This window comes from Equus asinus, chromosome 29 (assembly GCF_041296235.1).
Source record: "Equus asinus isolate D_3611 breed Donkey chromosome 29, EquAss-T2T_v2, whole genome shotgun sequence".
Taxonomy (NCBI): domain Eukaryota; kingdom Metazoa; phylum Chordata; class Mammalia; order Perissodactyla; family Equidae; genus Equus; species Equus asinus.
In genome coordinates this window covers 14,927,906-14,999,994 of record NC_091818.1, presented here as the reverse complement: position 1 = coordinate 14,999,994, position 72,089 = coordinate 14,927,906, and the positions used below count along the sequence as shown (strand labels likewise).

The 72,089-nt window shown below is 41.4% G+C and overlaps 1 long non-coding RNA gene across 2 annotated transcripts; it reads right to left on the bottom strand.

The window, feature by feature from the left end:
* Positions 1 to 27,360: 27,360 nt before the first annotated feature.
* Positions 27,361 to 47,356, bottom strand: LOC139042501 (uncharacterized). Of its 2 annotated transcripts, XR_011499275.1 has the most exons (5): positions 47,145 to 47,356; positions 40,977 to 41,258; positions 33,437 to 38,133; positions 32,948 to 33,093; positions 27,361 to 31,130 (listed from the first exon to the last, which is right to left on the bottom strand). It is a non-coding gene; the product is annotated as an uncharacterized lncRNA (long non-coding RNA). The 2 variants fall into 2 exon arrangements; XR_011499276.1 differs by lacking the exon at positions 40,977 to 41,258 and having other exon boundaries at positions 47,145 to 47,355.
* Between the last annotated feature and the right edge of the window lie 24,733 nt (positions 47,357 to 72,089).

Here is a 72,089-nt window from a genome sequence, read left to right as displayed (position 1 = left end):
TGAAACTGTGCCCCGTGAGAAAAAGCCCAGAGAGCTATGCACGGCTCTAGCTCAGAGCACACACGGCCCTCCCCACCAGCAAGTGTTACGGATCCTACCTTTATAGCTCTCCGAAGGCTGACTGCAGCATTTTCCAGGTTGAATGCGACAGCTTGAAGTCTTCTTTGGGAGAGATTTTTCTGGTCAAAAGTTGCAGGTAGAAGAATATTGAAAAGAATGTAAAATTTGTGCATGTAAATATCTATTTTATTGTTCTTTGTGACAGGGTCGGTGGGTGACTTCTTCACCTGGATGTAGAGAATAAGTCTCACAAGGAGGGGATTGAAACACAAGAGGGGTGAGGTTGCAGGAACCTCCCAGACTTCAAATGGGCCTGTCTCTATTTCTGGGTGATGCCTTCTGTAGGCTTCTGAGAAACCACAGAGCCTGGACTGTTGTCCTGTTCCCACTCTGCCGTGGTACAGTGCAAGGGGCTCTGGGCACAGAGACAGGAGACCTAGTTTAAGATCAGCAATTCCATTTGCTGTGCTTTCCGTTGTTGACCTCTTCAAGCAGGAGGTTCACTACATCCTCACATTTCGTGGAATTTTTATATCAGCTTGGTAAATTGCAAAGCACTTTGGAGTATAAGGTATTAGAATGATGGAAAAGTTATTCTGGTGAATTTCATCACAATCTGCTTCAATGAAGCTATAATACATTATTAAATGTAGTAAAGAGTGCTCAGAAGAGAAATGGGTGAGCCTGCGTTGGTACACAAAGAAAAGGAAGCCAACTCATTTCCTTTTCTTTTCATAAAGTGATTACTGTTAGAGTAGTGCATTACTGTAAGCTTGATATAATCATCATTTAAAAAATCATTGAGAAATTCTTTCACTCTAGAATGTAGGTGTTCAGGTAGAAATAATCACAATAAAGATAGCTGACCCTCAGGAAGCACTTGGCATATGAGGGAGAAATGTTGGAAGGACTAATCTTGTTGGAGAGCTCCATAGCTTGTGAGCACCCATACACTGAGATCACCAACATCGTCTAAAAAAGAAGAGGGTCTCGGGGGAGTTATGGAATCTCATGGGGTTCCGTATATTGTTCAATGGATGCATGAAAGCAAAGAAGATGTCTGTGCAAATCCAGGAAGACTGGACAATAAGATTGATGAAATGATCAAGATTTAACATAGAACCAATCAAAACAAATATCTGAGCATTCACATCCTAGGGTGTGAGTGTGTGAAGATAAGCATATTGGGGATTCTTACAATTTAACTGGGAGATAAAAACATAAACAACTAAAATAAGATGTAACAAATAAGATCGGATAATACAGTGCTTAAGTCTGAATTGAATCCCTGATCTAATACTAATTTGTGTAATCTTGGGCAGGTGACACTTTCTAAAAGTCTTGACCTTCTTATCCATAAAATGGGGTAATAGCATCTACTCCACTGTGCTTTTGCGAGGGCTTAAGATCATAGTGCATGCCAAACACTTAGCATAGTGGCACCCGATGCATTTCAGCCCCTATTATCACTATCATGATATTTATTTATTATTAAGAATAATATAATAACATAATATAGAAATCATATAAAATTATCATATAATTAACTATAATTATATAATATGTATTATTTATAATATATATAAATGCTATGGTAAAGGTATCTTGTCCTGGTAGGTAACTGCGAATTTAATGGAGATAATAATGAATTTTAACACTTAGTTAATAATCAATCATGCAAGTAAGGATTGAGGATATTTGGTTTAACAGATATTCAAGTGAAACAGAGTTGAAAGTTTTCGTTAGCAATAAAATTTTATTTTAGCCAGCAGTGTAAGTTAGTACTGAAAAAGAGAATGACTGAATTGATAAAAGCATTTTGTCCAAGTCAAAGAAATTAAAAGTCCTTTAGCACTCTAAAATAGTCAGACTGCATGCGAAGGACTGTGGCATCTTGAACAATGTGATGAGGGATATTTGTTGAGCACATACAGAGAAAATTTGGAAGGAAGAGGGTCATAGCCTTAAATGGGTTGTCAGATAGCTCAATGATTGCACCCATGGGATTGTAATTTATTGAGGTGACCAAGTGAAACACAGGGAGGCTAATGCCAGTGAAAGAAGATGTTCATTACTTACAGTTCCCAAGAGGAAGGGCGCGGCATGCTACACGGCTACATGGGGAAGCACCCGTGTTGATCAGGAGGCAGAAAAGAGCAGGGGAAAGCATAGACCGCAGCCTTCGTTGTGTTTCCCATGGGAAAGGAAGGCAAAGCAGAGGAACAGCTTAGGAGTTGCTGGTCTGAAAGATTCCAGCAGGCCTTGGGGCCAGGGGGATGTCCCTAGTGATCTGGTACCTGGCCCTGGGGTGACATAGGGCAGAGGAAACATTGGCTTGGTGTGTGAGAGTTAGATAAAGGAGATTGTGAGGGTATGGACTTGGGGTTGGTTGGTTTTTATATGAAAGGTGTGTTCTCAGGCATGCTTTTTTATTATCTTAGGAATTTGTTATCCCTGAGAGGGGCAATTTCTCCCCAGCCCGCTAGTCCCATAGATGTCAAAACATCATTAAATATGGAAAATCAAAACTATGATTAATACATGAGAGTGCAAGTTTCAGCTCCAGGGGAAGTACCAGAAAGCATGGGAGGAAGTTTGATGGAGGCAGACTTTAGGGAGAAAAGCAATCATTCTACGAAATAGAGCCATCTAAAAGTGGAAGAGCTGTCTTTGTCAGACAGGGAACGCCTGAATGCAGATGCATTCTGTAGACGAGAAAATAGGTCATGCACGTTTTAGGTGGGATTCCCTCAACGACTGGGAGGTTGCAATAAAGTCCAGCTGATAGATTCTATGATTCTGTAGTTAACTGCACGCCTCGTCTATGAAGGAAATTGTATGGCAATTGTTCCTCTTTGTGCTCTGCTCCTTAACTTCTCAGGGATAGAACCAATTTAAAACGACTAAGATTTAGTAATGAGAATAAATGTCATTTTTTTTACATAGTTGCAATAACTGGGGCTCTGACGGTAAGGATTGGAAGCAAGCCACTGGAAAAAAATACCCCTATTTCAGTGCCAGTTAAGTGGAAGCCAAGTGGCCAGACGCCTTAGTTAAAAACAATGGGCTGACCTTGAGTTCTCCTGAGAAACTGGGGATTATAAGATTTGTATTGGCAAAGGCTTCTATGAAGTCATTCTTCCACTAGACGTTTAGCGAGCCCTCCCTTTGTCCCATCCATTGGGGACTTTACCGTGTGTCAGAACCATCTTTTAGATCCAGCTTATTTATTAGTTATCATTTTGAGTCTGTGCTCCTAGGAAATATTAAAAGATTTTAGGGGATAGTAAGAATCTCAGTTTCCCCTTCCTTAAAATGAAGGGGTTGTACTAGAATGATCTGTAAGTTTCTTTGTGATTCTAAAATTGATTCCATGATGATGTTCTTTGTGGTAATCTAAAAATCCCTGCTCAAGTCGCATGATTCAAGTCACACGAGCTCCTCTTTGTTGGTGGCAGTGCACTGTGTGTCTATCCACCGCTGCCCTAGGTGCTTTCATGTGTTACAAGGTAGGGAGTAATGCTCTTATTTATAGCCAAAGAAGCTGAGACTCCAGAACCTGGGGAATTCAGTATGTAGATCTGCTTTTACTGGGTAAGCTTTTCTTTTCAAACATTTTAATGAAGGTTTTTACATCCAGTTTCCACTGTATACTTGTGAAAATGAAGATAACGCATGTCAACAGTAAAATGAGTAATAAAATTACCTATTTCATGAGGTCCTACAAGGATTAAGTAAGATAATGAATGTATGTAAAGTCCTTAGTCTAATTTCTGGTACACAGCAAACACGCATGTTTACGTCATTAAATGAAATATTAGTCACGCTTCTGTCAGTGTTCACCACCAACATCATCATCGTGATCATCATCTTTGTCAACTTATTTCAAAATACACAAGAACTTTGAAATCCTTCAGGAATAGTTTTTTTCTTTAAATTTATCTTCTAATAAATATTTAATGCATCAGTAACAAATTAAGCAGTGAGTGTATGAGTGTGAGCCTGAGTGTTAGTACATGAGAGTGTTGTGAGTGTGAGTCTGTGTGTGTTAGTAGAGCCACGTGTTGAAAACTCTATTTGGTCTTATCAGACTTCACTTAAAGTCATTGTTTCATTTACTGAACTAGTGCCCGTTGTTAACATAGAGTAATTCCTTTTCTCCCTTTTAAATATACAGATATACTATTGAATATGTTGTTACAGTGAATGTTAAAATAATGGCTAATACACAAGGGGCCAATTTAGCAAGAACCCTTAATCATGGCTTCCTGCCACTGGGCCCCTGTTGGAGATGCGTAATTACAGATCAGTAATTGTGGATAAATGAACACCGGAAAACGGAGCGCAGGCTGATGGAAACCAGCCCCCCAGCTCTTTTCAATATAGGTTTTAAGAAATGGGAGTTACCTTAGGCATCATCCAGCTATCTCTTTGTCTCTCCACTTCTCTTGACCTCGCTGTCCCCAATCAGCAATTCACAACAGCCAGGTTGCTCAGTAAACGAAGAACCGCTTTCTCCTTTCTGGTCGGAATTAACACGCAACATCCAGTGTCAGGTGCTTTGGGAGGGCGTTTGCTGGAGGACAAGTTACAACAAAATCACACACAGTCTTTCTTTTTTTACAGGGTCATAATCATATGATTCCTTTCCCTATATTTTTTGTGATAATTAAAAGAAATGAAATGTGAGGTTTGTCAAGGAGCACAATATTAAGCACTCATGTCAAAATAGAAACGTTTGCTTACTGTATATACAGAAGCGTTGCTGTGTGAATGCATCATCTAATAAACTGAAAACGAACGCAGGGTCCAAACTTGTTCGGACGCTAAAGTGCTAATTGGCAACTTGGTAGAATGCAAACAGTGTGGGGCTCAGCGCTGGGGACCTGGATCCTAGGACTGCGTGACCAGGGGCAGGGTGCTTACTTACTGTCAACTCTTGGGAATCTCAATTTCTTCAGATTAAAATCAAGAATTTGGTCACTCGATATCCTCTACAGTTCCTGAAAAACAATGTGTCTGGCCTGTGGCATTTTTCAAATGCTTACAACTTTATATAGAAATGGTGCTTAGTTTGTGGTGCCTGCCTTCCTTCCTCCCTTCCCTCCTTCCTCCCCTCCCTCCTTCCTTCCTTTCTTCCTTTCTCCTTTCCTTCCTTTCTTCCTTCTTTCCTTTCCTGCCTCCTTCGTTCCTCCCTCCCCTCTTTCCCTTTTCTCCATTCACTTTCTTCTAACACATCAATTGAAAATTCACTGAGTACCAGACTTGAATTAAGTGGTGAATAGAACAGACATTTTCTTTGCTCCCATGGAACTTACGGAGCAGACATTTAAAAAGTTATATAAATAAAATAATTAATTTTATGTTTGTAAGGGCAAGGAAAGAGAAGTTCACAGTGTGTGAGAGCTTGTAACCAGATGGTGGATGGGCAAGAGCAGTAGGTCTGGCAGCATGACGTTGGAGCTTGATGGTGGAAGAGGAGTTAGCTAAGAGAAAGGGGAGGGATGGGAGGGGAGAGTTCCTAAAGGGCACAGCACATGCTACATGAAGGCCGTGAGGCAGGAGAGTTAGGGGCAGCGGGAAACTGAAAGAGCCTAGAAAGAAGCGAGCCAAGAAGAGAGTGGCTGACGTAGGTCAAGATAGGGATCTTTAGTTTTATTCTAAGAGGAGTGAACAGCAATTGAGTGATCTTCACATTGTTGGTGTTGAAAATAGTATTTCAAATATACGGAAAGTTATAGAAGGTAATAAACAAAGATCTCTGTGTTGACCACTCAACTTCATTAAATTTGGACATTTTGCCCTAATTTCCTCTTTTTGGAGGAATATGACCCTGCAGATACACGTGAAGCCTTTGTGCATACCTTCCTGATTTCTCTCTCTCTCTCTCCCCCCAGAGATAATCACTCTATAGCATCTGCATCCACCCTTCACATCCAGGCTTTATATTCCCACTAAAACTTTATGTAGCTATAAATAATATGCAATATAGTTTTGCAAGGTTTAAAACCTTATATAATTAACATTATGCTCTATAATTTTGCAAATTGCTTTTTTCCACAGAACTTTATGTGTTTGAGATTTATATGTATTGATATATCAAGTTATTTATTTTTAACTGCTGTATAATATTTTAGTGTGTGACTATACCATCAATATACTACCATTTATTTATGCGTCTTCCCCTTAATAGACATTTAGGAATTTTCCTGACTTTTTTTGCGATCCAGACAATGCTGCTAAGAACATTGTTCTACATGGCTCATGATGTAAATAAGCAAGAGTTCTTCTAGGAAATATTCCTAGAAGTAGAATTGTTGGATTGAACGATATGCACAACTTTCAAAAAATTACTTTCCATTGTCTGTCAATCTCATTGCTATAATGTATACTACAGTTTAATAATGTCTTAGTATCCTATAGGGCAAGTGCTTCTTCTAGTTCTCTAAATTTGTATGCCATGTGAATTGAAAGATCAGCTTCTCAATGATTTGCCCTTTCCTGTCCGTCGCCATGTTTCTTACTGTGGCGTGTGCCTTATTCTTACTGAGTTTTCCGTCCCTATTGATTCTAATCTTTTGTAGGATCTTGTTCTTTGACTTGTTCATTCTTGTTCATGATGGTTTTTGATACACAGTAATTTTAATTAGTTAAAATATTCCATATTTTCATTTATGGTTTGTACTTTTCATTGTCTAGTTTAGGAAATAATTCCTCAAGATGATGTAAGTTATTTTTCTGCATTATTTTCTAAATTTTTAAAAGTCTGATTCTTCACATTTACACCTAATCCAGATGGAATTTATTTTTGTGTATGGATGCAATTTTACTCTATTCCCCTGTGAGTACTCAATTGTTCCAGCACCATTTGAGCTTTTCATCCTTTTCTCCACGGATTTGCATCATCACTTTTGCCATGCATCGAGTTTTCGTACTCCTGTGGTCCCCCTTGTGCACTCTCTCTTCTGTTCCATTGGTCTACTTGTGGAACCCACTGCTGTACAATATACCGTATAACATAACGTTATAAAAAGTCTTGGTATCTTACACGGTATGTCATAATTCTAGTTCTTTAAAGTTGTTCTCTATATGAATTTAAGGACCAGCTTGTCCATGAAATCCCTCTTGGACTTTTAAAAGAAATTTATTTATTTTTTTATGTTTGCATCTATAGTTACTCCCAAAACACTTGTGGTTATCTGCACGGCAGGAACACCTTCTCCTTTGGGGGCCGGGCCTTTCAGATGCTAGTGGTCCTCAACTTGGGAGATGCAGGAGACCTCCACTGGTGTTCATGGCCCGTGACAGGTATGTGGTTATTTGTCATCCTCTGAACTATGTCGTCCTCATGAGGCCAAGGATCTGCTGGCATATGAAGGCCCCATCTCGGATCCTGGCACTCCTGAATTCGGTGATGCTCACCTCTGTACTATGCACTTTTCTTTCTGAGCGCCCTGGGAAGCCAGGTGCCTGCTCCGCCGCATCCCAGCCTGGCTGAAGTTGCCTGTTGGAACTTCAACTCATTCCAGACATGCGCAAGTGGTGCATGTGACAGATGTGACCTTTGTCACGTCCACCCTTGCTGATATCCTTGCTTTCTATGCACTTGTCCTAGTTTCTGTCCCCCACACGTCCTCAGGTGAGGGAAGGCAGAAAGCCCTCATCACATGCTCTTCTCACCTGACTGTGGTAGGACTGTACTGTGGAGCTACCACGTTTACGTACATCCAGCCCGGTCCCTACCATTGTCCCCAACAGGACAATATCCTGTCTGTATTTCGTACTATCATTACTCTGATACTGAACCGTCTTATCTATAGTCTGAGAAACAAGGAAGTAATAGGGACCCTCAAGAGAGTACTGGGGAGATTCACTTCTGCCCAGAGACGGTAGATGCCAATGTCACACGGAAGCCCTCATAGTTTCCAGATGGGACTTCAGATCTGCTCTTGGTCTTGAGCTATCTCCCTCCACATTTTGAAAATTCTGAAAATCTGACATACTGGAGAGAAGTCCTCATTTGCCTTAGAGACACAATTCTGTCTCCATCAGGTCTACGTTTCAATAGCAAAGGATGATTCATTTCCCTGATCAACAAACATCCCAGGATCTGGCTGAAATTCCCCTTCTATTCTGTTCTCACTTCATGTTTTTCTTTTCCTCCTCTACAACAATCCTATACCAAATCACACAGGAAATTAGCCAGAATTTTTTTGATAGTTCTATTTAAAGCAGGAAATAAAGAAGAAAAGGAAGATATTGCATGAAGATAAAAATGTTAGACTTTACTAGTTGATAGTGACAATATTTCTCAACTCTTACCTCCTCATTAGTGTGAATTTGTAGTCATATAATATTAGATGCTTTACTATGGGCAGCTTCCCAGGTTTGTATCAGAGTTCCAGACTCTGTAAAAAGTTCCTATCAGACACCTGTGTTTTGGATTCTAGCATCAACTCCTTAAGCTGCGCATATTGCATTAGCACACAAGCACTTTCTGTGTCACATTATTTACAAACAAGGTTCATTACAAAAATATTAATACAAAATATTAATGCCTTAAAGAAATTGTGTGAAAGCAGCCAGGACACCTGGTAGGGAGGCTTATAATGCGAGAGCTCTCTGCTGGGAACACGCTCCTTTTGAGCCTGAGCCCAACTTACACTGCTGCGTGCGGGCGGACGGTCAAATTTGACATCTGAAATGGAAATGGCCTCCCCAAATCTTCCCCATGGGCCTCTCCTATATCTGCATCTTCACCATGTACACTTTGCCCAGGGCCCAGGTTTTCTTGATGACTCCTTCCTGCCTCGGGTCCTCTCAAGGTTCCCTGAATTCCCATTTGAATCGAGACTCCTCTTTGCTTTGAGTCCCTTGAAAACCTTCAGGGGCTCTGCAATGCTTGGAGCTGACTCATAAGGAAACAGATAAGAAGGTACCTTTCCACACACACAAAAATGAACTAATATTTCCTTTGGATAAGAATCAAGAAACAACCAAAAGGTAGAACAGATATTTAAATTAATGCTCCTGAAGGAAAGCAATATTAAATACTGAACCAGGCCAAAATCCTAGGAATCATCATAGCTCTTCCTTTCTCTCACACATAATATCTAATCTAGCAGGAAGTTCTGTTTTTATTTTTAAATTTTTTTCTCCTGAATATATCCCAGATTATGCCAGTTTTCAACACTGAAATATTCCAGCATGGTCCAAATTACCATCATCTCTGCCCTGACCATTTACTATGGCAGATTACTAACTGGGATTCCTAATGCCATTGCCCACACAGGAGCTAGGTAATGTCACCTTCTTTTAATGCGTAATGTATCTGTAAGATAGACAGTGAAAGAGCGTCCAGTCAGAGAAGTCCAGCTGGTATTTCCGTCCTTGCCAGCCTATTAATTTCCACTCCCTGTTGGTTCCCTACATGTACGCATATCCCATTTGTATTCTATTTGTTGACATTTATTGAGATCATGTTTGTAACAATACTTGCAAATGTTACATGTATATTTGAAAGAAGATATAATTTTTTTTCCTAATTGCCCTCCCCTTGAAATTTTAATATCACAGATACACTGTATATTTTTTCTTTGTTTTTTAAATAGATGCAAGAACTTAAAAAACAAAAGAACAAAAAGCAAATGATTATTTGCTATAGAGTCCATGATAGGCTTGTAACTAAAGCTCAGTTTTGTTTTCTAGCTGTGTTGTTTAATCTATACCGAGTAATACTTTCTGTATGGATAACTTTGGCCCATTAACCTAAAAATAATTTATGAATGAACTCTGACATTCTCCCATTTTGTAAATCTGCTGGTGTTTTCTTCATTGTAATAAAAAGAAGTTACGTAACAGTAACTAAATCTCGCCCTGCACCTTTTCCTTTCATTTGTGCATTTATTTGTGGTCTATTTTGTGAATAACAGTTTCGTACATCAGTACGCTTAAAAAAGGGGATATTTTTCTTCTCGTTTACTTGAGTGGCTGCAGGTGAAATCCTGTAAAGCTATACATGTTTAGGGTGAACCATGTGGAATTGCATAATGTGACCATCTTGAAATAAGAAAAAGGAAATCCTTGATTTCATTGATATCCATGACTGCAAAATTAAAGGACTGCTTCTAGTTTGGGGAATATCATTTTGAATTCATGAAATATAAGTAGATTGATTTTTGCGGCTTCCATCACTGAGTCAGCTCCATGGCTGTTAGGTCCATGTTCCACTGAGAGTTTGAGTCAGCTGTAACCTCTATGTTGCTTCAGTGTCTAGCTTCCTTAATTAAAAACTCTGATCTCAGTTTCTCAAAAAGTTAAAAATAGAAATACTTTATGACCCAGCCATCCCACTACTGGGTGTCTATCCTAAGAACCTGAAATCAGCAATTCCAAGAGTCCCATGCACCCCTATGTTCATCGCAGCATTATTTACAATAGCCAAGATGTGGAACCAACCTAAATGCCCAGCAACTGATGATTGGATAAAGAAGATATGGTATATATACACAATGGAATACTACTCAGCCATAAAAAAGGACAAAGTCGTCCCATTCACAACAACATGGATGGACCTTGAGGGTATTATGTTAAGTGAAATAAGCTAGACAGAGAAAGACGAACTCTGTATGACTCCACTCATAGGTAGAAGTTAACATATAGACAAGGAGAACTGATCGGTGGTTACCAGGGGAAAGGGTGGGGGGGAGTGGGGGGAGGGAACAAAGGGTGAAGTGGTGCACCTACAACATGACTAACAATAATGTACAATGGAAATTTCACAAGGTTGTAAACTATCATAATCTTAACAAAAAAAAAACCAACTCTGATCTCAAGTCGTCTTTTCCTTTTGACTTCCTTCACCCATTTCTCGAATCTCCGCCCCCTTCCCCTTGGCAACCACTAATCTGTTCTCTGCATCTATGAGTGTTTTTTTGTTTTTTGGGTTTTTTTCCTCTTGGACATTTGATCAGAATTGCTTTGATTTAATTTTTGAAAAACGGATATTTTTACTCTGCTGTTTTTCCATACATAAGTATGGTTGCTCTCTCAACAAACTCCTTATATATCCATTCACAATCAATTTTACGAAGTTCTTACATGGTTTTTGTTAAGATTGATACCAAGTACTTATAATTTTGATAGGAATTTTTTGTGGGGATTTAAAAATTTTTATTTCCTACTATATTTTAAGTAAAGACTTGTTGACCTTGTATTTAGCAACTTGCTGTACTCTTGCATAAGTTCAAACAGTTTGTAAGTTTTTAAAAATTGGTTCCACTTCTGGTAATAGCCTTAGTAAGCTCCTATCAGACTGAGCTTTCTGCATGCAATGACTACATGCATTGGACAAACAAATAAAAAGGTAAAGAGAAGAAAAGAAAACAAAAACAACACTTGAAGGCCCTGGAAGGTGAACCAAAGCAGGAATATTTTGGAAGAGAGCTGGCACTTGGGAGAAGGCAATAACCCTACATGACTACCTCATTTTTAGGCAACTTGAGGGGATTTTCTACCATGTGAGCCTGCCAAAATTCTAAGAAAACCTATAGTATTTCTGGAATGAAGAACCAGATAACAAATTCAGGCAACTACAGTCTCTGGAAAGTTAAGGAGGAATCTCAGAAAGGAGAGTGCCTCAGATTCTCTGCACAGATTCTGTTCAAATCTTTGCTGAGTCTTGAATCAAATGTATATGAGGCTGACTCTGAGGAGCTGAGCTAAAGATAGAAGAAGCGAACTGAGATCTGAGCTACCATCCAAAACGAAATTTTCAGCTTCGGTCCAATCTTGTTAATTGCATTGTAAACATATAAAAAGAATCTACACTCTTTGGAGGTCTGTAACAGAATCCAGAGTCTTTATAAAATCATATTCACAATGTCCAATACAACCAATATTCCTCACGTTCTGAAGATGTAGGAAAATGTGGCCCATTCTCTAGGGAAAGAAAATTAATAAAAAACAATCCCCAGATGTTAGAATTATCAGGCAAGATTTATAAAGCAGAAATTATAACAATGCTTAATGATGTAAAGAAAAATATACTCATAGCAATAAAAAGAGAGAAACATCTCTGCAGAAGAATAAGAACCACGAAATATGGAAATTCTAGAACTGAGAAATAAAATATATAAAATAACTCACTGAATAAGCTTAACAATTGGATGCAGATGATAGAGGAAATTATAGTTAGCTTAAAATTGACAATATAACTTATCCAATATGAAGAACAGAGAGAAAAAAGACTGGAAAATATGAACAAAGCCTCAGAAAACTGTGCAATAATATCAGAGATCTAACATATGTATAACTGGAGACCCAGAAGTATAGGAGAGAGATAATGGGCAGAAAAAACTACTTGAAGAAATAATGGCAGAAAATTTTCCAGATTTGGTGAAAAACAAATTTACAGATTCAAGACGTTCGTACATCCCAAGCAGGATAAATAGAAAAACATGCCTAAGGACACCACAGTCAAAGTGGAAAAGCAAAGATGAAGGGAGAGTCTTGAAAACAGACAGACGAAAACAATACATTATATATTAGGAAGTAATCATTGAAATGACTGTTTACTTCTCAACAAACAATAGAATCCAGAAATCAATGAAATAACTTATTTAAGCTGAAGAGGGAAAAAAATCCCGTCACCTCAGAATTATACATCCAGACAAAATATTCTGAAACAGTAATGATAATAATATACAAAAAATATTTTCAGGTGAAAGAAAGCTAAGGAAGTTTATTGTTAGCAAAACTGGCAGTGTTAAATTACAAGAAATTCTTCAGTTACAGGAAATGCTAAAGAAAGTTTGTCATGCTTAAAGAAAATGATGCTAAATCTTTAGGAAGGAGTGAAGAATACCAGAAATGGATAAAAATAAATACATTTAAAAGACTATATTTTCCTCTTAATTTCTTTAAAGTACACATTCTTGTTTAAGGCATAAATTATGACACTGTCTTGTGCTGTTTACAAATATATATAGATACATACGAACACCACAGCATCAAAGCTAGGGAGGGTAGGAAATGTATCTATGTCACTGCGGAATTTCTGTTATGTATTAAGAGCTACAATACTAACTCTGGTCTCTTAAATTTCCTTTGTGAACAATCGTAGTATTTACAAATAAAGGAAAATTTTGTCTTCTCATTTCTAATTTTCATACTTACTAATTATTTTTCCTGTCTTGTTGACATTCACTTGAATGCAATTGGTGATAACTGGAAATTTAAAAAAAATTCATGATGAATAAATACTTTAGAAATTTTTACCATTAAGTGTAATATTTTATGCAGTTTTTGGTAAGTTATTTAGTTTAATAGCTCTCCTAATTCTTTCTAGTTCTCAAATATATTTTAATAATGAAAAGGTGTTGAATTTTGTCAAATAGTTTATAAAAATTTATTGAGTTAATGTTGTCTTTTTCCTTTTAATTTCTGATTATTCTCTATTATATCAATACATTTTTCTGATGTTGAAATATCTTTTAAATCCTTGTATGTCTATTTGGTCTTGTTCATACTTATTATATGGTATATTATTTTCATCTACATTTAAATTTGACTTGCTTTTTAAACACTAATTTTTCAGGATTTTTGCACGTATGATATTTTTACGTACATGATATTTAACTATACTTAACTATAATTTACATTTATGACATAGATCCTGTCTCTTTTGACAGGACTTATATTGACCAATATCTCCAAACGGGTACCTTTTTCTCCTCATCTAACTCTGAAACAGTTAGTAAAAGAGAAATTGTGCCATGAAAGTTTGTTAAAACTCTCCTCCAAAATACTCTGGGTCTGATGACTTTCGGAGATGGAAATTTGATTATTAATTTAATTTTTAAATGGATTATTAGTTTGTTCAGTTATCTATTTCTTCTGTAGTCAATATTGGTAATTTTTGTTTTCTAAAAGTTATTTTATCTAAGGTTTCGATTTTATTTTGATAAAATTGTTTATTGAATTCTCCCAATTAAACATATTTCTATGCCTATAATCTTGGCTTCCTTTTCTTCTTTTTTTTTCTGAGGAAGATTTGTCCTGTACTAACATCTGTTGCCAGTCTTCCTTTTTTTTATTTTGAGGAAGATTCACCCTGAGCTAACATCTGTGCCAATTTTCCTCTATTTTGTATGTAGGTCACCACCACAGCATGGCTGCTGACGAGTGATGTAGGTATGAGTGACATAGCATCAGGGAACCGAACTTGGGCCGCCGAGGCAGAGTGCACTGAACTTAACCACTAGGCCACCGGACCAGGCACCCTTTTATTCTTAATATTATTATTTTGTGTTTTCTCTTTTTCCTTAACCAGTCTTACAAGTGATTTGTCTATTTTATTATCTTTTTCAAAGAAGCCACCTTTTGGTTACTTTATCTGTTATTTCTTTGTTTTCTATTTCATTATTTTCTTACTTGTTTATTTCTCTCCTTTTTCTTTTGTAGAATGCGTTCTTCCCCACCAAGCATCTAAATTGAATGCTTAACTCCTCTATTTATCTTACTTGTTTTTAAAATTAATACATTTAACATTATAATTTTATAATTAAATACTCTTACAGCTATATCTCAGTTTTTTATGTGGCTAATTTATTATTGTTCAGTACTAAACATTGCTGAGTTTTATTGGGAATTCTTGTTTTACCTATGAGTTGTTTTTGTGTGCACTTTAAAGTTTCTAATCACACATTTTTTTGGGTGCTATCTTTTTATGTTTATACAAAATTTAATTGCATGTTGGTCAGAAAATGTGGTTTATATGCTACTAAATCTTTGATTTTCATTGAGACTTCCTTAGTGATCTAAAATGTTCATCATTAGAAAATAGTTGATGTAAAAAGAATATATACTGCTGGTTCTTTGGGTGCAGAATTATATACAATTCTTTTTTCCCCAACTTTATCGAGAAATAGTTGACATACCTCACTATAAATTTAAGGTGTACAGCATAATGATTTGATTTACATATATTGTGATATGATTCCTGCAATGAGTTCAGCTAACATCCATCTTCTTACACACATACAATAAAAAGGAAAGAAAGGAAAAAAAAGGAAAAAAATTCTCCCTGTAATGAGAACTCATACGATTTACCCTCTTAACAGCTTTCATATATATCATCTTGCAGTGTTAGCTACAGTCATCATGCCGTATATTACAGCTCTAGTACTCACTTAGTTATCTTATAACTGGAAGTTTATACCTTTTGACCACCTTCCTCCAATTTCCCTTCCCCCCACTCTCTGCCTCTGGTAACCACAAGTCTAATCTCTTTTTCTATGAGTTTGTTTGTTTGTTTTGGATTCCACGCATAGGTGAGATCACACAGTATTTGTCTTTCTCTGTCTGACTTATTTCACTTAGCATAACACCATCAGGTTCATCCATGTTGTTGCAAATGGTAAGATTTCCTTGTGTGTTCTTTTGTGGCTGAATAATGTTCTATTGTGTACACACCATAACTTCTTTATCCATTCGTCCATCGATGGGCACTTAAGTTATTTGCACATCTTGGCTATTATAAATAATGCTCCTGTGAACATGCGGGTGCAGAGTTAGTGTTTTCATTTCCTTTGGATATATTCCTAGAAGTGGAATTGTTGGATGAATGGTAGTTCTATTTTTAATTTTTTGTGGGACTTCCATACTCTTTTCCACAGTGGCACAAGGGTTTCCTTTTCTCCACATCCTCACTGGTATTTGTTAGCTCTTCACGCACCTCTTGGTCTTTCAGATACCTTCTTTGGGGAAATGTCTATTCAGGTCCTTTGCCCATTTTTCAGTTGGATTATTTGTTTTTTTGTTATTGAGTTTTATGAGTTTTTATATGCTTTGAATATTACCCCCTTATCAGATATATGGCTTGCAAATATTTTTTCCCATTCCATAGATTGTCTTTTCATTTTGTTGACAGTTTCTTTTGCTGTGCAGAAGCTTTTTAGTTTGATGTAGTCTCATGTTTAAAATTTTTTATTTTGTTGCTTGTGCTTTAGATGTCATATCCAAAAAATGATTACCAAGACCCATGTCAAGGAGATTTGTTCTCATATTTTCTTCTGAGAGTTTCATGATTTCACATCTTACATTTAAGTCTTTAACCCATTCTGAATTAATTTCCATGAGTGGTGTAAGATGTAGGTCCAGTTTCATTCTTTTACATGTGAATATCCAATTACCCCAGCACCACTTATTAAAAAGACTGTCTTTTCTCCATTGAGTATTCTTGGCTCCTTTATCAAACATTAGTTAACTGTACACATATGCTTGGGTTTATTTCTGGGCTCTCAATTCCCCTCCATTGGTCTATTTGTCTGTTTTTATGCCACTATCATACTCTTTTGATGACTATACCCTTTTATATTGTAAAGTATAGCTTAAAATCGGAAGTATGATGCCTCCTGCTTTGTTCTTCTTTCTCAGGATTTCTCTGGATATTTGGAGTCTTTTGTGGTTCTCTATAAACTTTAGGAGTGTTTTTTCTAGTTCTGTAAAAAATCCCATTGGAATCTTGATAGGGATTGCATTGAATCTATACATGGCTTTTGGCTATGTTGACATTTTAGCAATATTAATTCTTCCATTTCATGACCATTTATTTGTGTCTTCTTGTATTTCTTTCATTAATGTCTTGTAGTTTTCAGAGATCTTTCACCTCCTTACTTAAATTTATTCCTAAGTATTTTATTGTTTTTGATGTTGTAAATGGGCTTGATTTATTTCTTTTTTCAGAAAACTTATTGTTAGTGCATAGAAATGCTACTGATTTTTATATGTTAATTTTGTATCCTGCAACTTTACTGATTTCATTTATTAGATCTAACAGTTTTTTGGTTGAGTCTAGAATTTTCTATGTATAAAATCAAGTTATCTGCAAATAGAAACAATTTTACTTCTTCCTTTCCAATTCTGCTGCCTTTTATTTCTTTTTCTTGCCTTATTGCTCTGGCTAGGACTTCTAGTACTATGTTGAATAGGAGTGGTGAGAGTGGACACCCTTGTCTTGCTCCTGATCTTAGATAGAAAGCTTTCAATCTTTTACCATTGAGTATGATGTTAGCTGTGGGCTTAGCATATATGGCCTTTATTATGTTGAGACATGTACCTTCTATGCCTAAATTGTTAAGAGTTTTTACCGTGAATGGATGTTGAAATTTGTTAAATGCTTTTTGTGTGTCTGTTTAGATGATCATATGATTCTTTCCTTTCATTCTATTAATGTGGTGTATACCATTGACTGATTTGCATATGTTAAAACATCTTTGCATCACAGGATAAATCCCGCTTGATCATGGTGTATATTCCTTTTAATGTGCTCCTCAATTTGGTTTGCTGATATTTTACTGAGAATTTTGCATCCATATTCATCAAGAAGATCAGCCTGTAGTTTTCTTTTTTAGTATTGTTCTTTTCTAGTTTTGGTATCAAGATAATGCCAGCCTCATAAAATGAATTTGGGAGTATTCCTTCCTCTTCAATTTTTTTGAAGAGTTTGAGAAGAATTAGTATTAATTATTCTTTAAATGTTTGGTAAAATTCACCAGTGAAGCCATCTGATCTTGGGCTTTTCTTTTTTGGGAAATTTTTGATTACTGATTCAATCTCCTTACTAGTAAATGGTCTATTCAGACCTTCTATTCCTTTCTGACTCAGTCTTGGTAAGTTGTTTGTTTCTAAGAACTTTTCTTCTCTTTTAGGTTGTCCAGTTTGTTGGTGTATAGTTGTTCACAGTAGCCTCAATGATCCTTTGAGTGTCTGTGGTATCAGTTGTAATGTGTCCTTTTTAATTTATGATTTTGTTGATTTGGGTCCTCCTCTTTTTTCCTTGGTTAGTCTAGCTAAGAGTTTGTCAATTTTGTTTGTCTTTATGTTCTCTGATTCATTTATTTCTGCTCTAATCTTTACTATTTACTTTCTTCTGCTAACTTTGGGCTCAGCTTATTATTCTTTTTTCAGTTAGATTGTTTATTTGGGATCTTTCTTGCTTCTTAAGGTAGGCGTTTATTGCTTTGAACTTCCCTCTGAGAACTGCTTTTGTTTTGTCTCAAGAAAATTTTCTATTTCCTCTTTAATTTCTTCTTTGATCCATTGGTTGTTCAGGAGAGTGTTGTTTAATTTCCATGTGTTCTTAAATTTTCCAGTTTTTCTCTTGTTATTGATTTCTAATTTCATCCCATTGTGGTCAGAGAAGATACTTGATTTCTATCTTCTTGAATTTGCTAAGAGTTGTTTTGTGGCCTAACATATGACTTATCCTAGAAAATCTTCCATAGACTTAAGAAAAACGTGATTCTTCTGTTGTTGGACAGCATGTTCTGTACCTGTGTGTTAGGTTCATTTGGTCTATAGTGCTGTTTAAATCTGCTGTTTCTTTATTCATTCCCTGTCTGGATGATCTAACCATTGTTGAGAGCAGAATATTACAATCCCTAACTGTTATCATATTGCTGTTTATTTCTCCTTTTGCTCTGTTAGTTTCTGCGTTATATATTTAGGTGCTCCAAAGTTGGGTGCATAATTGGTTACAATTGTTTTGTCTTTTTGGTATATTGACCGCTTTAACATTCTATAGTGACCTTCTTTGTCTCTTTTTACCACTTTTATAGTCTATTTTGTCAGATATGAATATAGCTACTCTTGCTGTTGTTTTTGGTTATCATTTGCTAGGAATGTCTTTTTCCATCCCTTCCCTCTGAGTCTGTGTGTCCTTAAAGCTAAAGTGAGTCTCTTATCGGCAGTGTATTGTTGGATCTTGTTTTTTAAATCCATTCAGCATTCTATGTCTTTTAGAGAATTTAATCCACTTATTATGTAATTATTGATAGGTGATGACTTACTTTTGCCATTTTGTTAATTATTTTCTGTCGTTTTGTAGTATTTATAGTTCTATTCCTTTCTATCTCTCTTCTATTCCTCCTTAGTCATTTTTTCTTAGTTCATTTTTTCCCCTGGTATTAAAATTGCTGCAATAAGTTTGTTTTTAGGTAATATATTTGCATACCACATTACTTATTCTTTTATTTTTAACCTTGTAGCATCTTTTTTTAGGTGATCTCTTGCATCTAAAAAAATGTGGCAGGAATTACTTTTTTAAAGCAAATCAGATAATCTTTTAATAGATGGGTGAATCCTTTTATGTTTATTATAATTACTAATATATTTCTACCAAACTGTTTTTAATTTTCTTTATACCATCCTCATCAGCTCTTTTTCCCTTTTCTACTCTTTACTGAATTGATAAAGTTTCCTAGATTCCACCTTTTACGTCTTTAGTGATTTGGAAGCTACACATGACATTGCCATTCTTTAGTCATTCTTCACTTTTAAACCAGTAACTTTAGTTGTAAACTTTTCTAACACAGTATATCTATCCTGCCCCTGAAGGTGACATGGACCTTAAATACATCAACCATCCATAGAATGTTCTATCCATCTTATCTTTGTTTCTACTTGAAATCCTGTATATATTCTCTGAGTTCTTTTTTTACTTTTTCCTGAGGTAATCCTTTAATATTTTTTCAAGTGAGGATCTGTGGGTACTTGCCTCATCTTTTGTGTGTGTGTGTGAGGAAGATTGGCCCTGAGACAACATCTGTTGCCAATCTTCCTCTTGTGTTTTGCTCCCCAAAGTCCCAGTACATAGTTGTACATCCTAGTTGTGAGTCCTTCTAGTTCTTCTATGTGGGATGCTGCCACAGCATGGCTTGATGAGCAGTGTGTAGGTGCATGCTGATGATCCGAATCTATGAACTCTGGGCAAGACAAAGCAGAGTGCATGAACTTAACTGCTATGCCACTATTGTGTCAGCCCCATATGGGGCTCTTAATTTTTCTATGTCTGAACATATATTTTACCCCTTGGGTCTTGATTTATAGTTTCTCTGTGTATGAAATTTGAAGTTGAGAGTTACTGATTTTTCTCATTAAGTTGAAGATATAATTCCATTGTCTTCTGTCATCTACTGTTGCAGATAAGAAGTTCCACTGTCATTTTAACTGCAGTTCCTTTGTAGATAATCTGTCTGTTCTCTCTGGTATCTGTAAACATTTCCTTTTTATTCTTCACGTCTTGCAGTTTTACTATGATGAGACTGGGGAAAGTTTTATAGTTATTCATCCTGGTTGATACTTGCAGTGCACTTTCCATCTGAAGATTCATCTGAAGTCTTGCTTCAACTTTGGACAATCTGAATTCTGAAGGCTGCTTCCCTGTGCTTGTGTGAGAGCTGCTGTCGGGCATTCAGAGCCTCTCAGTGCACTCCCCGTGTGTCTTTACTGCATGTGATCGGTCTGTGCTGCGTCCTGGCAGAGGCCTTGCAGTGCCCACTTCTCTCTTTGAGTCAGGTCTGAGCATATATCCTCTATTGAGCTATTAAACTCAATATCTGTATTTTTTTTCACTTATGTCTGTTTTTACTTTAAAATTTCTCACTCTTTTAAAATGGAAGTTATTCATTTATCTCATTGGGCAACCAAACATACCTATTTTAAAGTTTTGCCAGATGCTTCCACAAACTTAACTTCCTCTGGGGCGTATTCATGTTTTGAATGTTGATTTTTGTTGGCTGTCTTTCTCAGTGTTAGATTTCTTCCTCTGTTTTGGAATTTTGCTTTGCAGGCTTATTTTGAGTGGGAGCCTTTTGTTTTTGTTTTTCTTCTTTCTGTTTCCTTTTGCACTCACCCCTCCTGGGCCAGTGGTTTTGTGGTTACCTTTGCCCAGCTGCTCAGGACTCCCTGCCCTAAACCTGGCATTACAGGGCTCCTGTCCCGCAGTGGTATTGGGGATATTGTGGCTTGCTTCCTGACATGATTGGAGACTGCATTTCTGTCTTCTTTTTCCTTCCTAGGCTTGCAGCTTACTAAAGATCCTAGCCCCCAGGGGATGGTTAGCCATGGCTGCTAGGTTCTTTTATGGGCTGGTGTTGGGAGTGGGGATGGGAGTAGGTAAGCAACGCTAGCCCAGATCTCCATTCTTTTTTTTTTTTTTGAGGAAGTTTACCCCTGAGCTAACTACTGCCAATCCTCCTCTTTTTGCTGAGGAAGACTGGGCCTGAGCTAACATCTGTGCCCATCTTCTTCTACTTTATATGTGGGATGCCTACCACAGCATGGCTTTTGCCAAGCGGTGCCACGTCCGTACCCGGGATCTGAACCAGCAAACCCTGGATCGCTGAAGCAGAACGTGCGCACTTAACCGCTGCGCCATCGGGCCAGCCCTGGATCCCCATTCTTGAGTGGAATAATTTTATCTTTCTTGCCCCACTGGACCCAAAGTGCCAAGTGCCACAGCCTCCTTCTAGAATTGGCGTCCAGCAGGCCCATAGCTCCAGCAAATGCCACTGGCTTATGTTGCTGTTCTGTTTCTGGTTCCTGCAGAGATTTATCTTTTCTGAGTCTCATTAATGTTTTTAGTTATCTGTTTTTTTCTATTTTATCTATTTTTGCTCTGCATTTGGATTGAGAGAAGTGTGTCCCATTAATGCGTCTTAATTAGGGAGTGACATGGACAGAATAATGTGTTAAAAAGAGCTTTCTGGAGGCTGGCCTGGTGGTGTAGTGGCAGCCCAGGGTTTGTGGGTTTGGATTCTAAGCACAGATCCACAGACTGCTCATCAAGCCATGCTGTGGCAGCATCCCACATACAAAATAGAAGAAGATTGGCACAATGGTAGCTCAGTGACAATCTTCTCCACCAAAAAGTAGTTATAAACAAAAGCTTTCTGGTTGTTGTGCAAAGCAGTTTGAGGGGCATGGCTGGTAGGCAGAAAGGCAGGTTATAAGGCTATTTCATAGTCCAGGAGAGGTGACCTGTACTTGAGTTGGAGGATAGCAATAGAAATAAAAGAGAACTTGCTGATGTCACCTGCATCTGGCTGCTAGAAGCCTTAGGAGTTTTTTACCAAATGAGGTGGAGCAGTGGCTCCCTCAAGAAGTCGCTCTGTTGGCTGTACAGATTCCCACTAGAGCATTCCCATGTTCCTCCTCTCACTTTGCTCTTATTCCATTGTTCCTTTTTTAATTCTTTACTTTTATTTTTAAATATCCATCCTGCATCTTTCCTCTTCACTAACGTTTTTCTCCCCCTCATCCCACTCCACAGTGCTCAGAGGGCCAGTGGAAGCCAGGGTGTTTAGGAGCCGGGCCCAGGCAGGGCTCAGGCTGGGGGCTGGGCCCTCGTGGCTGCGGGGTCTCTTCTCCTGGGGTCAGGAGGGTTAGGAGATTCTTTTCAGCCTCCAAGCCCTCCCCCCACCCCCTCCTCCAAGCTCCCTATGCTGTCTGTGGCGATGTGGGCTTCCGAGCTGCTGCTGAAGGCAGGGCTGGCTCACGAGTGAGGAAGAGAGACGTTCCAGGGCCTCCTGCTCACATCTCACTCTTTCTAGAGCCAGAGAGCCTGCTACGTGGGAAGTCTGTCGAGGACCAAGGACCGTTTCTTACTCTTTCAATGTGATGCACAATTTCCTATTCCAACGGCTTCCAGGGAAGCTTACGGGTGTGAGCTCCATCCTCATTCAAGGGCTTCAAGCAGCTACAGCTGCTACTTTTGGGAGGCGTGAAATGCAGAGGTGGGTGAGTCCAGTGCAAAATTAAATTGTGGCAGCCAAGGACCCTAAACCCTTTGCGTCCACTTGTAGACCCTGAGAAGGGATGAAGTAAGTTTGGAAAAAAACATTAGCACAAAAAGGTGGCACTACAGAGTCCCCTCTAATTTGCTACAAAATCCGAAATCTTTACCCGTTGCAAATGGACTAAGAAACAACAATACTTTCCCCCTAGGTAGTAATTTACATTTACAAAGCCCTGTCGCATACCATTTCCTGGGATCCTCAGTGGGACCCCAGGAAGAACCAAGGGCACATGCTGTCATCTCACTTTTGAAAAACAAAACATGGTTTAGTGAGTGGTACAAAGTCAGAGAACTGGTAAGTGTGTGTGTGGGGTGGGAGGGAGCGGCCCCCCACTCTGGATGTCCATCGCCACAAGTGTTGGAGATCAATGCCTCCTTTTGGACTGGCTTTGGTGAGTGAAACTTGGGAGCATTTAGTAGAGTGATAGGAGATCCAATTTTTTTCTCATGAAATCTGGGTAACTGGGTTAACATTAAAAAATAAATAAATAAAATGCAAATAATTGTGGCATTGAGGCGTGGGTCAGTAGAGCTGCTCTCTGACTGCCCTTGAATGTTTGTCTGTTGGGCTGACATGAAGAGGTTCTGTGAGATCCTCTCCAGGTGTCTTCTGCCCCTCCCGCAACATCTTCATCCAGGTAAGATCAGAGTGTTAGGTGGAGATGAGGGAAGGGGGAGTCATAAAGGGCCAGAGTGAAGCCTGAGGGACAGAGGAACATGGAGGAAGGGAGATCATAGACTGACATATCTGCTTGTTTATTCAAAAGCCATCCACTAAATGCCTACTCCCTGCCAGCCCTTTGCAAAGTCTGAGGGTGCAACGTGAGTGAAGAGGAAGCCCGCTGCTCCCCAGGGGAGTCCCCTTGTCTGGCAGACAAACACATAAGTGCACACGTCTAAGAGTCTAAGAAGGAATCATGAGCAGCATTTGCCCTCTGAAGGTGAGGGTGCTTTGTGGGCTGGTGAGGACTGTCTCCAGGACCAGCTGGCTGGGAGCGCTTGTCCTCCAGGCATCTCCCTCCCCAGTGCTGCTCAGTAAGGGTTCAGGGAGGAGGCACATTTTGGCTCTGGTCGAAAAGTGGAGAGCAAGCTATCTCTGAATTATGATGCCACAGCCTTGGCAAAGCTTCTCCAAGGGTGACCAAAATCAGCTCCCCTGGGAGCCATTTCTTTTCTGCTTTTCTCTGTTACAGGCAGGAAAAGAATGAGAAAGGGGAGGGAGGGCAGAGACAACCATGGCAGGGAGCCCCGGTGGAGGCTGGCCTCCGACGTCAGGCACTAAAGACATTCACTGAGCCCCAGCCAGTGCCCAGTGCTCCTGACATTCACAGAGACGACAGGCCTTCTCCAGAAGTTAACGCTAACTGGGGCTGTAGGAACACTGACCGAGAAATACGTAAGTAAGAGCAGCATTTTAGCAAAACGGGTGCTTAAAAACCATTGAGGGACTGAATCAGATTAACTGCAACCTGGGCATTGTAGGAACCGCTTTTATTATATCTGTGCCCCTTCTCAATATCACCCCTTGTGGCTGCGAGTATCTTTAAGACTTTGTGTGTAATTCTGATCATTCTGGTAGAAGTATTCGTTAGGCTGCATAGGTCATTTGAGGCCTTCAAATCCCAGTTAATTTGGACACCCTACTAAACATGGTTACTGTCAGTGTGGGTTTGGCTTCCAGGGAGAAGATTAAATCATGGAAGTGTCGTTTATCTGTGAGTAACGTCAAGCTTGTAAGCAGAACGCACATTATTGGGTGAGGAAAGAGCTACTGCCCTTGGCCTTTGAAGCAAGGGGACTTTCTGCCCCTGGGTGTCCCACGGACCAGGGCACCCACCGCACGTGCAGCCGGCACCATCCGGACTCGCTGGTTTTCTCTTTGGCTGCCTGCAGTGCGCAGTTCATTACTGAGGTGAGGGGAAAATGCCCCCTTCTATGGAAATCATAGCAATGCTATCAGACACTAAGGATTCATGAGTGTGAACAGGTGTGTGATTAGATGCAGCTGAGAATGACGAGGCTTGGTGTTTATGATAGTGCATCTTTAAAGCTGCTAAAACAAAGGAAGAAATTCTGTTGTTCAGGTGATTTTTCTGAAAAAATTTTTTCTTCTTCACTAAGCATTTTCTTTTCTTGCCCACGTAGCTAATAATCCCATTTATTAGTGGCTTTCCCTTCAGGATCAGTTTCATCACTGGCAGCTTCACAGAGGGTTCGGCTGCCCACACACAGGTCTCAGCATTGGCAATCCAGAGTCTACAGCAACTGGCAGCCCTGGAAACTGGCCCCACCGGCTTGAGACAATTGACAATCTCACGCTTCCAATCAGTGATTTATAGGGAAGAGCTTGCACAAGTGGGGGGAAACTTTGCACGAATCTTGTCCCTTTCAACAAAAGACACTATACGTTAATGTCAGAACTTTATTGTCCTGTTTTTTGGTTGTTGTTAACATTGGAATTCCCCCCAGTTAGCCATGAGTGACATTGTCCACGTTCTTTTCATCATGTGTGTGACCCCAAGGCTAAAGAGTTGAAGACACCATGAGATTGCCCCCTCCCATTAGGGGCCCATCCACAAACAATGTATGATGGGATGTGGGGTGTGGAGAAACCCTACTTCTGTCTTTGGAAATATTCAAATAATCAATTGTGACAAAGTCCATGTCACGGACAAGGTGCTAAGCACTGACAGCACACACTGTGTATAGGACAGTCAATCTTCCCTCAAAGAACTTGTATTCAGAGTGGGGAGACAAGGCCCTGTTATGTAATGAGTCCTACCTGTATCTCATCCTGTCACTATTGTGGTAAGAATGCCAGGTCAGGCAGAGCCCTGGCTGCTCAGTGCTGGCACTCTCCATTCGGGCTCTAGCTCTGACGACTGCAGATTTGGAGTCTCTTCCATGGGAGTTCTCAGCTCCTGTGTCTTGGGTTCAAGCTACCAAAATTCACACCAAAGAGGGGATTGATAAACTTGATGCTGAATATTCATTTATGGCGAGAAACCTAAGTTCAAAGAAGATTGGGATACCATTTAGAACAGCCTCACACCAGACTCTCTGGGAGGCATTCTTCCCAGGAAAAGTCTGTGTGTCTGTGTCACGTTTCTCAAAAGGGAACATGTCTCCTTAGGTTCCCAGAACTCTGGGTCCACCTGCGAGTTGAAACCTGTATTCAGCTGATGCATGACACGAGGGGAGAAGTGAGGAGGGGCTCTCAGGGGGCTGAATGTTAGATCCTGGAAAAAACCCTTGACCTTGAATACAGTTTGTCACAGCTGCAACTGGGCAAACTCTTCGTTATCCATCTCAGGGAAGCAGGAAGGAGAGGTTCTGGAAGCTCATTCTAAAATCCTTTTAACTGCCCATGTTTCTCCCAATCTATTCCAGGAGGCTGGAAGCTTTTCCAAAATTAGACTGAAGTTTTAAAATACAAATACTCGTTGAAGTAACACACTGAAATTTCTTCTCAGCAAATTAGAATCACGTCGAGTATGAAATAAGTATAGCAGACTTGCTTTCATACTTTAATATGTGTGTGGGGGGTGTTCAGGATGGCACTGGAATCTGAACTCAGGGAGAGGGCTCACCAAGATGGGAAGCAGAAGAGAACCCTCATGTCTGAAGTGATGATGGTGATAAAAGCATTTACTGGTTTCCTACGTGCCAGGCACGTGCTAAGTGCTTAGTTCTGCTCGGCGCTCCTAACAATGCTATGAAGTAGGGACTATTCACTCCTATGCTACAGACAAGGAAGCTGAGGCTTCAGAAGGTGCACAGTGAAATCCCTCAGAGTTCCAGGAAACTCTGTGGAGCGTTTTGTCAAGCCAAATGCAGACCTTTATAGCACAGCTTCAACAGTTTATAAATGTTTTTCTTATCATTCATGTACTTTGATACAGAGAAAGTTTCATCCCCAGAGCATTAATAATTGAGATTTTCCTTTGTACTCAAACAGCCAAGAGTTCCGAGCAGTGAGGGCTGAGTGCCCACAGAGAGCTGATAATAAGTACGCTGGAATGCAGAAGCTGGAGAGGGCAGCTCAGGCCGAGGCTCCCAGGAGTCTTCCTGGAAGCGGCGAGGAAAGAGGACGAGGACCTCCACATATGGAGATGGGCAGGAGAAATGGGTTGCAAAGACGTTAGAAATGAATAAACTAAAGAAATGCTTGGCTACTTTGATGCGGCTAAGGATGAAGGAAAGGAAAAGTCTACAGTGATGGAGGCTCTGGTGTTGGTTGACTAGAGAATGATGACACCATCTCTTTTTCCCGACAGAAGTCAGATTTAAGCTCTAAATCTGCCCTTTAGTCGTTGCCACCCATCTCTCCTGCACCCTTTGGCATCCCGTATGCATGATCTCCTCATATCATTGTACTATGTGATATACTCATGTGTTTGGTTTACTGCCTCCCCCTCTCCCGACTAGATCGTCAGGTCCCAGGGCAGGGATATTTGTCATTTTGGTTTATTGCTGTATCCTTAGAACCTAGAGCAGAAAAGGACTACATGTTCTTTCTCTGTCCCTCTGTCTCCAATGTATATATGTACATATAAATGTGTGTGCATATGTACATATACATTGAGAGCATTTAGTCCTGTTTTGTATTTTACGTATTTTTTAACTTTTAAAGAAAGGAGGAAATTTCACACAAGTGGTAACCAGATGATTTATTGTGCTAATCATCAATATTTCCAAATCAACATTTGGAAAAGAATGAGGGGAAATGAAAAGATTTTGGACCAGGAGAATAGAAACACCTGACAAGTCTGTGTAGGTCTTGCCGTCTGGGGCTGCCTGGGAAGAAGGGAGTCGGGTAATCATGAAGGTTCTGGCACAGACGCCTGGGGGGCGAGAATCCTAAGGAGCTTGGCAAGTGGCAGCTGAGGAGCTGGTACTGAGTCTTGGAGCTTGGCGCTTTGTTGCTGGATGTGAGCGGGATGCCAGAGAAATTAGTCATATTACTGAGGCTTGATCGAATGATGGAAGATAAATATTCCTAGGAACATGATGCTGCCAGTCCCTAGAAGAACACAAATTGAGATCTTCGATAAGGAGAAATTAAGAAGGTTGTATGTCTCCTTAAATCTCCCTGCATTGAATCAAAGCCGCAGAGAAAAGCTTTCAGTACAAATAAGACCCACATGTATGGATGCTCTCAGGACACTTAGCTAACTTATTTTGATTTCTCTTGTTTTCTGACAAATATGTTTGGAATGATAAACTTCCTTTTGAGTATGACATTTGTTTTATCACATACATATTGACATGAAGTATTTTTATTGTTCGGTTTTGAGTATTTCAAAATTTGTATAATTTCTTCTTCAAATAAGATCTATTTAGTATTGTTTTTGTACATATGTACATTTTGGACATAAGGACTTTTTTTAGCTAACATTTTTGTTAATGATTTCCACTTCTACTTCATTGTGATAAGGAAGCATAGTCCATATGATACTATATTTTTTCTATAATTTATTAAGGATTACCTTGTGGTCTGTACCTGGTCAGGTTTTGTAAATATTACGTGTGCTTGAAAAATATTATATTTTTATGTTTAGTGGGTGTAAGGTTCTGCATATATCTAATATTTCAAGCTTATTTAGTCATGCTATTTAGATCTATGCATGCTCATTTTTGACAGTGTGATTTATCACTTTCTGAGAGCAGTGTGCTAAATCTCTTTGATAAGCTATATTGTCAGTTGCATATACATTCGTGATTATTAAAACATTTTGATTTTTTCCTTTAAGAGAGTATATTCCATTCTCTCTCTCTCTCTCTCTCTTTCTCTCTCTATAGTTTATATAGTTTTCCCTTATGATGATTTTTTCACCTTGAATTGTCTTTTGTCCAAGATTAAAGTTGGTATCACAGTTTAGTACATATGCATCTGATTCTTATTTTTCATCTCTCTATTTTCAACCTTTGTATCTTAAGTTTTAAGTGGAGAATACGATTGTCTTGTCTCTTTAATCCAATTTGAGCAACATGTTCTTCTGACTGGTGAGGTGAACAAACCTTCTGTGTTAGTTGTAACAATAAACATCGCGTAGTGCTTACTTCACACCAGGCGTGGTTCCAAGGTCTTCACATAGATGAACACACTTAATCCTCACATTAACCTGAGGAGGTAGATGAAATATATTCTCTTTGCAAGTGAGGAAACGGGCACAATTAGGCTCAAGGTTGTACAACAAGTAAATGGTGGAACCAAAGGCAGGATAGAAGCTCCGAGAATCAGTCCTGGCTTCACATTTTTAAGCATTATGCTATGATGTCTCTGAGCTATAGAGTTTGATTAGGACTTTTCCTTTATTCACATTTTGTATTTATCATCTATGTTTTCCTCCTTTAACACTTCCCAGTCATAGATCAATTTTGTTCTCTAGTTTGATGATTGTACATCATATCCACCTTTTCTTCGGTACCTTTTGTGGTGGATTTAGGGTGAGAACCAGCAGCCCATGTTAGTTTCTGTTGGGTAAGTGTCTAGAAGTCAATGTAAGCTCGACCCCTCCTTCCATCTTGTTTCTGCTGCTCCTCAGTATGAGCCCTCTACTCCAGTCTCATTGACTACTCTATTTTCCACGTCTTTTTTTCCCTCAGCTTTTTTTTGGTCTCCAATCAGCTGGAGTTTTCTCTTCTCTCTTTGTCCGTTGTTCAAACTCTCCCCAGCTTTCAAATGCTCAACCCGAATTCCTCATTTTCTTCAAAGTCTTCCTTGACTTCATGTGTCAGGGTCTGAGATGCCCGCTAAGCAGAAAGAGATTTACTAGTGAGTCTTAATTAGCTTACAGAATCCCCAGGAGGGTTAGGCAACCAGGTCTGGATGCTACACAGCTAGTAACCACAGCAGTCAGGAGATGTAGGAACGTAGTGAAAACCTCACTGCCACAGCCTCATTCTACTTAGCACCTGTGATACGAGGGAAAGGATCCGAGAACCTCAACTTGTGTTACCCCAGAAGCCCACGCTTATGCCACTGCGTCAGCAAGAATGGCGCAGTTGAGTGTATGATTGCTCCTTCACAGGGCAGACTGAGCAAGCTGGTGCAGCTCTTTGACAACACCTAGACCATTGCCAGAACCCACAGCTGCAAAGGCATCTGAGCAACGCAAACTGAAGCTTTGATAGTGGTGTTCTAGAAGGCATTGGAAAGAGAATTGGGCAAGACAATCCATAGTACCTGCTGGATTTGATTATCTTCTTCCCATGTGACCCTTGCCTGCTATCAACTCCTAGAGATTTTGTGCTCTATATATCTTGTAATGCATTTTTTACTTATCATGTTTCTTTGGTTTCTAGTAAAGCTTATTTGTTGTACTCTTTTAACTAGACTGCTGAAAAAATATATGAGGACTTTTTGACCTTAAAGTACCGGGAAAAGTATCTTAAAATATCACATAAACAATAAATATTTGTTGACTGAATAATGTAATTTCAAGAGATTGAATTTGTAAAGTGACGCTGTTTTAATAAATTTTGTAGGCAAAACCAAAAATTTATAAATCTGAACACATGTATGAAGAATGTGATTATTTGCTTTATAGGAGAATTCTTCACTTTAACAAAAAATTTTAAAAAAGATTTAGCACAAGTTTTATTTAAAAAAAATGCACCCTTAGAGGACTTCAAATGTGAAATGTGTGGCCGTTGTTTATAGAAAATCATATTCAAGTGACATATAAGCAATGCACATGTGGCATCAAGCACCATGTGCCATCGGACTATTTAGTGACAGAGTAATTAGAATGAGAGGGAGGCCACATGTCTCCCAGTGCTGACAATAATATATCTGCAGAAGTAAGACAGCATTTAGAAGGACCTGAAATCATGTAGCTGTCTTGAAATTGGTGGCTTATCTTATTTATGGCATCTTTGCATCTGACCTCTGAAACAAGTGGTTTTGTCATGGTTTATCTGAGTATTTTGACAACGTGATGATTTCTACCCATTGTTCTGGCCTTTATCTGCACTGGTGGGGTGGTCATCTGTATTTATCATTTACGCAACATATAGAATTGGCACCTACTAGGTGCTGGCTCTTTCGCCCTCTCCCATTGTCACTGACAGTTGTCCTAGTTAGGTCTCTCTCTCTCTCTTTTGCCTTTTGTTTTCTCTTTTTTATGGCTTGGACAAATGTGACAGTCTCTTGCCTTTCTTTGTTTCCACTCCTTTTTCCTTTAGTATGTTGGGGAATGCTTTTGGCTGCAAGTGATAGAAACCCTTGGCCTAACCTGACTTAAACAAAGGAAAATTTATTATGTCAAATGACTGAGACTCCACAGGTAGAGCTAGCTCAAGGTGCAGCATCTTCAGTGGCTGAGCGATGACATGAAAAGCCAGGCTCATCTGTCCCTCCGCTTCCCTGTCAGGATCAGCTTCATCATAGTACTGTCTGTGGTGACTCATGGCGATGGGAGGTGACCTTCAACAAAGGGAGAGAGGGAGAGAGAAGGAGAGAGAAACTGAGATAGGGACACAGAGAGATCTCCCTTATGCATGCAAAATGCATCATCCTCTTCAGGCTGACTGGCCCAAATGAAGACTAGGGCCGCCCCTGGACCAAGAAGAGCTGTCAAGGGAACGCCATCTGTTGATTGGCTTAGACGAATCATGGTTGCCCTTTGCCAGTGCGGCTGGGGCGGTAGCCTCCACAGGAATAGGATGGCATACTCAATTCCAAAAGAATTAAATACAGGGCCAGGCTACTGAGGTATGGGCAGGGATAAGGGGGCCAACACAGAATGGTGAAGCTCCCGGGAAGTAGTAATTGTGGAAAGCTAGTGTCATCCCCGAGCCTGAGGCGCATGAGGAGGGAACGGTGTCACTGAAATGCAATGAGAGTTGCGCTGGGGGAGAGTCCAGCAGACAGGAGCCGTGACACGGGAGGAACCCAGCTGCCACTGCCTCCAAGGCTGAGCCCAGACAGAAGCCAAAGGGCAAGGAAGGCCAAGTGATGCAGAGAACAGGGTGAGAAAGCCAGGGGACTGGTTCTGGAGGGACAAACACAGACTAACCAGTATGTTGATGGAACAAAACCTGTTAGGAACAGAGACGGGGAGATGGGAGGTGGGTGGCCTCCTGGAATCCACCCTCCACCCTCGGGTAGGGGATTGTTCTCAGGGGCAAATGTAGTCACGTGGATTTCCCGCTTCAGCTCTTTCCAAGAGCCCCTGGCCGCCAGGATTCCGGCTTCAGCCTGCTCTCAAGGACCTGCCCTTTCCAGCCTCATGTGTCAACTTCTTCCCTCAGGAGCTCCAGACATTGCATTCCTTGTAGCTGTTCTTCCTGTTTAGTTCGTTTGTTACCTCTGCACCAGGAGGTGCTGCCTCTGCCTTCTCCTTTCCTAGCCTGGCTAGCCACTGTCCCCATACTAGGACTGGTCACACCTCCCTCCTCAGGATGCCTTCCCTGCCCCTCTCCCCACTCCGTCACCTCTCTCCATGGAAGCGACTGTTTACTTCTCTGCTGTTTTACAAGACTGTGAGCCCCTCCAAGGCAGGGACTTGGTTTTTCTTCCCCATATCAATGGGGGTCTGTCGAGTGAATGATTCACTTAAATGAACTTTGAGTCATTCTATTCAACAGCCTTTATCAGCCTCCAGAAGGGAGGCCTGGAGTCAGTCCTCGTTCCACCCCACAGTCGCTGCTTGATCTTGAGCAATCCCTCACCTTCCTGAGCCTATTTCCTCACTTACAATATAGAGAGTAAAAAAACCAACAACTTCTTAGGGATGTTTTGAGGCACAAATGTAATAATTGTACACCTTCTCATACCCACTGCCAGGCTCTTAATTCTCTCCACCATGCTGTCCCCAAACTGCCCCGATCCAACCTCCCTGCCAGCCTGTCCCCAGAGACTGTCTCACTCCCGGGCAGACACCGGACCACGGCCCCACGGCCACCAGCCTACCTCCCAGCCCCTGTGGCCTCTGGAGAGTTCTCCCTCCCTCCACGACTTTCAGCGACACTGTGCCTTTCTCTGCACACCAGCTGTACCTCGGCTTACATTTTAGGGCATGAAGTCTGGAAACGCGGTTAGAAATTGTGTATGTAACAAATGGGGCTCTTTTATACCAGAACCGAGATGTTACTTGATCATCAAATCTAATCCTGACACTTCGGGAAAATGAAGCAAAAAGAGTTTTAAGCCAAGAAATTATTAAAAATTAGTAATTGTCATTACAAACGACTAAAAAGACTGTTACTATTCTGCATATTAATTTCAATGTGACATCTTACCACAATCATTGGAGAAATGGGAGCACCGGTCCATATGGTTCCCACTGGGCCGGGCACTGCCACCCTGCCAGTCGCCTCCCCCAGCGCCGGGCCGGCCTCTCCTCCCCCCGCATCCTCAGATCATCCGCCGGTCTCCTTTGATCTTGCTTGGTGCACAGAAATAGCTCTATTTAGGGACTGTCAGTCTGTATAAAGTTTATTGTAAAACTGGACGGTAGTACAGAACTCAAGTCTCATTTCGCTTCAGTCACAGATTTAGAAAATGGAGCACAAATAAAAGATTTTAAAACTATGAAATACTTGAAGTGAACGAAGCCCTGTCCTCTGACCCCTCCACCTTCTGACTAAACCCGCAGCAGAGAGTCCGAGGCGGCCCCGCCGGGCAGCTTTAGCTCCGCCGGGCAGCTTTAGCTCCGCCATCCCCGTGGCAGCGCAGGATCTAAGGAGAGCTGCATAACGTATTTACATAATTGCACAAATTAGAGATACCTCAGAATGAAAGGTTTCCTGGGGATTTTCCTCTGCCCTTTCATTTGCTGGTTACAAAATTACCAGCGCCCCCGCAGCGCCGCTGCGTCTCCGCTCCCTGGGCGCGGCCAGGGAACAAGTGCCCGCTCCCGTCCGCAAATGGCCATCAGGGGACACCTGAGCGGGCGGCGCCTCCCGGGAACACCGGCGCCCAGGGCCGGGAGGCCACCCAGGCCCGGTCCCGCGCCCGCCCAGCCCAGGTGGCTCTCGGGGCCAGGTGACCGCGAGGTGACTGCGGACGCCCGTCCTCCCTGTGCCCGCCCCCCACCTCCTCCGCCCTCAGCTCCAGGGGCTGCACAGGGAGCAGGCGATCAGGTGGGACCTCGGGCGACACAGATTTATTAGGTAGTTGATCTTTCCCACCTTGGATTAGAAATCGCTCTTTAAAAACTTCTGCAAGGTTAAACGCTCTTGAAATGATATGCGGAAGGGCCTTCTGTAGATTGAAAACAGTTCATTTCTCAAAGTGTTTAGAGCAGAGGACTAATGAAACGCTAGATCTCCGGCAGTTTGAGGGGGGCTGGTTTCTTCTCTCCCGGGCGCTGCCTCAGCGCCAGAAGGACCCGCGGAGAGGGGGTCGCCCCGGCGGACCTTTTGCTCCCTAACTTGTTTTCCCATTTGTCAAATGGCAAAATATAATGTCTGCCCCACCTGCTTCGTGTGATTGCGGTTAGAATCACATAAAATAATTTGATGTGAGTCACAAAGGAAATTTATATTAACACAAGAGTGTACAAGTGTAGTCAAGGAGCATCTGTTTTGGAGTCAGGAACCCCGGACCACGTGCCATGTGAGCAAATGCAAGTCAGTTCATCGATCTGACCCACTTTTCATTTTAATTTGTAAAACGGGGTGACGACAATGCTTGCCTCGCCAGCCTCATCTTGGTGCTGTCTGGATCAAATGGGATGGCCTAGGTGCCAGTTCTTTGTGAAACTGTAAAGACAGCCAATTCCATATAAACACTCGCTGGTCCAGGAATTGTGCCACATGCACAATGCCTTCTTTAATCTTCACAAGGACCCTTTGAAGGAAATAAGGTGGTTTCCCCATTTTCCAGGTTAAGAAAACTAAGGCTCGGAGAAGTGGAACCACATGCTAAGCGGTGGAGCCAAGATTCAAACAGCTCTACTGGACTCCTGAGCTCGTGTTTTCATTCACTGTCCACACAGCTGCAGATTACTATTTTGCTGCTTTTATTGTTTCAGTAAATGACAATGACAAATGAAGGCACAGGAGATATTTTCTCAGAGATGGAGGTTCTTATGGTTGACCTGGCAACATTCCATTTATGGAGCAAATTTTATATTCCTCAATTATCATTGCACTTAGCAAGAGATATTAAATAATAACTCCTCGAAAGACCACAAGAAGATGGGAGAAGGTTTCAGTAGGCTTCATCCTACCCCAGCATCGCTTATTTCTATGGCTTGAGTACAATCATTGATTCTTCCTGGCCTGATCAATGCATAACTTTCTGAATATCAGTCAGATCTTTGTGAAATGAATTTGTCACGTGTGAGACTGTTGCTCTGAGGTGGAACATGGCATCTGCTTTCTGTTGCCTGTGGTCAATGGTGAAAGGAGCAGGGAGGCGAAGGCGAGCACAGACGCGTGTGGCAGGAGCTCTGGGAAAGAGTTCTGTCGCAGAGGCTGGCTTTATCAGGTGAACATGGATACTTACGTCTTACTCATGTATTTGGTCATTTTGGTTTTAGAGTTTTCACTTGCTTGTTATTCAGTGATAACTATTAGAAGAGATTCGTTGCTCGGCTCAGTCTCACTGCACTTTCTTGTGTCTGATGACTTCTTTGGGGAGGCAGAGGGTGATTTTCTATGTAGAACAGGCCTGACGTGGAGACAGAACCGTGAAGACCAGAAAGAGGAGGATCAGAGTTCAGAACGAAGCGATTTCAAAAAGGAGAAAAGGGTTTCCATTCAGTAGAAGTGATTTGTGCTCTGGGGACAAAAACAACCCTCGGCCGTTTACTGAGCACCCTCAGCACCCTCAGCTTTGGGTCTATCAGAGTTCTTGGTTGGAACTCCCTTTCTATGGAGAAAGTGGTCTTGGATGGTGGGAAGGGGAGGCTGAAAGGATATATGTTGCTCACTGGGGCCAGATGGAGAGAAATGACTTTGGAGAGAGAAGAGCAGAAATCTCTTTCACGAAGAGTTGTCAGGTCAAATAGTTTCCGAGGCTGGAAAATGGCAGTGACCAGGTGGGAGTAGCTCAGTAAGACACCTCCCACTCAGGACAGACAGCGCCCTCTGTCGATTATGGATTAACCTAACTTGAAGGCAGTTTATAGTCTGACTGGAAATATGGTCACATGGTGCTTTCTTTGAAGAAGCCAGTCTCAGGGGAGGGTTGGGAAGGCGGGACAGTGGGTACAGGTCTTCACCATGAGACACTGCTGTACATATCCTGTTGAGAGCAGGCAACTCTGTCATTAAGATAAGCTAAGCTTTAGGTCAAACCTGTGGGTCTTCCTTCAGAGTGATGCTCTGACTTACAAGAAACGTCTTTACCTCAAATTAGTCTAAGCTCGTTTCTTTGGTTGTTCCTCCGTCTCTCAGATGGACCTGATTTGGATAGAAAAATGAAGACATGGCCAGCTAAACTCATTCGAAGATCTACCTTTTAACATCACACAGCTTCCTCATTGCTGAAGAATTTGGCAGTCGTGTCCAGCAGAGGAAATACACTCTTGGCTTGAATGATAGAGGGGTAGTCTCCCTTGGTCTCCATTTGGGTTCGTCAGTTGATTCAGGATTTCATGTCTAGGGGAGAATCCTTTCTCAATTTTTCAAGTCACTGAGGATTTTTCTCATGGCAAAGTGAAGGCAGCAGAGTTGTCAGATTCAGCTGGTTTTTGCAGAGACTTCCAGTTAGTAGCTTTTATTTCCTCACCTGAACTAACTTCGAACCTGGGTTTGGTGTGGTGACTCTGCGTTCTGAAGCCATGATCAGATACTCCCTGTGATGATCCCGTGAGCAGATGCTACCTGTGGTGATTCCCTGAGCGGGTGCTCCCTGTGACGGTCCTGTGAGCGGATGCTCCCTGTGACGATCCCGTGAGTGGATGCTCCCTGTGATGATCCCATGAGCCTGTGTTTTCTGAGCTCGCCCTCAACAGCCCTGGCTCCACCTCCCTTTAGCCCCTTCTGTGGCTCTCTCAGAACCCCTCCTCAATTCCTCCACTCCAGCACTGCTCCCCTGCAAGCATTAGAATTTGGGGAAACAAAGTAGCTCTTAATCAGGAAAAAAGTGCCTTAAACTGAAGAGGAAAGGGTAAAGGAAAAGAGAAGAAAGACCCTAAGGGCATTGGGGCACGGCTCTAGGTAGACTACCTGGAGGAAAGAAATACTCCAAGTCAAGGGTCTGTGTTTAAAATGCAATGCAGAAAACAAATAATTTCAATTCCTATCCTTTCCACTCACTCCCTTTGCTCTGTTCTTCCTTCCTTCATTTCATTCCTACCCTATCATTGGTTAAATGCTTGCAATGTTCACAAGATCTCAGAGAAGAGTACCTTTATTTTTCTAATCTGTGTTTTAAAAAGCAGAGATCTAGTTTATTTCCATTAGCATTTTCCTTCTTGATGCAAGCTGACCATCTATAATCCTGTCATTCATTCCTGGATTCATTTGTTCATTTCATTTGTTGAGCAAATACTTTATTCCAGTCCTAGTGTTTTCAGAAGAGTAAAAACAATGATAACTAATATTTATTGAGTATTTTCTATTAGCTGATCCTATACTGTGATTAATAGGCCGAATACATTCACTAACTAGTCCCCCAGCATGATTGTCACTGCCTGTTTCCCAGGTGGAAATGGAGGTTTAAGGACGGAATGGCTTGTCTGAGGTCAGCAGAGTTGTTTGCACGTGGCAGTTTGATGATATGTGCTGTGTGCTGTCCTCTTTCTAGGCCAGTAGTTTGCAAACTTTAGGTGGCTCAGAATTGTCTGGAGGGCTGTTTAAAACACACATTTCTGGGCCCTTCTTCTAAAGTCTCTGATTCATAAGTCTGAGGATTTGCATTTCTAACAAGCTCCCAGGTGATGTTAATGGGGACCCTACCATGAGAACCACTGCTCTAGGCTACACTCCCCCTTCTCTGTGGTGGGGTTGCTTTAGGAAAGGTGAAATGTATGCTTGCATGTAATTTGCAGCTCAAAGTCACAATATCCGTAAACGGAGGGGCTGTTTCAGCCAGGACACCTCGCGTGCCTTTCTCCTGTGCTGCATCCTATCTGTGAACCTGTCTCACGTTCTTCTATTCCTTTAGAACTTCTTTAGAAAACACACCAGGGGAGACAAGCGTTTCGAATGGAGGTGCTGGTTGTTCTTGGTGGCTGGTAGAAGAAGGTATGTGGTATGTCCTGCAGTGCTGCTCACGGAGTTATTAGAAACAACATGGGCATCCAAATGACCCCGCAGTTCACCGCTACACAGGATGCTAGCTAGGGTCAGAGCCCGGCTGTTCTGGACCATCATTCTGAATCTGGAAAGCAGACAGCAGCTGGACAGTCTGTTTATTTATTTAATCCCTCGTGTAAACACAAGGAGGATGACGGATCATCATTGGCCTGTCAACATGACTGTGCTCCAGCAGGGGCCTTGTCCTCATCTGAGCCCGTGGCCTTTTCCTGCATCTGCAAACAGTGGCAAAGAGGAAACAGAAGGGAAATATGAGCGAGGAAATGGCGCTGAGTTGCAAAACATGGATAAAACAATTGGCATTGCAATTCCCCGGACAAACAGGACCCACCGGATGGTGGAGGTGCGCACTATGGAGGGGCGGGCCTGTCCTCTGGCACCAAGGGGAGGCACTTTTTGCAGCCGCGGATCGTCCTGCCTCTGAGGAAGCTATTTACAGTTTTGCACAGTGGGACGGTTTTATGAGCCAACCCTCTCATTTTTATGAGGGTCCCCGGGGTAAAGCAGTTATACAATCTTACGGCCAGCACACCGACTTCAGTGGAGTGCAAACAATATAAAGTAGGCCAGGCAGGCGGGGCAGCAGGCAGTGCCGGCAGTCGTGATTCAAGTTCCGTTCGGGGCTGACCTGGCTTATTACGATAAGATGGAGGGATGAATAGAGCCTACGCGGGGAGAGAGAGCATTGAGTGGGAAATAAATAATTCATCGGGCTCCTTCCAGAAGCTTCAAGTAGAAGGGACAGAATCCTGTTATTAAAAAATGGACCAAAATTCAATTGCTAGGTTGGTCTCTCAAATCGCTTTTCAGATTTGTTGGGTGAAGGAAATGACACCATCTCTACCAAATATTTGGTTAGCGCTCCGTCATCCACACGAGAAGGCTTTCTGAGCTTAACGTGGCTTTCTCTGACCCACCGACTTTTCCCTGGTGAAACTGGAGAACAGGTCTCGGGGTGTGCTTGTCTTTATGAAGGAGCTTGCTACGCTTTGCCTTCCTAAGACAGGGTTAATTATGAACCAGACTATGGGTCTTAAATTTATCAGCAGGCCAAGTAGCTGGTGACTGCCCCGACCAGAGCCGGCTTCGCGGAAATGAAATGGGACTTATTTACATTTAGAGTGATGCCAGCTCTTTAATCACCTCAAAGCATTTAAAAATTAACTTTACTACCAGCAACTCAAGGGGCATAATGAAGCCTGGCGGGGCTCTGCTATTCCTTCTCCCTTCTCTTCTTGAGCTGCCGACTCATTATTTCAGCCTGTGTTCTCTGCTGTGTCTTTTGGCTAAACCCTGGAAAGTTTCTTTCTGTTTCAGTTTTGCTAAATAATCTGTGGTTTATTTGGTAAGTCTCCTAATAAAGCAATTTTCTCAAACCTCACCAGAATTGCTAAGGATCACCAGGATAGCGGAGTGTCTGTGCGTAATAGGAGACAGGAGTCATCCTGGTAAACTCGCGTCCATGTGGAATGTTGTGGTTAAATAGGTTGGTTATCAAAGGTTATTATAGATTGCACATGCTGGACAAGAGGAGTGGCCCAGGACCCCAAGCTACTCCTTCTCACGTGGCCATCTGGTGACTTTTAAAAGAACACCAGCAATGATCAGGTAAATTTTGCATTAGAAATTGCTAGTCAGCCAAGAAAAATGACCAGAGCAGTTAGGAGGAGGGACGCAAGTGTAAATGGCCGTTTCAGGCCTATTTGAGTTTAACACAACCTACGATTCAGCTTGAAATTCTTATGATTTAGGCTTGCAGCCTCTAATTATTTCATAGTTTTGAACTCAACAGAGGGCAGTATGATTTGCTGGCTTGGTGTCAGTGTTGGTAATGCCTTGCTGCCTTTCTCAAAGAGTTGTAAAGATAAAAAAATGTTTGTCAACTGAAAGGAGCTGGGCCAACATGAGGTGTTTTGACAATCTGTTACACCATATTTTAACAACATGATTACCAATTATTTGTGTTTTAGTTTTAAAAGTTGAAATTATATAAAATACCATCACTTTAAAATTATTGTTTTTCTTTTTGTGCAATAAGCTGCAATGTAAAAACTTTAAAGAAAACTACTGTTTTCTAGAAAGGATTAATAAAAAATGGACCTAGTTGAGACATTATCATGAGTGCCTTTTTGATTATAGAGGAAAGAATAAAATATTTGCATTTAAAGGGTTTGAGTGCTTTACATTTAGGGATCCACTGTGGTGTGAATTTGGGCAGAAGCGAGGCTCTTCCTTCTTGCTAATCACAGCAGCTAGGAGGCCCAGGGGAAGGTTCTGGAATTTCAGCATGGGTAACAGAAGCAGGTTTACCTCATGTGGCAAAAGGAGGGATACTTGTGTTCTAAGAGGCCATTCTTGAGAGCTGAGCAGAACCCATCTTTATTGCAGGCAGAACCCTGGGGCTCACTGTGCACATTGCGCCGAGTCGGCCCGAGGAGGATTGGCGGCTGCATCTCTTGGGCTTTCCCATAACCAGATGTTCGTCTCTTGAGGCTCCCCTGGTGAGCCACACCGTACATAAATCCATTCTAATTAAATATGCTGCTCTCTAGAGGGAGATGCCTTCATTATAGGGACTTATTTCAGGGGAATATAGAGATGTGCATATCTATATTTTAGTGATAGACACCAGTGTCTCTTTGCAAGCAAGCAAAGATACCATCCCCCTCTTTTTCCTTCTCATCTTAATCTTGCTATCTAGAGACTCACGCAAAACAAATCCCTTGGGATTGAACATACTTTCAAATATGTGAAGTTAAACCCTTCCCAGACACATGCGTCTTTCCATCATGAGTACAATGAGAAGCTTTCTATGACTCTAATTTAATGGTGCCATCTCTAATTGAAGCACCTGGCCCAATTAGGAGTTAATGACTGCTTTCTGATGATAAAGATAATGAGCACTTATAGCCACAGCCAAGAAGCAATCCTATTTTTTTCTTTTTTAAAAATGTAGGCCAAAGAAGAAAAGCTAACATACAAGTTAGTGGTCAAAATAGCCTCCTCTTGCTTGTTTTTAAAAATTATTGTCAAATCTTATACAAAAAGTTATACTCACACCCCAAACTGACATTAACCGGATTCTGCTTCAGAAATAGGGGAGGTGAGAGAAGATCCTACAAGCATGTCACATGCTGGCGATCGGTTTTGCCTCCTTGAGAGCCACGTGGAAGCAGGCGAAGGGATCCTGAGCAACAAGTGGCAGGAGTATTTGGGCAGGTTTGTCCCCTGTTTGCCTTCCCTACGTGACGATTGCAGAAAAGGGAGGGATGGAGTCGCCAGACATTTGGAAAGTATCGTCACCCTCTCTTCACGGACTTTCTTGTAGGACGCCAGCTATCTGACAAGACAGAGAAACGAGCCAAGGAGTACACACTGAAAAAATATCTATGTGTAACCATATTCATAAGACTTTTGAGTTATTAAAAAGAGACTTTGACTTTGATATGGAGAAGAATTCACTTCTTAAATTTGTATCTTTGTTAATTTTTAGGTTTTGAAAGTAAATAGGAATTATGTCGGAGGGACTTACACTCAGGTCAAGAAAAAAATTATTGCTGTGGTGACCCCGAGAAAGATGTTTAACCAACTGTCCATTTAATAGAGTCTATATCTGCTGTTGTAGTATTTTTCTGCTTCTAGGAAAGTTATAGCTGATTTATTTGCCTTGCATTGATGATCTTCCTGCTCTTATGCATTCAGAGGGTGTGTGAATTCTCTGAGTTTTTCCCTAGAGACAGTATCTGGAAACTCATGGTCAAATTGGGCTTTACTCAGTATTCTCACGTTGGGTTTTATGTGGGCTCATTAAGGGCCTTCCTTTTGATCGACAGAACAGATATTTCTGGGTCCTTGACAATGAGGTTGCAATATAGAAAGCCTAGTTCAAATTGGAACAAAAATCTTCTAGTCCCACATGCATTTGTACTTTACTTTTTTTAAAATTTGACTTTAACTTTAGGGGTAATACCCTTTGTCCTCAATTAAAATAGTGTCTTGCAAGAATTTCTATTTCTGAGTGGCCAAAGTCAGTCAAGACTAAAATAGTTTTTATGAAATGTCTTCTTTGGTAAATTAAGGTGGTGAAGCTTTTCATCAATAGCCTATGGGATCGCTAATTTCTTTTAATTTATTGATGGTATATTAAAAATATCACACCCTACCCCAACATCATAATGGCATGTCTGCTCTCTTCCAGATGAAACGTGGTACATCAAAGTCTGTCTTCAGAATCTGTGTTTTGAATTTTTGGAGAACAGTCTATGTACCTTTGCTGAAATTATTTTTGTTTTAAATTGAGAAGTAATTGACATATAACACTGTATTAGTTTTAGGTATATGGCATAATGATTTGACCTACGTATATATTGTGAAATGACTACCACCGTCAAGTTAGTTAACATCCATCATCACACATAGTTGCAGTTTTTTTCTTGAGATGAGAATTTTTAAGATCTCCTCTCCTAGTATCTTTCAAATATACAACACTGTATTATTAACTGTGGTCCCCGTGCTGCACATGACATCCCCAGGACTTACTTATCTTATACCCTTATACCTGGAAGTTTGCACCTTCGCCCATTTTGCTAACTCTCCACCTCCTCACCTCTTGCAATGCCCAATGTGTTCTCTGTATCTATGATTTCACTTTGGTTTTAGATTCCACGTATAAGTAAGATCATACAGTATTTGTCTTTCTCTGTCTGACTTAATTCACTTAGCTTAATGCCCTCAAGATCCATCCATGTCATCGCAAATGGTGGGACTTCCTTCTTTTTCATGGCTGAATAACGTTGCATTGTATGTATACATCACATCTTCTTTATCCATCCGTCCATCGATGGACACTCAAGTTGTTTCCATATCTTGGCTGTTGTACATAATGCTGCTGTGAACTTGGGGGTCCAGATATCTTTTCTGAAAGACAGCGATTTCTTTTTTTCAGATAAATATCCAGAAGTAGAATTACTGTATCATATGGTAGTTCTATTTTTAATTTTTTGGGGAATTTCCATGCTGTTTTTCATAGTGGCTTCACCAATTTACATTCCTACCAACAATGTAGAAGGGTTCCCTTTTCTCCACATCCTCAACAACACTTGTTATTTCTTGTCTTTTTGAGAATAGCCATTCTAAAGGGTGGGAGGTGATATCTCATTGTGGTTTTGATTTGCATTTCTCTGATGATACAAATCAAATCACCTTTTCATGTACCTGTTGGCTATCTGTATGTCTTCTTTGGAAAAATGTCTATTCAAATCCTTTGCCCATTTTTTAATTGGATTGTTTGTTACATGAGTTCTTTATATATTTTGGATATTAACCCCTTATCAGATATATGATTTGCAAATATTTTCTCTCATTTCATAGATAGCCTTTCATTTGGTTGATGGTTTCCTTTGCTGTGCAGTAGCTTTTTAGTTTGATATAGTCCCACTTGTTTACTTTTGGTTATGTTTCCTTTGCTTTTGGTGTCAAATTAAAAAAATCATGGCCAAGATGGATGTCAAGGAGCTTACTGCCTATGTTTTCTTCTGGGGGTTTTATGGTTTCAGGTCTTATATTCAAGTCTTTAGTCCATTTTGTGTTGATTTTTGTGTGTGGTGTAAGATAGTGGTCCAGTTGCATTCTTTTGCATATGGCTATCTAGTGTTCCCAATGCCATTTATTGAAGAGACTTTCCTTTCTCCATTGTATATCCTTGGCTCCTTTGCTGTAAATTAATTGTTCATATATGTTTGGGTTTATTTCTGGGCTCTCTATTCTGTCCCATTGAGCTATGTGTCTGTTTTTGTGCCAATATCATACTATTTTGATTACTATAGCTTTATAATATGGTTTGAAATTAGGAAGCATAATGTCTCCAGCTTTTTTCTTTTTTCCCAATTGCTTTGACATTTGGGATGTTGTGTGGTTCCATTCGAATTTTAGAATCGTTTGTTCTATTTCTGTGAGAAATGCCATTGGAATTTTGATAGGGATTGCATTGAATCTGTAGATTGATTTGGTTAGCATGGACTTTTAAGAAATATTAATTCTTCCAATCCTTGAGCATGGAATAACTTTCCATGTATTTGTGTCTTCTTCAATTTCTTTCATCAATGTCTCATAGTTTTCAGTGTATGAGTAGTTACCTCCTTGGTTAATTTTATTCCTAGGTATTTTATTCGTTTTGATACAATTGTAAATGAGATTTTTTTGTAATTCTTCTTTTTGATAGTTTGTTATTAGTGTATAGAAAAGCAATTTCTTTTTATATATTGATTTTGTGAATTCATTGATTGGTTCTAAGAGTTTTTTGGTAGAGTCTTTAGGATTTTCTCACTATAAGATCATATCATTGGCAAACAAAGACAATTATACTTCTTCCTCTGTGATTTGGATCCCTTTTATTTCTTTTTCTTCCTTGATTGATCTGGCTAGGACTTCTAGTACAACATTGGGTCGGAGTGGTGAGAGTGGGCATCCATGTCTTGTTCCTGATCGTAGAGGAAAAGCTGTCAGCTTTTTGCCATTGAGTATGATGTTAACTATGGGCTTGGCATATATGGCCTTTATTATGTTGAGGTATGTTCCCCATACCCAATTTGTTGAGAGTTATTTATTATAAATGGATGTTGAATCTTGTCAGATGCTTTTTCTACATCTATTCAGATGATCATGTGGTTTTTATTCTTCAGTTTGTTAATGTGGTGTATCACATTGATTGATTTGAATAATCCTTGAATTATTAAAGATGTTGAATAACCTTTGCATCCTAGAGATAAATCCCACTTGATCATGGTGTATAATCCTTTGAATGTATTGTTGAATTTTGTTTGCTAGTATTTTGTTGAGGGTTTTTGTGCCCACGTTCATCAAGGATGTTGTTTTGTAATTTTCTTTTCTTGTAGTGTCCTTGTCTGGTCTTGCCATCAGGGTAATGCTTGCCTTATAAAATGAGTTTGGAAATGTTTCCTCCTATTTTTTGGAAGAGTTTGAGAAGGATTGGTGTTAATTCTTTAAGTGTTTGGTAAAATTCACCAGTGAAGCCATCTGATCTTAAACTTTTCTTTCTTGGGAGGTTTTTGATTACTGATTCAATCTCCTTACTAGTAATGGGTCTGTTCAGATTTTCTGTTTCTTCATGATTTGGTCTTGGTAGGCTGTATGTTTCTAGGAATTTATCCATTTCTTCTGGGCTGTCCAATTTCAATAAGGAAATAGGGCCTTTGGGAGGTGATTAGGTCATGAAGGCAGGACTCTCCTGAATGGCATCAATGCCCTTATAAAAGAGCCCTTTCTACCATGAGAGGATGCAACCTGGAAGAAGGCTCTTACCCCACCACGCTGGTACCTTGCTCTCAGGCTTCCAGCCTCCAGAACTGTGAGAAATAAATTTCTGTTGTTTGTAAGCTACTTAGACTGTTTTGTTTTGTTACAGCAGCCCAAAGGGACTCAGATAGCCATCTTGGTAAGTATACGAGCATCATTAGGAACAAACTTTAGTCTTGAGAGTGATGCAGCCAAGGGAGAAGCTTTAGCTGGTACAATAGGAATGTTATGAATAAGAAAACATGGAACAAAATCCCGGGGAGTGAATTCTAAGCCATGTCCTACCAGAGCAGATAGACTGGGAAAATTTTTGAATTAAGTTGGAGATTATCTTAGTGGAGCTAAGCAGGGAAGAACATTTAGGAGGAAATATAGTACTTATCCTTAAGAATCTTAGAGTTCATGAGGAGATGAAACTGACAGACTTGAAATGACTTAACAACATGACCAAACAACATATCAATCAATAAGAATATATGTAATGAGAATCTAAGAATTATCATAATTTTTCCTGGAAAAAAGACTGACTTCCCACTCTGGCAGAGGAGGTCCCTGTTTGCAACCACTGTGGCTCTAGGAGGTAGCTGAGTCTGATGTGAGAGCCAGGCAGGCCGGGCTCTAATCTTGTCCCCACTGCTTGCTGACTGGGTGAATCTGGGGAAATTTCTTAGACTTTCTAAGCCTCTTTTTCTTTTTTTTTTTCAAACTCTAAAATGGAGCTAAAAATAATTCTCTCTTTCTTAGGTTGCTGTAAGCATTCACAAACTATGAGGCTATCCTGGGTAGGGCACACACACTTGCCTTCTCCTAGGCTAACTGGAGAGTGCCAGTTCTGGGCATGAGCGGATCAGAGCTTCTGAGGAGAATCAGCCTTAAAGGTCTAGTGGTTGGCACCCACTCCAGGTCCAAAAGGGGGACTACCAGGTTAGCTGGTTACAGCATTGCTCCTCCTTGCTGGGAATCCGCATAAAGCATTTCCAGCCTCAATGCTGAGGGCACGCCTAGGTGGTCAAGGGAAAGAGGGTTCTGTCAGGGACCAGAGCCCCTTGCAGTGGGGTAAGTGAATGAAATTGGTCAGTACAGATAACCCAAGATGAGAAACCAAAGGCAACTCTCATATTTCTTGGCAGACATCCTGGGCCCAGTTTGCCTCTGGCCTCATGAATTATTCTTCATGTTCTGCTCAGAAGTTTGCCCGTGAGAGTAGGAAACACCACTGAGTCCTGATGTACAGCAACTTGAGACTCCTGACTCAATGACCAGAGTCATAAACTCTGGGGCTCAGGCCAGGATTCTGGCTGAGGCTCATCCTCAGACATGGATGTCTGGCTCTACCCTTCTGGGAAATGCTTTAGACAACACTTTTTTTTTGTGGCTTTGGGGCACGGAGTGCCTGCCAGTTCCTCCCTGATCCCCCTGCCCTTGGCGGCTCTTCAGTCTGCTTCTCTAAGATCTTATTCTTGTGAGAACTTGTCTGATATAAGCTCTTCTTACGCCCCTCTCCTGGCTGATTCTTAGATTTATTTTATAATTGTGATCAATACTAATTTTAAAATAAGAGTCAATGCAGCTGAAACTACTTATGCCGTCCAATTGCCAATTGAGGGGAGAAATTCCAGAAGGTGGCATTGGCTTACTTTTGGATGTAGGGACCCAGACATATAAAAAGTTGGCACTCACAAAAGAGGTGTGATAAATATTCCCCTTGAGGGTATAAAGGGCTCTCAAATCTGCCTTCTTTCCTGGTTGAAGTATAGGTCGGGGGTGGCAGAGCAAACAGGACCAGAGGTCATTGGTTAGAGTCATGGTGGATAAGAGAGACTGCCAGAAGCAGGACCAGGATCCTGTTTTAAGAGGATGTCCCAAACAGAGTGGTAACCTTATTTCAGAAAAAAAATTTCTTAAAACTCACCCCACAATAGTCTCCCTTGGAGAAGCGGCTGTCTGTGGGCGGCAACAAAAGGCTATGCCGCAAAGAGGTCTGGCCCGGTTTTACCGCGGGCTGACCTCGGCGTGAGTGGGACACCTCCCACTGTTTGTTTCTTCTCTTGCTCACTCTGGTTAGATGATAAATCAACTTGGCAGGAACATTCTGTTTCTATTCATTTGCTAGCGCACTGGACACATGGTGCATACCTGATACATGCTAAATGATAACACTGTGACAACAAGGCAAAGACTGTGAGCCACGGGTGGCATTTAGAAAACCCGTGGGAAGTAGGACTCTGAAAATATATATGAGCTCAGGCAAATCACTCACCTTTGCCATTAAGTGGCTTCCAAAATATACTGCATCCTGTGACAGATTTGAACCGGGGCATTATTCATGAGTGGTAAAGTATGTGCACGTTGTAGTGAAATCAAGCTGCTAGGACAGGAAATAGCATTCAGAGGAGCCAGCAGTGTGGCAACCAGTGAGCTGCCGAATGGTGTGAGGGATCCCAGAGGCAGCTCGGAAGCTGCCCGCGTAATTATACTGGGACCTCATCACCTTAGCCAGCTTGGCACCCGGGCCGGGAGTGCAGGTGGAGGATGGATCTGGGACTGCCAGCTGGATGCTGTCTTTTCAGGGCCGAACTTTGTCCTTTGTTTGTTCTCCTTTGGGGGTGAGGGATGGTGGCTCTAGTTAACCAAAACACAAGAGAAGAAAGTAATGATTTTTAAAAGAGACCATTCTGATCAGCTGTGAAAGCAGCTTTTCTACTATAACAAAAAATCGGTAATTTGAAAATGCATATGCACATCCTTGAACATCCCCAGCATAGCAATTTGAGTCATTTGCCTTTGGGAGTTTAAAAGGCCACATACCGAGACAACAGGTCCCCGGGAGCAGGGGTGAACTTCTCCAAAGGCCAGACCAAGCAGTGTCGCCAGACCCTCAGCAGAGAGCTGAGCAAGATGGCCTGGAGTGCCTTGGGGACTTCAGCATGGCTCCGCCATGAAACAGAAGGAACAGGAGGGCTGATGCAGCCCCCATGAAGGGCCAAGGACTCTGGGACCCTGCAGACCTTGCAAAGGCTGCCTTTTCATCCTGCCTCCCTCAGAGACTCCAGGTCTCATGGTCCCGCGGTCCCTTCCTGTGGTGCCTGCGCTGGAGGGCCGTCTGGAGGGAGTGAAGGGCAGCCTCCTCGGCGCTTGGAACAGGCCAGGCTTCCTGGTTTATGGGAGGACTGCATGACGGGACTCACTGTATGGTTTGTAGTGCGGGGTCGGCCCCCGGGCTGCCCCCTGCCCTTCCGGGTGCCTGCTCCCCCGGACCCCCCAGTCCAGCTCCAACCAGGTTTCTCTGGCTGTTGATTGCCTCTGTGACCTGAGGACCCACCCAGCACAAACAACCTTCCGAGGCCTTTGGAGCCTGGCTTCCTTTAGCCCCTTCATAGAGTTGCCCCACTTCAGCTTATCCTGCAGGAGATATGATAATGCCTTACGCTGGAAGAGATAGCACTTCAGAATTTTCAAAATCCGCTTGCACAAGTTATTTGATCTTTGTGGCCATCTTGTACAGTGGACATTATGTCGGTTTTAAAGATGGAGACACCAAGATAGGAAGGACAGTGGGACCTTCCGTGGTGTGTTTGATGTGGACAAGTCACAGCATGAGCCCGGGCATGTCCCTCCTGGTCCAGAGCTGCTGCCCTGGGGCCCTGTCTCCCCGAGGCCCTGGACACAGCGAGGCCAGGCAGTGCAGGCTGGTGGTAAGGTCCGGGCTAGGTCGTACAGGTGAAGAGCCTATCATGGGAGCAGCTGGGCCTTGGTGCTGGTGCTGTGCCTGGAATACACTGTGCGCTTGATGTGCGTTGGTTCATCTGTCATCACAACAACCCTAGGGCTGGGGATCCTTATCATCCCTATTTTAGAGATGAAGAAACTGAGGCACAGAGAGACAAAGCAATTTCTTAGTGGTAGAAAGACAGGGACCATGGTCTTAAGCACAATACCAAACTTCTTTTGAAACAGAGCTTGGCTCCTGGTAAGCTTTCAAAAAATGTTGGCTGCTCCTGTGGCTGTCTTAGGTGTGAGGTGGTATGATAGCAGGGTCCCACCACCCACACCCCTCCTCTACAAGGCGTTCCCTGTGGCCAGAACACCAGTCAGGACTTCTGTTTGCTTGAATAGGACTTTTGTCCCCTGTGAAAATGCAAAGTCCCCCTGGGATGGCTTCCATTAAACATTAACTTGCTTCTATCCTTGGTGTCAGGGAGTCCAGAGGCTGTTTCCCTAGGGGGGTTTGGTGGGGGAGCGGGAGAGAGATCCTGACGACATTGCTTGGGGAACTGGGGAGGCACGTTGTCGCTGGTGGGGGTGTGGCAAAGCGGGGCAGGAATTGTGTAGAAGGGACTCGTCTATCTTACAGTGTCGCCCAGTGGCTGGAATGATCCCTGTTGTAGAAACTCATTAGTTCATTTTCTGAACCCTGTTTTCATGAATTGTTTTTGTGCTGTTATGTATTGGGGATCACAGACTAATAGGGCATCTCTGACAAATGAGGAATTCAAAGTACAGAGAGGGCAGGCAACTAGGCAGCAAAAACCCAGCTCTCGCACCCCAGAATCCTGCCTCTCTGTAGGGATGCAGTCTGCGTCCTGATGCTCTGATAACCTCACAAGGGGATACTGCATGCCACCCTGGCAGTCAATTAGACATTTTGATGTTGAGTTTCCTCCTTGGCCTCAGCACAGGAGTGAGAGTCAAGGGCTCTTTCTTGCTAATTTTGGCGCCAAGGTTGAGCCTTTCTGGTGGAGGGCTTGTCATTTAACTTGTAGCTTCCAGTCTCCTCTCCTGAAACCCAGGCTTAATGATGCTTGCCTGCCTTCCAGGTATGTGGTGAGGGTTAATTAGATAATGTTTGCATAGGGCTTTGAAGATGAAAGCACCGTATAATTGTTATTACATATCATCTCTTCCAGAAACCAGGAATGCTTCTGCTTCAGGGAACACTTGAGCGTGTCTTGACATGTATCACTGCCTTTAGGATAAAACATGTCAGGCATCGATGAACTAGTGATATTGTGTAGAGGAGAGAGGATCAAACAGTCAGAACAAACAACAGATACTGAGAGCTCCTTGGATCACCAGGAAGCAGCTGTCAGTGGGCATGGATGGAACGAGCCCACCCGTTCGGTTGCTAGCTGCCGGGCTGGACTCCCAAAACTGGGTCCCAGCACAGGGGAACAAGGGTCAGTAAGAGAACCTCGAGGCCTCATAGGCCAGAAAGTGTTGAAACATGTGGGAGAGGCAAGGATGACATTTTAGAAGAGCTGGGGCGGGGCATGTCATGGGACGGAGGTTACTTAGGGTGAGAGACCCGTCTTACCATGTTTGAAATTATTTCAAGCGTGTCCTGATTGGTCTCCCTGCCTCTTGTGAGAATTCAAACACGTCAATCCACGTTCCTTCCACTGTTGGGCTAATTCCATGGTGCAAACCCCATGGCACACCTATGGCTTGTAGGCATTCGGTCCCATCCTCCCACCGGGAGAATGAAGTCTAGTCCTTTCAAACACTTCCTATGACCTTGAAGACCTGCTCTCATCTGTGTCCTATTAATTTTCCTACTCTTTTCCTTCACACACTTCTGTCTCCCAAACTCACGCATGCCACCCTGCCATGCTCAGGCGAAAATGCCTGCCCCTCCCCAGTGCCTTTACCTACATGAATCCTGGACATTCAGCCCTGTTCCCAGTTGCTTGCTGACTCTTTCTCTGATTGTGCAGGTCTCAAGAGCCCCCTCCTTTCAGTCAACTCTGTTAAGCACTTATCCATATTTTCTTGTATTGGCACAAATCTGTTTACATGCATATTTAATATATTGCTATGTGAGCTGCAATGCCAGCGAGAGCAGGGTTTGTTTCTGACATTCACATAGTGCACTGGGTCAGCAAGTTTTAATCTCCATAAGGGAAAGAGCATCGCCAACGCTTAACACAGTGCCTGACATACATTAGGTGCTTGTTCTGGTTATCTAGTCTTGAGTAACAAGTCACCCAAACTTAAAATAATAAAAATAGTCATTATTATTTATTATTATTATCTCTCTTGGTCCTGGGGATGACTTAGCTCATCTAGGTCGTCCTTGCCTGGGGTCTCCCATGTGACTGCAGTCAGATGGCGACTGGGTTGGGTTCATCTCAAGGTTCCTTCACTCACGTGCCTGTTGCCTCGACAGGGCAGATCAGACAGCTGGAAGAGCTGATGCTCCTTTGATATGTCTCTCTGTCTCTCTTTGGTTTGTCCATGTGGTCTCTGCAACATGTCACTTTCAGGGTAGCTGGACTTCTCACGTGATGACTGGAGCTCCAAAGGTATGTGTCCCAAGAGAACCTTGCCGAAGTGCATGCCTCTTTTCTAACATGTTCTGGAGGTTAAGCAGCATCACTTCCACTGCATTCTGTCTGTTAACAACATCATATGCCATCATATTCAAGGGGAGGGGAATTAACCTCCTTGATAGGGGAAGTGTCAAACAATATGTGGACATGTTTTAAAACTACTATAGTACTCAATAAGTACTTGTTGATTGATTGATTGAATGAATAAATGAATGCATGGCTATTTTTACTGTTTCCAATATGAGAGAAAGGCAATATAATAGAGGACCGAAAATTTCTTACTGTGTCCTTCAACACACCAAAAATATTTTTTATTTTTTTTAACATGCTTACAATTCATGGGAAAGTATGGATTTCTTTTGTCCTTTTCATAAGACCATGTTATGTTATGTTACAAACTTGAATTAATAGCTGTTGGCTTCATTTCTGTGGATATTAATTTCCTTCTGTGATTGCCCCAGAAAAACCTATTAGCAGTAGCTTTGATGAAACCTTGCCAGCGTCTGAAAAAACAACTTTGATAGTCTATCATCATTGGTACCTCTTACTTTTTGTTCATCTCATGCTAATGTACTATTTTGTTGGAGTGAATTAAGCAAGGTTTTAGAAACTTCATCCAAGCTTCTAAACTGCCGAGATCCCCCTAAGAGTAATGCAGTCAATGAAAGAATAACAGCTTTGATGTTGAGGAGATGCAAAAAGTACTCTCCCACTCCACACCACCTTGGATCCTCTATGTCCAGCCCCTAAAGACTCTCCAGCTCCAGACATTGTTCTTGATGATCAAGAAAAAAGCTCTCTAAGCCCTGATTTATAGGACTTCAAAATTATGACTTTCTATTTTGATTTCTAGGATAAGAGTTGGTAGAACACGAGAATTTCTATCTGAGTTTTCCTTCCCCATTTCTAGACCTGAGCTAGTATCTTGGCTCTGTGGCTGGAGCTGCTTAGAGAAAGCCATTCCCATCAGAAGATAATGCTCTGACACTGTTCGTTGATTCAATGATATTGCTTGTTTACCTACGATGTGCCAGGCAGTAGCACCCCTGGGAGGCCCCAAAGAGGAGAAAACATTTCTTAAAGATGACTTTTGTGGGATAAGGTGGTTTCCAGACAAAGAAGTATTGAAGAGTGACTGCCGGGCTGAGGTGGCTCCAGGCCCAGGGAGGGTCCTGGCTGAACACATGGGAATGTGAACGGGGCCTGAGTCCAAGGGAGGGCAGATCCCTGAGATGGAGCAGGAGGCAAGGAGAGCATCTTAGTCCAGAAGGAGATGCTGGGATCTGATGTGGATGGCCTCAGATACCCTGCTCAGGGCTTTGTTCTATATCTTTTAGGAAATGGGAAGCTGGTTTAGGTGGGAGGAATTTTAACAGCGAAACAATAGAAATCATGCCTGAGATTTAGAATTATAGTGCTTGTAGCGATGTGGAGGTATGAGAGCAATTTGAAAGGGAGAGAAAAATCGAGTGAGGGAAACCATTCAGAGGGGAGCGTAGTGGTCCAGGAACTAGACAGCAAGCATGGACCTCAGCTGGAGAAGTGAGAACAGAGCAGGAAATGGAAGGAGACATCAGGAAGGCCAATTTGACAGGCCTCAGAGTCTGGTGTGGGGGTTGAGACAGAAGGAGGAGTTGAGAATAAATGTGAGCTTTCCGTCTTGAGGGTTTAGGTGGTTGATGACACCACTAACAGATCTAGGTGGCCCTGGAAAGGAGTAGGTCTGTGGGGGAAAACAGAGTTGGGGGCTGCTCGTGAGGAGTGTTAAGCCCCGCTCGGACACACACTCTTCCTGAGGCAAAGAGGTGTGTGGGTACGTGCCTTTTCCTGTCTTCCCCATCGTCTCATCACAGCAGAGCAGGCTCCCAGCCATCATTCCCTTTTGCTTTTTTCATGATTCTTTTAAACTCAGTTATTCAAAGTGTGGTAGACCATAAGGACATCCCACACATGGGAGCTGGTTAGAAATGCACTGTCTAGGGTCCCACGACAGATCTGCTGGAGGAGAATCTTCCTCTTAACAAATCCCCAGGTGGTGTGTGTGCACCTTGAAGTTCGACAAGGACTGCCTCAGAACTCTAGTCTCCCCTTCTCCACCTCCCTCCTGGCCATGTGTTGAATAACTTCATTGAATCTCAAATGCAAAATGATCTTCCTGTCTTCAGTTGAGCAGTCGGAGTCGCTATTATGGACGCACTTCTGAGATGGGAAGGAGAAACCGACTGCTGACTTGCCTTCCTGCTGCTTGGGCCTCAGCGGTTCCTGGCGGGAGGGAAGCCCTGCATGTAAGACGCTGGGTCAGTGTGGTCAGGAGTCATTCCTTCTGGTAGATGGCACAAGCCCTGGGCAGGAGGCACTGCTTGTTTCTAAAGGCAGTCTTCTCCCCACGAACGTGCTTGCTCCTACATGAATTCATTTTGCTCCTACATGAACTGCTCTTGTTAATCCTTGCACAATTGGGCAAAAGCTGCTGCAAAGACTACTCATGCCTTACCTTATGTTTTGTGGCTTACGGAACACCTGCCTTTATTTCTCTGTGTCTTCAGTTGCTAATCTCAGTGGGGTGGACTGAAACCTGCCAGGTTCAGTTTTCAGAAAAACTTATTCTTTACTCAGTTTAGTTTTTTCATATACTTCTGGGCTCTTCTTGCCTTACATAAATGGATGTGTTGCTTTTTACTAAGGAATTATGTCTTTTCTCAGTACTGACCTGCAGGCAAATGGAATAAGTAAAATTATTTTCTTTTACTGTAGGTGGGGCATCAGTGCCTGCGGTATGTTAGGTGGAGTTAAGAATATTGGTTGTCATCCTTGAGGGCTAGCTGAGAATGCATGACAGGGTCTTCTTTCCTGCGCCACAGTCGGGAGACGAGTAGTTCTCTTTCTAGACACCCTCAGAAAGTATGTGGATCTGAGATTCTTTCCATGCCACTCGCAGCAGGCTTGGTTATGTGGGCTAGCTCTGTGTTCTGCAGTGTAGGCGGGAGGACACAGGGAACTTCTAACTGGGATCCCAGCTGCTGCGTCCACAAGTAATGGCAGTGAATGTGGCAGTTTCTCCCTTGGTCAAAAGATCTGGATATAATAAATGAAGATACTGGTTTGTTTGCATGACCCCAGCAAATGTCTTATCCTGAATTCAGAATTCCTCATAATGAGTAGAAATGGCTTCCATGTTATTTTAGAGGTTAAGAATTTTTTAAAATATATGACGAATTCTCAGTGTAGGTTACATTCCATTTCTTGACGGTGCATGCCTATCATGTACCCTTTGTGGGTTATATTTTTTTGAAGAAATTGAGTTGTCTGAAAAAAAAGAAATTCTAATTTTCTTAGTATAATTCCATTCAAGTTATGTTTCAAACTGTTTCTCTTTGTATAACATATCTAGCCATTAGAACTACATGATTACTTCTTAAAACATTGCCTTAGGATCATTAAAGCAAACAGCATTAAAAAATAGCTTACCGCTTTAAAAAATAATGTGAAAATTTAGTGGTTTTTCTCCTCATACCACCACACAGACACACACGCGCGCGAGTGTTCCCACTTTCACACACAAAGAGCAGCTCCGTGGCAGGCAAATCAGCTGACTGTGTCGTGAGTGAGCACACAGGCCTGCTTCTTACATCTGTTTGGACCCAGCTGTTTCCGGGGCGCTTAAGCTGTTAGCTCGCATGCAAATACCTGCTTCGAGGGGACTGAGACCTGTGCTGCTTTGGGCTGAAATTGATTGCTGAAGTTACAGGATTGAAATGCCTCAGGTGAAAAATTCAGTCAAAAGGGAAAGATTAAGGCGACAGCTCTGTAAAGCTCGCTGCCTGACAGCCGGGATGCTGAGGGGCAGGAGGAGCTGCTGCCAGTAAGGTCAGCGGAATTAACACTCAATTGCCCCTCGACTGTGAAAGGCTATCGAGGGGGTTGCCACCCATCCGAATACACTTCTGACTTCAGTGAATTTTAGGTGACTCCTTTCTTTACATTAAATTAAAGAGAGGTAATTTACTTTCCCTTCCGCCTTCCATTTTAAGCTGTTCTCTTAATTATTTGTAACTGTTTTGGCCTTTAAGTGCACAAAATTGTAGTCCTCAGACCAAGCTACTCCTTGCTTTGCGTCACATTAAAAGAATCATTCCAGTCTCAGCCCCTTTTGTTTTTTCCCGCTTTGTCTCCCAACTGCATTACCAATTGTCTGGCTCCCACAGGCTGCTCATTCTTGGATGCTGAGTAGGCCTTCTCTTTCTACGTACGAATATCTATGACAGACATGTTTTCTATGTGCTCCGAACTTTATCTAAATATTATTGGACTGTATGCCATGTGGAACTTCTTACGTATTTTTTTTCTCAACACTGTTTTTCAGCTCCCTCCTTGGTCATTAATCATCTTTTGACCCTTGAATAGTATGTGTGCAGAACCACACTTTAAAAATATTTTTCCTTTATTTTGCTATTATAACAATCTTTATACATGTCTCTCTGTTTATTGAGTTCTCGGAGGTATGTATCCAGAAATTCCTGTGTTGTGGGGCATGTACTAGCACACTTTTACCACATACAGCTAGATTACTCACCAAAATGGCTGTAATAAGTATGCACAAAGCCACCAGCACACGTGACGCATCCTATTTCCCCTCGTGCTTGCAGACATTGGCCACTATCTGAATGATCATTTGTTGTCAGCGTAGCTCTAAATTGACGCCTCTGTTTTGGAATTCTCTGATTACCTGCCAACAAGGACAAGCGTCTATTCAGCTCAGCATCCCATCTCCACTTCAGCAGGTTGAGCGTTCATATCCTTTGTCCATTTTTCTATTGGGTTGTCTTTCTCGTTTTTACTGATTTATAGGAGTTTCTTAAATCTTTGGGTGTTAATCCTATCTTGGTGTACACATTGAAAATAACTTCTCTCCATCTATCACCTGTCTTTTAACTTTGCTAACTGTGTATTTTGTGGAGCAGAAATCTTTAATTTTGATATAAGCGGATCTTCTTGTTTTCTCTTTACAGCTAGTGTTTTTTCTGACATGCTTGAAAAATCTTTCCTGATCTCAGGGTCATAAAATTATTTTACTTTTCCCCCAGCTAATAGCTTGTTTTATACTAAGGTTTCATTCCCATCTGAATTTGGTTTTGCTTATAGGGTGAGGTAGGGATATAATTGAATTTTTCATTACAATGAGCCGATTTTCCCAGCACCCTTGATTCAATCATACCTTTTTCTCAGCTTAGGAATGATGCCATTTCTATTACAGCTCAGTTTTGATGTGAGTATGGGTCTGTTTTTAAACTCTTGATCTTGTTCCATTGCTCAATTTTTTTGTAACTGGACCAGAAATATAATCTTTTAATTGTTATGGCATGTACCACGTCTTAATATCTGGTAGAGTCATTTTAACTACATCCATCTTGGTTTTCAGAATCCACTTGGAATTTTGATTGGAACCGCACTGGTTTAATATAATCCTTGGTCGCTTTTTGCCTTCTACCTCCATGTGTGTGGAATACTGTCCCTAAATAGCGCATGAACTCTGCAAAGTTAGTTTCAAAAGGTCCAAATTTCTACAGAAGGAATGAATTTCTGTGCTAAATCAAGCTTTCAGGTTCTTTAGTGGAATACCTGTGACGATGGTTTTGAGAAACTCTTCCCTCATGAGTCCTCATTCATTCATACGTGCACTGGCCCACTAACCAAACAATAAGTAAGCACATTCTGTATATATATATCGGAATCCTAAGTGTTGTCAATGAACATGCCCAGGCTCCTACTTCACTTCCGTGTTTAGAGGACCCAACCGTCCGTCCTCCTTTGTCATGAGTGAGTGAGCTGCTGCTTGGACGATGAGACTTGAGGGGTCTGTATTCTGTATTAAATAACTCTTCTTGTGGATTTTAGTAAATGGCGTTGACACTGGCATGGCTTAATGTTGTCAGATTTAGCTCCAAATGTTGGAACATATTCTCTGGGGGTCTGGACTTTAGTCTCCATTCTGCCACCAATGAGCAGGTCAGTTCAGTGACGTCAGCCTCCGCTTCCTCATTTGTAGAATCAAGACATCGGATCAGGTGGTTTCTACGGCCTCTTGCAGTTCTAAAGTGAATGGATGAGTCTTTGACAAGCGGAACACGGAAGCTCTTTGATTATACGTGGAAGGGTACCTGGGGGTCTGGGTGATGAAGCGACTGGCACTGAGTGGGTTAACTTCCTGAGGCAGGTAGATAAGGAGTAGAGTGCTGAAGGATGGGGGAGGGGAGGGTTGGGGTTCTTGAAGAATGTGGGAGGCGGGGTAGCTGCAAAGAAATGCAACCATATAAGTAGAGGGTGAAAGGTAAATTTTTCTGGTTGAAATATATCTGAGCTGAAGTTGAAGATCAGTGAGTGGTGAGGGTGTCAGCTGTTGGTAGACCTTAAAATAATTAATGATAATGATATTATGGATAATAATGTGTGCCCTTTGTCTACTTATACAGTATAAAGTGAAGTAGTATGTTATCCATTTGATCTCTAGAATCCCATCTTTATGCATAGTAAGTATTCTTAGCTTTATTTTGCACATGAAGAAACTGAGGCACAGAAATTCAAACAGCCTGACTGCTGGCATGGTGCCAGTCACACTCATGTGTCTTCCAGCTCCAAAATGCCTCTAATTCTCACCTCACCACAGTGCTTGGAGCAGAGATGTAATTTGATGAGACAAGCATGCAGGAAGAGCCTGTGGCCCCTTCTGTGTCCAGGACTCAGAATGAACTCTCCTATGCCTTGTGGGTTTCCTGGCTGCCTTAAGCAAACAGTGCTCTGTGAAGGCCCCTTGATTAAGGAAGAATACACTCCACCCCCTTTTAAAAATATCTCAGCTTCTACCTGCTGTTGAGATAGACCTGCCATCCCAGGGCTTTCCAGACTCTTCTCACTTCCCCAGGTCAGATGGTGGTTGGGAAATGCTGCAGAGGGAAACAAGCCCTGAATGCCTTTCCCGTTTGCGCTCCTGTGCTCTGCAGCCTCTCGTTTCATAGCATAGGAGAGTTGAGTTCGGTGGCATGTAATTGACACATCTTTTAGTTGGATGGCTAAGATGGCTAATTATCCTATTCTTAAAATAATGTAATGGAAGCCGATGGAGCCTGGCAAGGCTGTCCAAGCATTTGAGAAGCGCCTGTTCTGTTCGGCAGGCTGAGCAGGGAGCTGCAGGCAGATGCACCTGGTAGCCTTCTGCTGGGCTCTGGGCTTGTCTCGCGATTTCCTGTCCAGGATGACGCACTTGGGAAGCTGTGTGTGCGTCTGTGTGTTTCAGAATAGTCGTTTCGATAGCACATCCCGAGAGCCAGCAGCGATTCCGTCTGTACTCATCAGAAATTTAGATGCCTTGAATTTAGATTTTTTTAAGATCAAAAAATTTCATTTTTCTTTCACGAGCGTTAATTCATGCTCATCTTTCTTTTTAAACCACACTAATTTTCAATATCCTAGGAAATGATTTGCCAAGAAAATAAAAGAGAAATAAAACGAGAGATTCTGTAATTTGCTGCTTTATGTTTCCAAAATTTAAGTTGACCATAGTCACTATTTCACTCATCTTTATGTTGCCAGAATCATTGCTGAATCCCCAGGTACCTCAAGGGAGAATGAAAAAGGGAGCAACTTTGCTTTCTACTACAAAAAAGAGACATTTCATGCCGATAGCAAAAGGTGCAATTATATGATTTGGTTATATGAGATTTTTCTGTTGGTAAGACTAGACTTTTGGTAGTGTGATTGAGTTAAAAAAAATTACTGATGCCTGTCAGCAGATATTCTGATTTATTGTTATTAGAATATGTTAGGTGATTTAAATGTGAGCCACTGATGCCCAGACCATCCCTGACCTGAAGCTGCTCATTTGTTAGGAACTAGATAGGAGAAATAGAACAAACAGGACATTTTTGTTAATTAAAAATTATTATGAATCTTATGGTTTGTTTTATTTTTTATTAATGAAACTGCTTTAGATTTACAGAACAATCAAGCAGATAGTATAAAGAATTCCCATTTATCCCCTGCATACAGTTTTATCTATTATTGACATCTTACATTATTATGGTATACTTGTTATAGTTAATGAGCCAATAGTGATATATTATTGTTAACTAAAGGTCATAGTTTATTCAGATTTCCTTAGTTTTTATCCACTGCACTTTATCTGTCTCAGAATCTCATCCAAGTCACTATATTACGTGTACTCACCATGTTTCCTTCTCAGCCGTAACAGTGTCTTAGACTTCCCTGATTCTTGACGATCTTGACTGTTTTCAGGATTACTGGCAGACAGACTCATTGTAGGATGCCCCTCCACTGGAATTTGTGTGATGTTTTTCTTACCAATAGAGTGGGATTACAGGTTTTGAGGAGGAAGATCACAGAGGTGAAGTGTGATTTTCATCGTGTCGTATCCAGGGTATATAATTTCCATTGTTGATGTTGACCTTGATCGCCTGGCTGAGGTGGCGTCTCTCAGGCTGCTCCACTTTGCTCTCTGCCCGCTTTCTCTACTGTCCTCTTTGGAAGGCCGCCACGAGGCACAGCTCGCACTGAAGGAGGGGGGAGTTATGACCCTTCCCTTCAGGATAAAGTATCTACATAATTTATTTGGAATTTTTATGCTTGAGAGATTTGTCTCTGTTCCCCTGTTTATTAATTTATTCAATTATTTATTTAGATCAGTAAGGGCTTATGGATATTTATTTTATATTTTAGGTTATAATCCAATACTATATTTTGTTGTCCAAATTTTTCCAGCTTTGGCCACTGGGAGTTCTTTCCCTTAGTTTCTGTGTCCCTTTGACATACCCTTATCTTTGTGGGATTTTTTTTCACATTTCTTTATTTTCTAGAACTACAAGATGCTCCAGGCTCATCATGTATATTTCCTGCCAAGTCCTAGAATCATCATGTCTCCAAAAAGCCCTGGTTCCTTTTCTTGAAGAATAGTATCAGAAATCAAGATCTGGAAGCTTATGGTTTCTCTTTAAAGAATTTGAAATTACATTGGGTAATTTCAAAACATTGGGTAGAAACTCTAATTTAATCAGCCTGGTCTGCTAATGTGCTGTTCTGGTTGACTGAATATTTTTATTAACTGGCTTTAATTCATGCGTGCTGTGACAGTTTTAGAAGAGAAGGTTTGTCTTCAGTTGCTTTTCAATTTATTCAAATGTGACTTGTGATATTCATGAATGACATGCCCTCACACATAGTCAGAAAGTGAACATAAGTTAGCCTGGGTCAGTTACACTCAAGGCTCACTCTAGTATTTATTTTCAAGTTTTGCTTGTATGTATATAAAACATGCTTTTTTTCTACTCTCCCCCACCCCTAACTATAACTCTCCAACAGTGATGAAGGGGAACCAGCCTCCTGGCATTCTGGGACCTTTGGGCTACAGAATCAGAAAACTTGTGGTACTATTTTTGACACCTACCCTATATTTTAGTAAAAAAGTAACATCATTTTAGTGTGATATGTTGCTACTAACTAGCTAGTAGAATCATTTAAACATTTGATCATAACTCTATGAAAATGTATGCACAGAACTTGAGGAAAATACACCAAAATGCTAGAAATGATGCTTGGTTTCAAATGACATATGTGACTTTTTTTCTTTCCATTTTTAGTATTTGTCCAATTTACAAAGAAATGAGAATAAGTGAAAATGATAATTGAGAAAAACGTTTTAAATTTTAAGAATCTATATACTGTCAGCCATGAGACCAGTGTTGGCCTCCTGCTTTCCCAGGTCCCATCCAGCTGTCAGGCCAGCTTCAGCCAGGGTTTGTTCTCCTGGCAGCTCCTGTCTCCAATTCTGCCTTCATCAATCTCATAGAACTCTGCAGGGCTGGGAAATTTATTGTTAACCTCAATCCTCTCAGTATAATTTAGCGTTTTTTAAAATAGAGTTTATCAAACAAATTAATGACAAACTGGTGGAATGTGTAAGGGAAACATATTAAATCTGAGTTCATGCCCTTTGCTGTCCCCACACCCACAACTAGGGGATTTTGTGCCAGACACGGTCAATGACCCCATGTAACCTTGGACAAATTATTTCACCTCTGGACCCCTGTTTCCTCATTCTGAAAAATTAAGAAGTTGAACTTGATAGATCTCTGAAGTCATTTCCACATTAAGACATGATATGGTCCCACTTGTTTATTTTTGCTTTTGGTGCCTGTGCTTTTGGTGTCAGATCCTAAAAGTCGCTGCTAAGACCAATATCAAAAGTAAACAAGTGGACTACATCAAAAACATGCTTCTGCACGGCAAAGGAAACAATAAACAAAATGAAAAGGCAACCTACTGCATGGGAGAAAATATTTGCAAACCATATGTCCAATAAGGTGTTAATATCCCAAAAATACAGAGAACGTTTAAAACTCAATAGTAAAAACCAAATAACTCCACGAAAGAAATGGGCAAAGGACCTGAACAGGCATTTTTCCAAAGAAAACATACAAATGGACAACAGGTATATGAAAAGATGCTCAGTGTCACTAATCATCAGGGAAATGCAAACAAAAATCAAACACAACTGATTTCAGTATATTAATTTTGATTCCTGCAACTTTACCGAACTCACTTATTAGTTCAAATGGTTTTTTGGTGAAGTCTGTAGGGTTTTCTCTATATAGTGTCAGGTCATCTGCAAACAGTGACAGTTTAACTTCTTTCTTTCCAATTTGGATATCTTTTGTTTCTTTGTCTTGTCTCATTACTGTGGCTAGAACTTTCAATACTATGTTGAATAAAAGTGGCAGGAGTGGGCATCTTTGTCTTGCTCCTAATCTTAGAGGAAATGCTCCTATCTTTTCATTGTTGAGTATGATGTTAGTTATGTGTTTGTCATATATGGCCTTTACTATCTTGAGGTATGTCCCCTCTATGCCCCCTTTATTGAGCGTTTTTGTCATAAATGGAAGTTAAATTTTGTCAAAAGCTTTTTCTGCATCTATTGAGATGATCACACAGATTTTTATTCTTTGTTTTGTTAATGTGGTTTATCACATTGATTGACTTGCAGATAGTAAACCATCTTTGCCTCCCTGGGATAAATCCCACTTTATCATGGTGTATGATGATTTTAATGTATTGTTGAATTTGGTTTGCTAATATTTTGTTGGGGATTTTTGCATCTATGGTCACCAGGGACATTAGCCTGTAATTTTCTTTCTTTTTCTTTTTGTAGTGACTTTGTCTGGTTTTGATATCAGGGGAGTGCTGGCTTCATAGAATGAGTTTGGAAGTGTTCCTTGCTCTTCAATTTTTTGGAATGGTTTGAGAAGAATAGGTACTAATTCTTTAAATGTTTGGTAGAATTTACCTGAAAGCCATTTGGTCCTGGACTTTTGTTTGTTGGAAGTTTTTTGATTACTTATTCAATTTCACTAATAGTCATCAGTCTGTTCAGGTTTTCTATTTCTTCCTGATTGAGTCTTGGAAGGTTGTATGTTTCTAGGAATTTATCCATTTCTTCTAGGTTGTCCAATTTGTTGGCAAATAGTTGCTTGTAGTAATCTCACGATCCTTTGTTTTTCTGTGGTGTTGGCTGTAACTTCCTTCATTTATTATTTTATTTATTTAGGCCCTCTCTCTTTTTTTCTTGATGAGTCTGGCTAGAGGTTTATCAATTTTGTTTATCTTTTCAAAGAACCAACTCTTAGTTTCATCCATCTTTTGTACTGTTTTTTGTCTCTATTTCATTTATTTCTGCTCTGGTCTTTATTATTTCCCTCCTTCTACTAACTTTGGGTTTTGCTTGTCCTTCTTTTTCTAGTTCCTTTAGGTGTAAGGTTAGGTTGTTTGTTTGAGATTTTTCTTGTTTCCTGTGGTAGGCCTGTATTGCTGTAAACTTCTTTCTTACAACTGCTCTTGCTGCATCCCACAGACTTTGGAATGTTGTGTTACCATTTTCATTTGTCTCAAGGTATTTTTGATTTCCTCTTTGATTTTTTTCAATGACCCATTGGTTGTTTAGGAGCATGTTGTTTAGATTCCATGTGAGGAAACAACAAATATTTAATTTTATTTTTCATATTATGTGCTTGCTCATTTGTCCCTTATTAGGACAAATGAGCAGCCTTATCTTCCTCAGGCAGAAATTTTTAGGGCAGTAGTTTCTAAAGATTTGGTTCCAGGACCGTATCACTGCCACTAAAGTCTTAAGAGAGGCAACTCATTAAATACACACCTCCTTTGTGATTCACTAACAGCTTGAGTCACAAATGAGGTGATAACTGTTTTTGATAAGCCATTACTTTTTATCAGGAACACCTTTAGAACATTATTATATAGAAAGCAATGATAACATGTGAACTGATAGAAGCGAACTTAGCATCTTATGCAAACTTGTCATGTGATAAATGAGAAAACCAAACCACTTTGTTCAGGATTACACAGCTGGTTAGCGGTGGGATTCTTGTAGTCCAGGCAGCTTGACTGGTAAAGTATACCACAAAATCCAATGATCAATTTATAATGGACCCTAGAATGGAGAATACCATGTAGGTACCCTGAGGCAGAGGATACATGTTACAGTTATCACTATTTCCCTATTGCCTAGAATATTGCTTAGAGTATTATATAAATATTCAATAAGTAGTTGTTAGATGCTTGACCCTGAACAAATATCATGGATCACTCTGAGAATGCCTAGGGCTTAGCAAATGCACTTTTGTAACATAACATTCAACATTCATTCCATTAGTGTTCGTTGAAGACCCAACACATGACGAGCACTGGACTAGCCTCCAGGGCTACAGCTGTGGGCAGGAGTGGATACGGTCTCACTCTTCACGGAGCTTGTAGTCTCATTGGGGTAGCAAAAGAAACAGAAAAATACAGGTAGATTACGAAAGTAACGAGTGCTATAAAGTAAAGGAACAGTCTTTGAAGACCCACGATAAAAGGATCTGACTGGTCAGGGAGGCCAGAGAAGGCTCCTCGGGTTCAGAGGGCTCTGCTTTGAGATGACAGGGAGGAGGCATTGACTGGTGAAAGGAAGGGGGCACCCTTTGTTATGTTTGTTTATGCTGAGAGCGAAGATAATCACTGAAGGGTTTTAGGAGTGTGTGTGTGTATGTGTGTGTGTGTGCAAGAGACATGATCAGAACTGACATTTACCAAGAATCCTTTCCACTGTAGTATGGTAAATAGTTTGGGGAAAAATGGCAGTGGATTAGAGCCTCAAGATCGTTGAAGTAGACATTCAAGCCCAGACAATGGAGTTAGAGATATCCCGGAGGCCTGGGGATGGAATAGAGATGGGGGATGAAGAAAAGAAAGGTGCCAAGGATTCCTCCTTATTTCTGGCTTGAGAAGATGGATGAATTTCGGCGCTGTGTCTTCTCTGAGGTAAAGAGTAAAAGAGAGTGATCAGGTACAAGAACCAGGGTGGCCATCATGGTGAGGAGGTGGGTGTTGAAGATCACGATCATGATGGATTTAAGATTTTCTTGAAAAATTAGACTGCTCTCGAAAATTCTGGATTTGACTTTATGGTATTCTGAAGTCTTTTATAGAGTTATACACAAATTCTTTCTATTCAGGTCAAGGTCTTTGAGTGCAATCACAGAGTGATAGATGGGGGAGGCAGGCAGGAGAGCATCCTGTTCATTTTAGAGTGGAGGAAACTGAGGCCCAGAGAGCTAAAATGCCTTCCCTTAGGGCCTCCAGCGGATAAGTGACAGAACTGGAAACAGAACTGCATCCTGTCAGCACAGGACTTTTGCACAGCACCAACTGCCTTTTAATCTCCTCGTTCTTATTGCTGAATAAAACTTGAAATTTTAACATTCAGTATTTAGATTGAGTTCAGGTTTGGGAAAATACGATGAGAAAAAGAAGAAGAATCCTTTCTCCCCTCACTTTTACTGAACATCCTTAAGCCCCCCTGGGGATCTGGAGGTTGGTGAGATTCCTTTTATGCCAATCCACCACCTGTTTGGGACCAATATACTTTAATTAGAAACCAGTATTTTATCTCATATTTCAGACTCACATTCCAGAAATGTGTCATGCCAGCATGTGGCCCAGGCTGGGACTCTGCAAAATATTGTTTCACCATGGAAGAACACCTAGAAATGTTCTGTTTTGCTAGTATTGTGGAAATACATTTATGATCTAGAATTCTTGGAAAATTTTGACTGCACAATATTTGCATTTTTATTACAATAAAATTATTCTGCTAAAAAAGACATACGTACCTCCTCTCTGGCTATGTCTAACGTGGCAGAGTTGGGGGAGGCAGAAATGTGAGGTAGTTACCCAGGTAAGTCAATGAAAAATGTGTTTACTTCCCCAAGAGTTGAAATATTTCATATTTGTCCAAAATAAAAACCATAAGTTATAATTCTATTCTTTTCCTTAGTACTATATGTTAAATCCTTGAAATCACGCTATGACCTGGCTGAGTTGGTTACTTTAAAGATTATCTTCAAGTAGATTGGTCCAATTTGATTAATTCTTTACTGAAATTTTTAAGAATCATCTAGGCAATGGCTGATTTTATTATGCTTCTGCTTTCCCTTAGCCAAAAGGAAGGCCCGTATAACAAAGAGACGTTTCTGTTTGAAATAAGTGGATGTCTGAATTTTCCTTCAGGACTCCTCCTCTGGGCCAAGGTCAGGCTGGGCCAGTGTACACTGTTAAAAAAGAGACAACGGGCCCAAATGGAATCACTTGTGCTAAGCCCTGCGTCAGCAAACCAAGACTTAACATTAACCTAATTGTAGTTTCAACCTGCCCCTGAGTGTAAGCTTTGCCCAAGAACCTGGGATTCCCTGGTCAGCACTGGTAAGGGAAGCTGCCTTGTATACCCCTCCCGTTCCCTCGAGGAGGGCCGCCTTACCTGCCAAAACACATTCTTTACTAACAATTTCCTTCTCCACCCCCTCTCTGCCTTGAAGACTTTTCCCTTTCTGTAGCTCTTTGGGGTGCCCTTCTACTTGCTGGGTGGGATGCTGCCCGATTCGTGTTCAGTAAAGCCAACTAGAGCCTCAGATTTACTCAGTTATGTAACAACACACACACTTTCCAGGGTTGGCTGCACTGTAGGCTGAGTAGGCAGTTGTCAAGTAAGGTGAACTGAGGGACACTAGGAGGATCCCAGGCCCCAAATGTCTTCTTAACTTTCTGTCCCCAGGATGGCACTATTTGTGCATTGTTCCTTTGCATAATCAATTTTTAATGGAACCCAATAGATTGGCATATATTTTTAGATAGAACCTAATAGATTGATATAATATCATCTCATGCCTTTATCAGAAAAAAGGAAGGTTGCATCTTATTAATGTAGCATGGGAACAGGTGATTGATATGTGATAATGGGGTGCTAAAGGGGTCACTGGGAATGCAGCAAGATATCAACATCACCTGCTTCCTAAGTTTTCCCAGCACTGGGGAGCTATAGCAACAACTTAATGCTTCAGTTGGGCATTCATATTGCTGTGACACCACAGTGATGTCAGAAAGTATGCTTACTCTTTACAGAGGGAGTGTGAAATATTTGGTATATAGGTTTACTATTTTAGGTCTCATCGAAAGCTGTGGGGTCTTGTGGATTCCTGAAGCTGAAGACTGGAGCTTTGAATTTCTTGGTCCTGTCACCATTCTTTTTCTTACCTTAGCAACTCCAGAGTACCTCATTTTATTTTATTATTTACCCCCTTTTTTTTTTTTGAGGAAGATTAGCCCTGAGCTAAATACTACCAATCCTCTTCTTTTTTCTGAGGAAGACTAGCCCTGAGCTAACATCCGTGTCCATCTTCCTCTACTTTATACATGGGATGCCTACCACAGCATGCATGGCTTTTGCCAAGTGCTTGGTCCCATGTCCGCACTGGCGATCCGAACCGGCGAACCCCGGGCTGCTGAGAAGCAGAATGTGCGAACTTAACCGCTGCGCCACCGGGCCAGCCCCAAGAGTACTTCATTTTATGTCACTGTCGTAGTGATCATATATTTTTTCCAGCTTTATTGAGGTATAAGTGACAAATAAAAATCGTATATATATAAGATGTACAACTGGATTTTTTTATTTTGGCTTCACGCTACCTTTATTCATCCTTCTCACCACCTGATGCCACCAGCAGACTGGGACTGACCAGGGGCTGGGGGACCCCTGAGAACACAGGAGAGGAGGCAGGGCCTTGGGAGAGACAAGGGGCAAGACAGGCCCCCCAGAGACCTGAGCACAAGTGGGCCAATGCAGGACGGAACTCGAGGCCCTGGTGCTGCTGCCATGTGAGGAGACCTGACCCCAGTGCTGGGAGAAGGCGGACAGTGGGGGGATGTTCTGCTGGGAGTGAGGCCTTCCTTTTCTGGGAGCAGGGCCACTGGCAAAAGGCAGGAGATTCAGACTGAGACAAGGCCGACTGGAGAGAGCCTCAAGGTATCCCCTGCCGCTAGAATGGGGCTCAGGGAATAGGGCACGTGTTTGAGAGCGCTGCCTTCGGCTGCAGCTTAAAAACCTGAGGTTAGGCTCACATGGAGGGGGTGCCACAATTCTCCTGGAGGGGGAGGAGGGACAGAGTTTCTGGCAGAGGGAGATGGTTGGAGAGCTACCATCGCCAGACCCCAAGATCAGGCTAGCAGTTGGCGGGGGTTGGCCTCTGGCTCCCTGGGGTCAGGGGGGCCCAACACCCTGACTGGAGTCTGGCCTTGTCTCATTCCTGCTTTGAATACCTAGTAAAAGAATGCATTCAGATGTGAGCAACAGAAAACTCAACTCAAATGACCTGACAATAAGGGAAAATTATCATCTCTGATAAGGAGCTTAGAGGAAGAACAGGTCTGTGGGACGTTAATTCAGTGGCTCTACAGATTACCAAGGGTCGAGGCTTTTCATCACCTTTTCTCTCTGCCATCCTCAACATGCTGCCCTTTGTTCTCAGACTTGCTCTTTCATGATTGCAAGACGGCCTATGCATCTCACACAACATTGTGTAGAGGCTGGAGGAGGAAAGAGAGCTTGTTCCTTTTCATGTTCTGTCTTAAGAGGGAGGAAAGTGTCCCCAGGAGAACTAGCAGCAATCTCGTGTCTTTTGAGCCTGAGCTGCAACTTATGCTCTTCCGGACCCACTCACTGGCAAAGGAATTGGGATAGCCTGACTCGGAGAAGGCCCGTCTTCCCTGAGCACACAGCCACGCCATGCTCAGTTGAGCTGGGGTTCTGGAGCAAGGAGCGAGTGGAGGTAGGCAACCAACAGCTGTCTGCCATGGGCTTCCAGTCCTGACAGTCTGGAGAATTCCACACTCTGGTCAAACTGTTCAGATGATTGCATCGTGCCAAGAGCTTCCATTTTGCTTTAAATGAGGCCGCTTACGGACAGAACAGGGCATCAGAGATGGGACCTCAGGTGCCAATTCTGCTCGTGTGGTTTGGTCTCAAGCCTGTCTAGGTCTGACTTTACGTTTGTGCAAAATAGGGGGATGGGTATATGACCTCTGCCATTTCTTCCAGTACTATCTAAGCCTTCCCGCTTGTTTAAGTGATCTAACTGATAACAAACTCTCAGAGAGGAGCTTCTGGTGGACGAGGTGTTCCTGGTGGCGTGTTTTTCATCCAGGCGCTGCTGTGTGTAATGGAACTAGTTTCACAGACCCAAGTTTTCTGGCTCAACCTTCCAAGCTGCTTCAGCTTCAAAACCTGACCTTCCTCGGTGAGTCTGAGGCGATTAATACTGGAGACCTGCTACTAACTTGTGAGGTGGGTGACCTAGAGGCAAAAATCTTATTGAGTTTAGTTTTATAAAGGGAAGGCTTGTGGGAGAAGCAATTGTGCTCACTTAGGCTAATAGGTTAGGAAGATCCAGTAATTCTGGAAAATGTGCCTTTGCATGATTAGAGAGCAGACCAGTGAAAACTACAAAATAAATGTGAATGGCATAACTGAGTTTTGAGTTTTAAGATGTATGATGTATTGAATTCTAACTATTTAAATAGAATTAAGATAGAAGTACACTATGTAAAATTTTAACCTTCTCTCATCCTTTTTTCCTATAAGGAAAAAATATCTAACAGAAATAGAAAGCAAACAAGTTAAAAAAACAAAAAAAAAAAGGAACTCATTTCCAGTAAAGGAAATATGTAACAAGTAGTTACAGAAATGTCTATAAAGGTTTCAATTTTTTCAGGTTATGGTGCACATTCCCAGACACATTGCTTAATAATGATTATCTTGGACACAGTCAGGTTTTTCTTGTCAGTGTTTGCTTCTTTCCATGAAGCAAACATCTGGGGGAAATGTCTTAAACTGGATACTTTACTTCCTAAAAATAATAAAACACAGAGTTTTACATCCTTTCAATTTTTTGGTACTAAGTAAATGTATGTTCTCATATTGCATCTGTAGTTTGACTCCTGCTTCATCTCTATATGAAAGTTTCTTTTAATGTGGTTATTTGAAGAAATAATTTATTAATAAGTATTTGAGCATTTAGTGGAATGTAGAACAAACCTCTAGTTACATGCCCAAAGTTTTAAACTTTCTCTGGATGCTTGATATTGTGTAGGTCTGTATAAAATATAATAGATTACAATAATACGGTTGATTTTTAGTGTAAATCACGCCTAACCCACAAGCGGCACTTATCAAATGAGTGAATAATAGTTTCAAAGAAATGAGAGCCTCATCAATGTTTTGTGAGTACGTGGTGCTGTAATTATTTAAGTCTACCCATTAGAGTATCAGCTCAAGTTTTGGGAAAAAATTGAACCATTTGGAACCACTAACTTCCCGGTAGACAAGTTGTCGCTGCTATACTGTGGCTAGAAGTCTCCGGCGTCTGCCTGAAGGCTGCCGAAGCTAGAGGAATCCAGCAGTTCTTTGGTCCCTGCTGGGTTTCAGATGGACTGTCATAGACACTCAGATGAACTACAGATGTCTTCTCCAGCAGCAGATGTTATATGTAATAAAACCCAAACCAAGTCAAAACTATGACTTGAACACAATTTATAAACATTGCCTTTACATTTTGCTAAAGTTATCTGTGTTTTTGTTATATATTGCTAGGGGGCAGGGTTAAAAGTCCTATGACATTCATTCTAAATTAACAGCTGGAAAATGCTCAGAAATTGACAAAGTGTTACATTCTTTTTTAAAATTTCTTGTTCAGTAAATAACTGATAAATTTTCTAGTTGGCAAAAATGAAGAGCTGATCAAGATGCTATTATTAATAACAGTATTGTTATGAATAAAAATACGATTTTAGTTTGAAAACATTCTCTTAATCTTTTCCAAGCCCTTTTGTAATTTGCTGAAGCTGATGGTTGAAAAATAAAAGACAATAAAATAATTACTTTGTCTACCTAAGACTCATCATTTTCCCTGAGATAATGGTTGTTTTGATGCTGTGAATAATAAACTGAAAAAATAAAACAAGTATTTTGAGAATCTGTTATGAACCAGTCCTTTTCAATGAATCCTGGGGGCGATATGCAGTATTCTCCTCATTTTAAAAAGGAGGGAGGTGTGGCTTGGGATGGTTCAACTGTTTGCCCCAATTCTCCCCACTGACAAGTGGCAGTCCTAGGGTTGAGCACGCATTTGTCTGCCTCCAATGCCTCACTCCTTGACATGCCATCCAGACAGAGCGTGGGGAATTTTGCCTCTATCACCAATGCTCTGAAAGAAACTCAACTCTGTCAGTCAGACATAAGCTCCTGTGTGTTGCTTTTCTTCCAGAGATCTCCAATTACGGATGAACAATCTGGTGTGATGGTTACTATCTCATGCTTATTCAACAGAGTCCCACAGTCTTTGGGGCAGTGGAGAGAGGAACAATTGCAGAGCCAAGGGATGTTCCCAGAGCATGGAAGCCGTTCTCAGAAGCCTGCCGAAAGGAAGCTTCTGCAGCGTCCTCTGCGTCCCGGCAGTGAGGGTGCAATTTCTAGGTCTAACAGTTGCCTCTTTCAGACGTTTCTGAAGCTGTGGTCTCTTCCAAAATATGAAAAATTATATAAGGCAGTGAGAAATAGTTTACTCTTTCTTTAAGGACTGTGAGAGTTTCTTTTCAAAGTGTCATAGGGTCTTAGAGGGCAATGCCCCGCTGTGTAATTTCAGTGTGTATGAAAATTTGGAAAGTAGCAAGGCAAAATGTTTGTGCTGTGTTGATTAGACCACAAACAGTAGAAAGTTCGAGTAAGGCTGGTGCGAGACACGTGAAGCAAAGCCGGCTCGGTGTCTACACGAATTAGGTGCATTGTAAAAAAAATTCACTAATCTCAAACTTTTAATTCTTCATCCTTGAACGTTTTAATCATCTGTTCTAGCCATTACTGTGTGTTTGTGTGTGCTCTTATGTGTATGTAGGTGCGTGTGTCAGTTTTTTGTGTCTATGTCTGTGCTTGTGTAGGGGTGTGTGTAGGAGTGTGTCTGTGTGTGTGCATGTGTGTGTGTATGCGTATGTGAGTATTTGTATCATATAGTTGTGCTTTTGTGTGTATGGATGTATATACATGTGTGTATGCGTGAATCTGTATTTGTACGCGTGTAGGTGTG